This window comes from Choloepus didactylus, chromosome 8, assembly GCF_015220235.1.
Source record: "Choloepus didactylus isolate mChoDid1 chromosome 8, mChoDid1.pri, whole genome shotgun sequence".
Classification (NCBI taxonomy): Eukaryota; Metazoa; Chordata; class Mammalia; order Pilosa; family Megalonychidae; genus Choloepus; species Choloepus didactylus.
Window position 1 is genome coordinate 17,442,958 of NC_051314.1, and position 70,132 is coordinate 17,513,089.

Sequence of the window (70,132 nt, forward strand, 5' to 3'; positions counted from 1 at the left end):
AAACATTTCAAAAAGAATTGACACCACTCTTGCTCAGACTCTTTCAAAAAAATTGAAAAAGGAACACTACCTAACTCATTTTATGAAGTTATTATCACTCTGATACCAAAACCAGATGAAGACACCACGAAGAACAAAAATTATAGGCCAATCTCCCTAATGAATATAGATGCAAAAATCCTAAACAAAATACTTGCAAATCTAATCCAAAGGCACATTAAAGGAATTATGCACCACGACCAAGGAGGGTTCATTCCTGGCATGCAAGGATGGTTCAACATAAGAAAATCAATTAATGTAATTCAACACATCAGCAAATCAAAAGGGAAAAATCAAATGATCGTCTTGATAGACGCTGAAAAAGCATTCGACAAAATTCAACCTCCCTTTTTGATAAAAACACTTCAAAAGGTAGGAATTGAAGGAAACTTCCTCAATATGATAAAGGGCATATATGAAAAACCCACAGCCAACATAATAATCAACAATGAGAGGCTGAAAGCCTTCCTGCTAAGATTGGGAATGAGACAAGGATGCCCACTGTCGCCTCTATTATTCAATATTGTGCTAGAAGTTCTAGCCAGAGCAATTTGCCAAGATAAAAACATGAAAGGTATTCAAATTGGATAAGGAAGAAGTAAAACTGCTTTATTTGCAGATGATATGATCTTATATTTGAAAAATCCTGAGAATTTGACCACTGTGCCAGTTTGAATGTATTGTGTCCCCCAAATGCCATTATCTTTGATGTAATCTTGTGTGGGCAGACGTTATCAGTTTTGATGAGATTTCCTTGAGTGTTTCTTTGGAGATGCACCCCACCCAGCTGTGGGTGATGACTCTGATTGGATGTTTCCATGGAGGCGTGGCCCCACCCATTTAGGGTGGACCTAGATCAGTGGAGCCATATAAATGAGCTGACGGGCAGAGGGAACTCAGTGCAGCTGTGAGTGACATTTTGAAGAGGAGCTACAGCCAAGAGGGACACTTTGAAGAAAGCACAGGAACTGCAGATGAGAGACATTTTGAAGACAGCCGTTGAAAGCAGACTCTTGCTCCAGAGAAGCTAAGAGAAGACAAATACCCCAAGTGCAACTAAGAGTGACATTTTTGAGAGACTGCAGCCTAGAGAGGAACATCCTGGGAGAAAGCCATTTTGAAACCAGAACTTGGAGCAGATGCCAGCCACATGCCTTCCCAGCTAACAGAGGTTTTCCGGACACCATTGGCCATCCTCCAGTGAAGGTACCCGATTGTTGATGTGTTACCTTGGACACTTTATGGCCTTAACACTGTAACTGTGTAACCAAATAAACCCCTTTTATAAAAGCCAATCCATCTCTGGTGTTTTGCATCCCAGTAGCATCAGCAAACTAGAAGAACCACAAAGCTACTTGAGCTAATAAACAAATTCAGCAGAGTGGCAGGATATAAGATTAATGCACTGTTCCAGTTTGCTAATGCTGTCTTTTTGTCAAAGAACGTGGCATTTTGGGGGACATAATACATCCAAACTGGCACACGCACATAAGTTGATAATATTCCTATACACTAGTAATGATCTAACAGACGAGGCAATCAAGAAAAAAAATTCCATTCACAATAGCATAAAAGTAACCAAGGACATAAAAGACCTCTACATAGAAAATTACAAAATTTTACTAAAAGAAATAAAAAAGGACCTAAATAGGTGGAAAATATTCCATGCTCATGGATAGGAAGACAAAATATTGTTAAGATGTCAGTTCTACCTAAACTGATCTAAAGATTCAACACAATCCCAGTCCAAATTCCAACAACCTACTTTGCAGACTTGGAAAAGCTAGTTATCAAATTTATTTGGAAGGGAAAGGGGACTTGAATTGCCAAAAACATGTTTAAAAAAGAACAAAGTGGGAGGAATTATACTTCCAGACTTTAAAGCCTACTATAAAGCTACTATGGTCAAAACAGCATGGTACTGGCATAAAGATAGACATTGATCAATGAAATCAAATTGAGAGTTTGGAAATAGACCCCCAGATATATGGTCGACTGATTTTTGATAAGGCCCCCAAATCCACTATATTGGGACAGAACAGTCTCTTCAACAAATAGGGCTGAGAGAACTGGATAGCCATAACCGAAAGAATGAAAGAGGACCCCTTCCTCATGCCCTATACAAAAATTAACTCAAAGTGGATCAAAGACCTCAATATAAGAGACAGTACCATAAAACTCCTAGAAGATAATGTAGGGAAACATCTTCAAGACCTAGTAATATTACACCCAAAGCACAAGCAATGAAAGGAAAAATAGATAAATGAGAACTCCTGAAAATCAAAAGCTTCTGTACCTCAAATGAATTTGTCAAAAAAGTGAAGAGGCAGCCAAGTAAGGAAAGAAGCCAGAGGAACATATTGTATGACTCAAAATGACAAAATTGTAGAGAACAGGTCACTGCTTGTCAGGGATTAGGAGTGGTGGGGAGGGTGTGGAAGGGAACAGTTCTTTACCTTGATTGTGGTGATGGTGATCCCATAGATGTGTTCAAATATCATAGAACTATCACAAAGGTGAAAGAATGGGTGCACGCGAAGACTGGCAAGGTTCAAGGAAGGTCTGTGGTCTAATTATATTGGTCCAATGTCAATTTCCTGGTTTTGATAACAGACTATAGTTATGTAAGGTGCCCCCATTGGGGGATGCTGGGTGCAGGGTACATGGGACCTCTCTTCTATTTCTGCAACTGTACTATTTTATCTTGTGAGTATATAATTATTTTTTAAAAAGAACAAACCTGACTCAAGAGCTGAATAGTGTGGTAAGGATCAGTGGGTAAAATAGGGGCAGCCATGCCTTGTGGCTGGGAAGACTGATTGAATTCTTCTCTGTCAAACGGGAGGGGTCTCGAGATAACGGAGTGATTGCTCGGTGTCCAATATACACACGATGGGTGCTTGGAAAATACAGATTCTTATTTATCAGGCACCTGCTCTGTGCCAGGCACAGCCCTGCCGTATCTCGGTTCGTCCTCCCATACTGTTGGCCATTGCTCTGATTAACCTCACTCCACAAGCAAGAAGACTGAGTCACACAGCACAACACCGGGAGAGGTGCGTTCCAGCAGGGATGGCTGCAGCCAAACGTTCTCTCCAAGCCTGTGGAATCTGGGGCCACAGCCCTCTGTGAGGTGAACATTTCAGGGCAGCTTTTCCCACCCCCAACCCCCCGGAAGCGAGCTGCTCAGGTCAGTCGCCATCCTGAGCTGTTGCAGCCGAGGACCCAGCTCCAGTGGTCACCAGGGACCGGGCTGCAGTCTCAGCTCGTAGTCCAGGGGCATTTGGGCAACCGATTCTCGAGGTGTTTGAAGCTTTATGACACATCTGGAGCTGACCGGGAGAACTGAGGGATGAATATTACATTTTTTAGAACCTGAGGCTTTTAAGGATTTTCCTTTCTCTGGAGAAGCGTCATGGTCTAGAAAACAAAACAAAGTCAGAGAGCCCTGGGTGTAAGCCCAGCAGTGCCACTTTTCACCCCATCTAGACCTTTGTTTTCTGTGAAATGGGGATAATGAACGTTTTCATCGGATGGCTGTTGTTGAAACGGTTCCAGTTGCGTGCGTGAAAATACTCTGCCAACTGTCAAGGACTCTGGGCGATTATTTTTAGGGTCATACTTTGACACAATGGTGACATCAGACAGGAGTCCCCGTGGCCTCCTTCCTGCCAGGGAATAGGGGCGCCCCTTCCAGTGTCCCAGAGGTTCCCCGGGTGGGCTCTCACGGCCCCACTGCCCCACACTCCCCTCCCTACCTCTACTGTTTTGGGATCTGCTGAATGGGAGGTTTCTTCCTCCCCCTGGGCTGAAGATCTCTGATTCTCTTATTTGCAGTATCCTCAGTACTTGCAGAGTGCCTTTCAACTTAAATCATCATCACCTCCACCCATTTTAAATTGGAATCCAAAAGCTACTCTAACTCTGTGACTGTGTCAAACACATGGAAATTAAACACATACTTGTCTCAACTTTAACACAAATATTAATACTGTGGGTTTGATTTTCTTTATCATTTGTACTAAATCCCCCTGAAGTTGACAGTTGTTTCTCAATAAGGGCATGATTTTGCAGTCTGAGGAGAGACCAACAGGACTGTCCACTGGGTGATGCTGGTTGCCTGGTAATGAGGGGCTGGGGCCAGTGGCTCCTTTCTCCAGAGCTGGGGCCCCATGTCCCAGCAGTTCCCCAGGTGCCATCAGACTATGCTGTGGTCATGTTTTATTTTTCTCTGCTAGCCACTCTCATGACCTCAGAAGCCCCATTATCACGTGTCCCCAGGTTAAGCTCCCTGCCTTCTCCCACAGTCCTTATAAAGAGGGGGAACAACGGGCAAGTGGAGGCCCCATTCTGGAGCACACAAGTCATAGTGTGCAGCCACGTGTGACCCAAACACATCTCTCCATGGGATGGCAAGAGATGGTGGGTACGGGGGGTGGAGGGGTTGGGGGCTCTGTGCCTCTGGCTGCTGCCCCCCCACCTGTGACTTCCAGCCTCCACCAGGTGGCGCCGTATCTTCTGGATGCCCTCCTAAGCACCCTGGGACTCCTCCCCCATTGAGTTGGGATCACCTTCTCAGCGGGCTGAGGTCGTAGGCACCCTGGGTGACTTTTCTTATGACATTGAGGGTCAAGCTGAGATCTATTTTATAGTCCCTAGATCTTTAGGGTCTCCAAATGGGGAGGTCCCAGTTCATATCCCTGGATGCTAGAGACCCTGAATCCACATGAGTCTGCAGCCCCCAACCTGTTGTTCCACCATGAGATCGCATTTGACTGGTCTATTTATGTTCCGAGTCCACTCTAAATTCTTATCACATTCTTCCTACGTGGCAGGAGGTGTTTTTGTCTGTCAAGCTAACATCGTGCTAATAAGAGAAGAACCAAGAGGAAGTGGGGTTACAGAAAAAAGGACAAAAAGAGCCTTAAACAAGATGGGTGGTCACAAGTGTCAAATGTCAGACTCGGTTTGAGTCTTGGCCCCTCCGCCGAGCTGCTGGACAAAAGCCACCGCCTCTCCCTGGCCTCGGTTTCCTTACCTGTGGAATCAATCCCCCACTTCTTGGGGTGATTATAAAGCTCAATCAGAAGTAAATGCATTGTCGAGCGCAGTGTGTTGCTCTTGTGTAATAATATGCGCCACCCTGTGTCCCTTCCTCACGGGGTGGCCCGATGCTCCCGGGATATTCATGGTTTGCTCTCAGGATCGAGCAGGTCCTGACTGAAGGGTCAGGCTGGGCTCCGCCTGGGACAAAGCAGAGAAGTCGGACAGCGATCCCAGCTCCATGGCTGATGAGCGAGGGACCTTTTCCTGTGCTTCTTTGTAAAATGGGGATAGTGTCCTAGTCAATGTGAGAATGTGAGAATTTAATCAGGAAAAGCCTGTGAGATGCCAGCAGAGCAACTGGCCCACACTCCACCCTCCGTCCGGGTGGCTGCCATGCACAGGAACCAAGCAGGAAATAGGGCTCAGTTCCTGTTTTCAAAATTTCCCGAGTAGCTGTGATACTGGCCTTCCTATAAACCTCCACCCTTCGGAGAGAAAAAGACCTGTCTTTTTTGTTTGGTTGGTTGGTTGGTTTTCTCCAGCACTTTTATCCCTGTTTATATTTTTCCATACAATTTTTTTTTTTTAATCATCATTTTATTGAGATATATTCACATACCACGCAGTCATACAAAACAAATTGTACTTTCGATTGTTTACAGTACCATTACATAGTTGTACATTCATCACCTAAATCAATCCCTGACACCTTCATTAGCACACACACAAAAATAACAAGAATAATAATTAGAGTGAAAAAGAGCAATTGAAGTAAAAAAGAACACTAGGTACCTTTGTCTGTTTGTTTGCTTCCCCTACTTTTCTACACATCCATCCATAAACTAGACCAAGTGGAGTTTGGTCCTTATGGCATTCCCAATCCCACTGTCACCCCTCATAAGCTACATTTTTATACAACTGTCTTCGAGATTCATGGGTTCTGGGTTGTAGTTTAATAGTTTCAGGTATCCACCACCAGCTACCCCAATTCTTTAGAACCTAAAAAAGGTTGTCTAAAGTGTGCGTAAGAGTGCCCACCAGAGTGATCTCTCGGCTCGTTTTGGAATCTCTCTGCCACTGAAGCTTATTTCATTTCCTTTCACATCCCCCTTTTGGTCAAGAAGATGTTCTCCATCCCACGATGCCGGGTCTACATTCCTCCCCGGGAGTCATATTCCACGTTGCCAGGGAGATTCACTTCCCTGGGTGTCTGATCCCACGTAGGGGGGAGGGCAGTGATTTCACCTTTCAAGTTGGCTTAGCCAGAGAGAGAGGGCCACATCTGAGCAACAAAGAGGCATTCAGGAGGAGACTCTGAGGCACAAATACAGGGAGGCCTAGCCTCTCCTTTGCAGCAACCGTCTTCCCAAGGGTAAAACTTATGGTAGAGGGCTCAACCCATCAAACCACCAGTCCCCTATGTCTGTGGTCATGTTAGCAACCATGGAGGTGGGGTAGGCGAATACCCCTGCATTCTCCACAGGCTCCTCAAGGGGGCACTACATCGTTTTTTTTTGTTTTTTTTTTGTTTCCTTGTTTGTCTTTTTTCTTTTTTTTTTTTTTTTTAACTTTCCCTTCTTTTTTCAAATCAACTGTATGAAAAAAAAAGTTAAAAAGAAAACAAACATACAATAAAAGAACATTTCAAAGAGACCATAGCAAGGGAGTAAGAAAAAGACAACTAACCTAAGATAACTGCTTAACTTCCAACATGTTCCTACTTTACCCCAAGAAAGTTACATACTATAGCAACATTTCAGTGAACTTGTTCCTACTACATCCATCAGAAATTAACAGACCATAGTCATTTCTGGGCATCCCCAGAACGTTAAATAGCTTATCTGTTCTTCTTGGATTATTGTTCCCCCTTCCTTAATTGCTCTCTACTGCTAGTTCCCCTACATTCTACATTATAAACCATTTGTTTACATTTTTCAAAGTTCACATTAGTGGTAGCATATAATATTTCTCTTTTTGTGCCTGGCTTATTTCACTCAGCATTATGTCTTCAAGGTTCATCCATGTTGTCATATGTTTCACCAGATCGTTCCTTCTTACTGCCGCGTAGTATTCCATCGTGTGTATATACCACATTTTATTTATCCACTCATCTGTTGATGGACATTTGGGTTGTTTCCATCTCTTGGCAATTGTGAATAATGCTGCTATGAACATTGGCGTGCAGATATCTGTTCGTGTCACTGCTTTCCGATCTTCCGGGTATATCCCGAGAAGTGCAATCGCTGGATCGAATGGTAGCTCTATCTCTAGTTTTCTAAGGAACTGCCAGACTGACTTCCAGAGTGGCTGAACCATTATACAGTCCCACCAACAATGAATAAGAGTTCCAATTTCTCCACATCCCCTCCAGCATTTGTAGTTTCCTGTTTGTTTAATGGCAGCCATTCTAACCGGTGTTAGATGGTATCTCATTGTGGTCTTAATTTGCATCTCTCTAATAGCTAGTGAAGCTGAACATTTTTTCATGTGTTTCTTGGCCATTTGTATTTCCTCTTCAGAGAACTGTCTTTTCATATCTTTTGCCCATTTTATAATTGGGCTGTCTGTACTATTGTCATTGAGTTGTAGGATTTCTTTGTATATGCAAGATATCAGTCTTTTGTCAGATACATGGTTTCCAAAAATTTTTTCCCATTGAGTTGGCTGCCTCTTTACCTTTTTGAGAAATTCCTTTGAGGTGCAGAAACTTCTAAGCTTGAGGAGTTCCCATTTATCTATTTTCTCTTTTGTTGCTTGTGCTTTGGGTGTAAAGTCTAGGAAGTGGCCTCCTAATACAAGGTCTTGAAGATGTTTTCCTACATTATCTTCTAGGAGTTTAATGGTACTTTCTTTTATATTGAGATCTTTGGTCCATTTTGAGTTAATTTTTGTGTAGGGGGTGAGGTAGGGGTCCTCTTTCATTCTTTTGGATATGGATATCCAACTCTCCCAGCCCCATTTGTTGAAAAGACCATTATGGCTCAGTTCGGTGACTTTGGGGGCCTTATCAAAGATCAGTCGGCCATAGATCTGAGGGTCTATCTCTGAATTCTCAATTCGATTCCATTGATCTATATGTCTATCTTTGTGCCAGTACCATGCTGTTTTGGCAACTGTGGCTTTATAATAAGCTTCAAAGTCAGGGAGTGTAAGTCCTCCCACTTCGTTTTTCTTTTTTAAAGTGTCTTTAGCAATTCGAGGCATCTTCCCTTTCCAAATAAATTTGATAACTAGCTTTTCCAAGTCTGCAAAGTAGGTTGTTGGAATTTTGATTGGGATTGCATTGAATCTGTAGATGAGTTTGGGTAGAATTGACATCTTAATGACATTTAGCCTTCCTATCCATGAACATGGAATATTTTTCCATCTTTTAAGGTCCCCTTCTATTTCTTTTAGTAGAGTTATGTAGTTTTCTTTGTATAGGTCTTTTACATCTTTGGTTAAGTTTATTCCTAGGTACTTGATTTTTTTAGTTGCTATTGAAAATGGTATCTTTTTCTTGAGTGTCTCTTCAGTTTGTTCATTTCTAGCATATAGAAACATTACTGACTTATGTGCATTAATCTTGTATCCCGCTACTTTGCTAAATTTGTTTATTAGCTCTAGTAGGTGTATCGTTGATTTCTCAGGGTTTTCTAGATATAAGATCATATCATCTGCAAACAATGACAGTTTTACTTCTTCTTTTCCAATTTGGATGCCTTTTATTTCTTTGTCTTGCCGGATTGCCCTGGCTAGCACTTCCAGCACAATGTTGAATAACAGTGGTGACAGCAGGCATCCTTGTCTTGTTCCTGATCTTAGAGGAAAGGCTTTCAGTCTCTCACCATTGAGTACTATGCTGGCTGTGGGTTTTTCATATATGCTCTTTATCATGTTGAGGAAGTTTCCTTCAATTCCTACCTTTTGAAGTGTTTTTATCAAAAACGGATGTTGGATTTTGTCAAATGCTTTTTCAGCATCTATTGAGATGATCAATTGATTTTTCCCTTTCGAGTTTTTAATGTGTTGTAATACATTGATTGTTTTTCTTATGTTGAACCATCCTTGCATGCTTGGAATGAACCCCACTTGGTCATGGTGTATGATTTTTTTAATGTGTCTTTGGATTCGATTTGCAAGTATTTTGTTGAGGATTTTTGCATCTATATTCATTAGGGAGATTGGCCGGTAGTTTTCCTTTTTTGTAGCATCTTTGCCTGGTTTTGGTATTAGATTGATGTTAGCTTCATAAAATGAGTTAGGTAGTGTTCCATTTTTTTCAATGTTTTGAAAGAGTTTGAGTAAGATTGGTGTCAGTTCTTTCTGGAAAGTTTGGTAGAATTCCCCTGTGAAGCCATCTGGCCCTGGGCATTTATTTGTGGGAAGATTTTTGATGACTGATTGGATCTCTTTGCTTGTGATGGGTTGGTTGAGGTCTTCTATTTCTTCTCTGGTCAGTCTAGGTTGTTCATATGTTTCCAGGAAATTGTCCATTTCTTCTACATTATCCAGTTTGTTGCCATACAGTTGTTCATAATATCCTCTTATAATTTTTTTAATTTCTTCAGGATCTGCAGTTATGTCACCTTTTTCATTCATTATTTTGTTTATATGGGTCTTCTCTCTTTTTGATTTTGTCAGTCTAGCTAGGGGCTTGTCAATCTTGTTGATCTTCTCAAAGAACCAACTTTTGGTGATATTTATCCTCTCTATTGTTTTTTTGTTCTCTATGTCATTTATTTCTGCTTTAATCCTTGTTATTTCTTTTCTTGTACTTGGTTTAGGATTGGTTTGCTGTTCATTTTCTAGCTTCTTCAGTTGATCCATTAGTTCTTTGATTTTGGCTCTTTCTTCCTTTTTAATATATGCGTTTAGTGCTATAAATTTCCCCCTTAGCACTGCTTTTGCTGCATCCCATAGGTTTTGGTATGTTGTGTTCTCATTTTCATTCGTCTCTATATATTTAGCAATTTCTCTTGCTATTTCTTCTTTAACCCACTGATTGTTTAGGAGTGTATTGTTTAACCTCCAGGTATTTGTGAATTTTCTAAGTCTCTGATGGTTATTGACTTCTAATTGTATTCCATTGTGGTCAGAGAATGTGCTTTGAATAATTTCAATCTTTTTAAATTTATTGAGGCTTGTTTTATGTCCCAGCATATGATCTATTCTGGAGAAAGTTCCGTGAGCACTAGAAAAGTATGTGTATCCTGGTGATTTGGGATGTAATGTCCTGTAGATGTCTGTTAAATCTAATTCATTTATCAGATTGTTTAGGTTTTCAATTTCCTTATTGGTCTTCTGTCTGGTTGATCTATCTATAGGAGAGAGTGATGTGTTGAAGTCTCCCACAATTATTGTGGAAACATCAATTGCTTCCTTTAGTTTTGCCAATGTTTCTCTCATGTATTTTGTGGCACCTTGATTGGGTGCATAGACATTTACGATTGTTATTTCTTCTTGCTGAATTGCCCCTTTTATTAGTATGTAGTGGCCTTCTTTGTCTCTCAAAACATCCCTGCATTTGAAGTCTATTTTATCTGAGATTAATATTGCTACACCTGCTTTCTTTTGGCTGTAGCTTGCATGAAATATTTTTTTCCATCCTTTCACTTTCAGTTTCTTTGTGTCCCTGTGTCTAAGATGAGTCTCTTGTATGCAACATATTGATGGTTCATTTTTTTTGATCCATTCTGCGAATCTATATCTTTTAATTGGGGAGTTTAATCCATTTACATTCAACGTTAAAACCGTGAAGGCATTTCTTGAATCGGCCATCTTATCCTTTGGATTATGTTTGCCATATTTTTCCCTCTCTCTATTAATATCCTTTATTGTACCCATACCGAATCTCTTTAGTACTGAACCTTTCTCCAAGTCTCTCTGTCCTGTCTTTGTTTCTCTGTCTGTAGGGCTCCCTTTAGTATCTCCAGTAGGGCAGGTCTCTTGTTAGCAAATTCTCTCAGCATTTCTTTGTCTGTGAAAAATTTAAGCTCTCCCTCAAATTTGAAGGAGAGCTTTGCTGGATAAAGTATTCTTGGCTGGAAATTCCTCTCACTCAGAATTTTAAATATATCGTGCCACTGCCTTCTCGCCTCCATGGTGGCTGCTGAGTAGTCACTACTTAGTGTTATGCTGTTTCCTTTGTATGTGGTGAATTGCTTTTCTCTTGCTGCTTTCAGAACTTGCTCCTTCTCTTCTATGTTTGACAGTGTGATCAGTATATGTCTCGGAGTGGGTTTTTTTGGATTTATTCTATTTGGAGTTCGCTGAGCATTTATGATTTGTGTATTTATGTTGTTTAGAAGATTTGGGAAGTTTTCCCCAACAATTTCTTTGAATACTCTTCCTAGACCTTTACCCTTTTCTTCCCCTTCTGGGACACCAATGAGTCTTATATTCGGACGTTTCATATTATCTATCATATCCCTGAGGTCCATTTCGAGTTTTTCAATTTTTTTCCCCATTCTTTCTTTTATGTTTTCATTTTCCATTCTGTCATCTTCCAGGTCACTGATTCGTTGTTCAACTTCCTCTAGTCTTGTACTATGAGTGTCCAGAATCTTTTTAATTTGGTCAACAGTTTCTTTAATTTCCATAAGATCATCCATTTTTTTATTTAGTCTTGCAATGTCTTCTTTATGCTCTTCTAGGGTCTTCTTGATTTCCTTCATATCCCGTACTAGGGTCTCATTGTTCATCTTTAGTTCTTTGAGTAGCTGCTCTAGGTGTGTCTCTTCTGGTCTTTTGATTTGGGTGCTTGGGCTTGGGTTATCCATATCGTCTGGTTTTTTCATATGCTTTATAATTTTCTGTTGTTTTTGGCCTCGTGGCATTTGCTGACCTTGATAGGGTTCTTTTAGGGTTTGTAGACCAGTTGAAGTCCTTATCTCTAATTTATCAGATCTACAGCTTCGTGGAGTACACTTTCTCTAACTAACCAGCAGGTGGCGTCCACGAGCCACCTGTTCTCCACAAGCCAGATCTCCCCTGCTTAGCCTTTTTGGTGAGTGGGGGCGTGAGTCTTGTGGGGCCCAATTGGTGTCCCAAGCTTGCGTGTGTAGTTGGTGTTGCCTGCCCTGTATGTGGGGCGTGTTTCTGGGCAGTCGGGGAGGGGGGGTGGCCCTAACAATCAAATCTCCCTGATGATCCTAGAGTTTTAAAGCTACTGCAATAGTCTAATCCTTCAGTTCAGTCCTGCCACAGTTTGTCTCTGCCACTGACCCACAAGTCTTTGGTATTGGCGTATGGCTCCTGAGACTTGCAAGTGGGCCCCTCTTCCAGGCTGTGCACCCCGGGTCCTCTGTTGAGGGATGACTGTGCTATGTCGCAGGTGAGTGCCGTCCCCCCAGGGCAGTTCTGGGCTGCTGGGCTGTGTTGGGAGGCTCCCAGTCTGCTCAAATGATGGCTGAATGGGGCTCTGTTAATTCACACTGCTCCCCCTTCCCAGCTCTGGGACATTCAGCTGAGGTTGCAGGGAAGGCTAATGTCCACGCCCAGTTTTGTGGTGTGTGCCTGTTATTTGAAGCACTTCCGTCACACTGGGTTGTCTGGGGCAGCTCTGGGCTATGGGGCTGGCGATGGGCAGGAGTGTTTCCTGTCCACCAGGATGGTGGCTGTGAGCGGACACCCCCCTTTTCTTGGGAAGTTGTGTTGTTTAGTGAATTTTCTCAGCCACTGGATTATTGCCTTTTGTCTCAGAGCTCTCTTAGTTCTGCTCTTGACTTGACGTGCCCAAATTTCAATTCTTTGAAGCTTTCTGTATTGAGCTTCTTAGAGTAATTGTTTTAGAAAAAGCAAAAAGGATTTAAAAACAAAAAAAAAAAACGGCCCTCCTCAGAGATCTAATGGGTTATTGAAATGCTAATAGACAAAGCAACCAGGGCCATTAAGGAAAGGTGCCCAGGGCAGAGAGATCAGCCTTGCTTCGGGATTTGCATATGCGCCTCAAGGCCTGATCTCCGCCCTTCCCCTTTCTGTGTTCACCAGAACTCCAAAAATCCTCTGCTTTTATTTTGGAGTTTTTCGTGTTGTTTTTTTTCTATGCCTGTCTCCTCTCTGCTGGGCTGGCTGCTCTCAGAGTCTCTGGTGTCTGGCCTCAGTCTATCTATGGTTGGAGTTTGAATCAGTAGAATGAGTTTCCGGTAAGAGCAGCCACTGCAATTCTCCCTTCTCCTTCCTGGAGCTGACAGCCCCTCCTCCCCCGGGACTGAGCCTGGCAGGGAGGGGCGCGGGTCCCCTGGCCGCAAAAACTTACAGATTTCGCTGATCTCAGCAGTTCCACGTTTTCATGAGTGTTGTATGAAGTATGCCCAAAGACAGATTGCTCTGTGGTGTCCAGTCCACGCAGTTCCTGGCTTTTTACCTACTTTCCTGGAGGAGTAACTAAAACATACAGCTCACCAGTCTGCCATCTTGCCCCGCCCCCTCCATACAATTTTATAGAGCTATATTCACATATCATGTAATTAGCCACAGTGTACAATTGAGAAAGACCTGTCTTCAAGCAGAAGTCCGCTGAGCAGAACACAGCAGCTCTCTCCCAGCACACTGCCACCTACTTCTAGGTCCATCCAAATGGCACGGACAACCAAGAATGGGCCTTGGGTGGGTGGCCAGGGTGTGGTCCCTGCCATTGGAGGGGGGAGACTTATTTTATAGTCCCTAAATCTTTAGGGTCTCCAAATAGGGACCTGTTTATAGAGGGGGTCAGAGGGTGCCCAGACATGGAAGCAGAGGCCACGCAGATGGACTTGAAGCCCCTCCCTCCGGGCGCCAGGGAAGCAGAGCAGTGGCAGTGAACTCTGCCAGGGAGGATGCTGGAGGGCTTCCCAGAAGAGGCAATGCTGACTTGGGCTTTGAAGGATGAGCATGATTTTTCCAGGAGCCTCCAGGCCCTGGCATCTGACAAGTATGCAGCAAGCATCTGGTATGCGCAAGGTGACTAAGGCAGGTGTGCCAGGGAGTGGGGGATGGGGGCACAAGAGGGAGGGACTGGGGACAAGCCCAGGGGGTGGTGGTGGGAGTGGGTGTGGTGAACTGCCAATTGCCCACAGCCAGTTAGTGGCAGGCCTGGACCTGGCTCTCGGGTGGCTGCTCCTTCCTGAAGACCACGCAGACCCCCGAGAAGGCGAGGCAGGATGGGGGCTGGTGGCTGAACCAGGTGGGGTCTGGAACGGCAGGTGAGAGTTTGCTCCTCTAATGGGTCAGCAGTTGGGTGTAGTCCTTTTGTGTGTCGGAGCATGAATTCTCCAGAGGTCACAATTTTAGGTTTCACTTTCAGGTTCCAGGGTATATCTGGAGGCTGGGAGGATATGTTTGGTAATTGCACAGAGGCAGTGCTGGCAATTGGATCTGCACAGCTAAGAACAGCTGGATCTTATTCCATCTCAGCAAGGGGAAGAGCCCTTGGTAAGTTGGGGTGGTGAGGGAGGCTTATGGTCCCCCATCTCTTCCTCCTCACAACAACCCTATAACAGGTGGACTTTTGCATCATGCTATTGACAAGATATCAAGGAAGAAAGGAGCTCAGAGAGGCTAGGCAAGGGGCCCTGGGCCACACAGTGAAGTAGTGGCAGAGCCTGGATTTGAAGCCAGGTTTGTCTGGCTCCTCCCTCCCTCCCGCTGGGCTCAGCTGGGGTTCTGGACTGCTGAGAATGGCAAGGTGACCCCAGAAGGAAGGTAGGTGTGGGGCGGGGTGGTGAGCCAGAGCCCAGCCCCCTCTGCCTGGAGGCTGTGTCAGGTGCTGCCGCTGAGACCTGCTGGGGGGAAAGGGCTGCTTTCGAGGTACAAGGAACTCAGAGGTTCTTTCACCCCCCCTGCCCCTCAGCACCTACTCTGTGCCTGACCCACAGGGAAAGCAGGACGGGAGGCCACGCAGGACTCCCTGCCCTCTGCCCTCTGCCCTCTGCCCTCTGCCGGGCGCTCCGTTCAGGGCTGCAGGTGATGGGAGAGGAGACAACGGCCAGGGGTGTCCTGACTTGGAAAGGATACCCAGATGTGGGAGAGAGAAGGGCACGCTGCAGGGTGACCCTGCAGCAGGAGCTCAGTGTTGTGATCGTAAAATAAGAAACCACACCGTGTGTGTGTGTGTGTGTGTGTGCACGTGTGTGTAAATGGAGGGGTGTGTATATTGTAGATGCAGAGATAAGCCTTGGAGGACAAACCTTGGGATCTGTGTCTTGATTAGAAAGGTTTCCCCAATTCCACATCATTTTAAAGCATTTCTTCCAGTATGTTTGGAGTTTTTTCTTTCTGGTTCACATTTAGATCTTTAATCTCTTCAGGATTTATTTTTTTGTAGAAACCCCTCCCCCTCCCTTTTAATGTAGCATATACTTAATGAGAAACTATTACAGACAAAAAAGAACAAAGAGCCTCCAATGTAGTAAGGAAATGAACTCCACCTTCTCCCCCCCACCCCCCTTCCCACAGAAGAGTTCCTGCCAGCAGTTAGTGAACGTTAGCGGGGCCAGACTGGAGAGAGCTGGACCCCAGACCCAGACCCGGGCCGGCTGCCTGGGGTGGGAGAGGGGAGGCTTTGGAATGTGGTGCTCAGGGCTCCGTCGTTCCTCAAGTTTTCACTGGGACCCATGCTCTTCTGCAATTCTCTTTCTCCTCATTAAAAAAACATCAGGGAAGCTTAGAGTCATGTATGTCACCAGAAGGAAAGCTGAAGGTTAAAACATGGGAAGGTACAACACAGGGAACCGTGTGGTGGCCAATGTCTGTGATTAACTGTACAAATATTAAAAAGTTCTTTCACAAGCTAGAGCAAACGTACGGCACTGTTACAAGGAGTTAATAATAGAGGGGTATATGGACTATAGTTAACAGTAATATTTAATACTCTCTTATCAACAGTAACAAATGTACCACACCAATACTATGGGTCAATAATATAGAGGAATAAGGGGTACGGGAGAATTTGGGTTTTATTTTTTATTCTTATTTCTGTTCTGGGGTAATGAGAATGTTCTAAAATTGATCATGGGGCTATAAGCACAACTATGCGAGGATACTGGGAGCCAGTGATTGTACACTTCAGATGGTTTGTGTGATGTATGATGTAGCTCCATAAAATTGCAAGGGCTGGAGAAAGGGGACATACAGAAATAAATGGAAACTCAGAAATCTGATAGAACTGTCAAAAGAACAATAAATCAGTGAGGTAAATTGCGTGAAATCTGAGTGTTGTTTGTTCTCTGGCAGAAAGAACTTTGCATCAGGATTGAAAAGAAAAACAAATGGAATTACTCAACAGCGTGGGCTGGGGAGCCTAGCTGCCTTATGTCCCAGAAACGGTTCCCGCGACTCTGATCTAAGCTGAGATGTGCCTGGGAGGGCGCGGGGTGCCCGGTGGTCGCCAGCAGGAGGGATGCAGCAAAGAACACCAGGCTCTGCCTCCTGTGCTCTGAGTCGAATGTGGGGGGACCGATGCCTGGAGAACTGCAGCAGGCAGAACCGCAGCAAGGAGAGCACGGCCTTCGGGGGGAGCCGGGGAGGAGCTGGGGGAAGCAGGAGGAGGTGGGTGTGCAGCTGGGCCGCTAAGCTTTCAGCTGGTGGGGAAGATGGCCAGGGTGGGCGTGCTGGCTGGGCAGGGCGTGGAAAGCGACCAGGCGGGAAGGCAGCAGGAGGAGCAGTCAGGGGGCCTGGGTGCTGGGCGAGGAGTTTTGGTTTAGTCCTGGGAGGCCAATAAAGATGACTCAGCAGGACACAATTTTTTTTTTTTTTTAATATTCATTACTTGTTGAAATGGTGATATTTTGGACATATTGGGTTGTCGCAGCCCAAGAGGGCCATGCCAGGCCAAAGGCCAAAGAAGACAACGAGCATTTTCTGATATATGAACTTCTATTCAGGGCTTATTTACAGGGAGAGAAGTCGTGGAGAGATCATGATGGTTCTCTCAGGCAGGGTAGGCATCATGTTCACAGGGAAGACGACTGAGCGATGCAAAAAGGGCAGAAAGCCTTTTATAAGGGTTTAAGACAAAGGCCTTCCTAAGGGTGGGGGGAGCATAGATGCAGGAATAGGTCATTCTGACCTGGGGGTGGTGCAGGAAGGACTAGAATAACACTTGAGCAATTACATTCTGCTCTTTTTGTGAGACTAAGAGCCTCTCACTTCCTGCCTGCTTGCATAAAGTTACATTTTAAGGTCAATTTAGCCTTTTTCTTTTTACTGGCTCAGAAAGACAATAGATTAAACATTTAGCTGCCTAGGTCATGCAGACTGCTGTGCACCAAAGATCTGCAGGCCTGTTTTGCTCAGGCCACGGGTTGCCACATGGGTTAAATAAAATATATTATTAAATTATTTTCAACTATTTCTTTTTACTTTAAGTTTTAACTACAGATTTTACTGAGATATATTCACATACCATATATTCCATGAAAAGTATACAATGTCCCATAGTATCATCTGGTTGTGCAATCATCATCACACTCAATTGTAGACCATTTTCATTGCTCCAAAAAGAAAAATAACAGACATAAAGAAAACTCAAAACACTCCATATCTCTTACCACCCCCACCTCCCCATTATTGACCCCTACTATTGGTGGACAGTATCTTAACCCCTCTTTTCCCTGCAGCCACCTGGAGGGATGTGCTTTGCTGAGATTTCTGTCCTGTTGCATCTGGAGAGTTTAGGCAAGAGCTGATAGGGATGGGACCAGGTGTAGGTGCCACCTGGGCTTCTCCCATCATCAGCCTTCCTGGGAATTGACTGACATACAGGCTAACCCAGTGAAGCCACACTAGTGTCTAGTCAGGCAGGACAGAGCAATGTCCAGCATCACCCAGCAGAGGTTCAGCTTGGCCTGGCCAAGAATGACAGAGAAGGATGGAGAAGGATGAGATCCAGGTGCAGATTAATCTACATAATTTTGGTGTTGTCCAATATCTCAGCTCCTTCTGCCCAGCCACTCCCCCCTGCTCTGTGTGTTGGCTCTTCATGCTCATGCTTCATGATTTCAAGATGGTGGCCCTGTCTTCCATGCCATGCAGCATTTGAGGCAGGAAGTCACCCAGCAGACTCGTTGGCCAGGCCTGGGTCCCACAGTCACCTTATAGCTACAAATGAAGGTGAGAAAGCAGATATCTGGAAGTCCGGCCCCCAAGATGAGAAGCAGCTGGGGGAAGGGAGAGGCGAGTGGCTTCTGAGGAAGGTGGAATTGTGTGAGGTTGCTGCTGGGCAGAAGGCCATCAAGGGGCCTTGGGACCTACTGGGTTGCTAAGATAAAGTCTGAGAGGAAAGACCAGCAGCCAGAAATGGATGGGTGGCTTAGAAAGGGACAGGAACCTTCTTGGAACCAGCTCACTTTTGCTGGGACTGACGTAGATACCTCCCAGCTGCCTGTGTTTATTCTTTCCTCCTCACACAGATAGAAACAATTTGCATCTATATTGTCCACACCCACCCCACCTACCCCCTCCCACCCACCACCACCACCACCAGCCAAAGACCGCCAGGAAGACACCCATAGTTGAACAGGTGATTGCTGGAGGCAGTGACGGAGACAGCAAACCACAGAGAACCATGGGGCCTCTCAGAGAATGTTATAGAGCCTATAAAAGGATAAGGGCCTTGGGTGGTGATTTGGGGGAGGATCTAAGGAAGAAGGGGCCTGCCCCAGATCAGGCGCTGCAGAGAGCGGGGGCAATTTGATGGTTGGCTATCTCCATAAATCTTCACTACAGGCAGTGGAGACTAGATGAGGATAAAGACATCACTGGTAAAGAAGTTTACAGTCATTCTTTTTAGCCAAGAGAGGAGGGTGTTTGGTGTTTTGTGGGTGACATGGTGACCTTGTTTTTGTCTATGCTTAGACAAAAGTGTGAAGCAGCCTTATTTTGTCTCATTTTATCGTAGTCTCTGGATAACCTTGTCTGAAGTCGGTTTTCTGTGAGATTCTGAAGTCCAATAGGAGAATAACGTGGCCTACTTTGAGAGTCAGGCCAGTTTCCAAATGCCAGGGGCTGCTCTTTTTCCTTTCTCATATCTGTAAACAAGTGCATAAATAAATAGAAAGATAAATACCCATACAAATTAAGACTCCTCTCTCATTAAACAATGAAACATTCCCTATTATGCTAACTCTTCTTTGCATTTCCTTTTTTATACTTTATACTTTTTTTTTAGTATACTGTATCTCAACTCATCTCTTTTTGAATATTATATGAACACATGGCCTTTTACAGACTCAACCTGGCCCAAATAAACATGACAATAATTGTGATTATAAATGAGACATTATTAATTAATATTATCTTTAAGTTATTAGGGCTTGCCAGTGGATACGCCTTTGAACACTGCCCCAAACATCGTGGAAAGCATTCTTGCTTTCTGGAGTAGCAGATGGTTTTTTTTTGGTAGAAATTCATTTTATTCTTATACAGGCTATTTTCAAAAGAAGCAGTGGTGTGCAGTTTTTCTAAAAATATGCCTTTATAGATTTACCTAGAATATGTATCTTATAAAATCCATACATGTATTTACATGATTGCTACATATAAAAATTACAGCACTGTGGTATGTACACATCCATAGGTACATCCATCCCTGCTGAGCTTCTCCCATGTCAGGGAGGGACACTGAATCCGTGGCCGAGCAGCCTGCAGGCTGGCTCTGGGCCTGCGAGCCTCTCTGAGTTAGGGCCTCAGCAGAGAAGGTGGTGTGGCTGCTGAGGAAGGAGCAGAAGCCACGGGCCGCAGGGCTGTTCCCTCCGCAGGCCTGGTGGGCCGCGTCTCGGGCTGCCGAGGTCCCACTCCCAGGGCTTTGACGCAGTGTCCCTGTCCCCGCCGGGGGCCAACACTGCCCTCACAGTGGAAGTGGCTGACCACAGACCCCTCTGGGCCATTCTGGGGCCTAGACTTGCTTGGCTTGGCCAAGCAGCTGTCTGTGAGATGGGGGCAGGAAGTTTGTGGGAGGCTGAGACCCCCTCCCAGCCCTGGGCCCGTGGAGCAGCTGACACTAAAGGTCTGTGGAGCTCAGGGCCCCTGCAGGGAATTCTCCTTGGAGTGGAGAATAACACCATAAGTGCATTTGTGAGCAGACAGGGAGCTGCTGTAAGTTAGAGTACACTCTGATTAGTAGTAATTATTACGTTATTATTTATTATTAATTTAAGCATTATTTATTTGCTTTCTATCAGAATAAAGATTTCACTTATTTTTACACTTGCACAATTTGCTTTCATCATTTCTCCAATTTCTTTCAAACTGAGCATCATAGGAGATATTCTATCAAGTCCCCTTTCCCCCCTCCCTGGAAACCTCCCTCCCAGAACTTTTCCCTTCTTGCTCCATTCTGGACTGCTTGCTCCCAGGGCCTGCTCTTCTGCGTGTCCAGCTGTCTTCCGGGACTTTCCTTCTCTCTGGCTTGGTTTTCCTGTTTCCTAGATCCTACATCTTTCTTTCTTGGTTATCATTCCCCCTCTCCCCACCCCATCTTTTGTTACAACTTATTCTCAAGCAATTTTCTAAAAAATAATTGTGGATGGTAACTTTTCTATTACCCATTTAGCTCTGTCTTCTGTCATCTTTTTTTTTTGTCTTGTTTTTATTTTCTGGAAGATTTCCTTCTTTTCCAACCTCTCTCTAGAGTTGTTTGTCAATCACCTTTTCTTCCCCTCATGTTTTAAAATTTATTTTTTTATTTAAAAAAAATTAGAGCAGTTGTAGGTTTACAGAAAAATCATGCAGGAAGTCCAGCGTTCCCATATACCACCCCCACCCCACCACACACAGAATTTTCCCTGTTATTAACATTTTGCATTAGAGTGGTATCTTTGTTACAACTGATGAACCAATTATTATCATCATATTAGCTAAAGTCCATAGTTTATGTTAGGGTTCATGCTTTGTGTTGTACAGTTCTACAGTTTGTTTGTTTTTTTAAGGTGGGCCACATAAAGTTTTATTTTTTTGTTTGACATTGGTGAGAATGATAAATCGATTTTAGGAATGCTTTCATTGATTTCTACAAAATAACCAGCAAGCAAACAGGGCAAAATGGATGAAAGTAAATGAATAAAGCTCGTTGAATCTGTCCTTTTTGTATAAAAATATGCAGTGCATGGAAAGTCAGAAGTCTCACATGTCATAATTGAAAAAAAAAAAGAAAAGAAAATGATTAACAATTAATTGTTCAAAATAAATTTTGAAATGGGGAAGAAAACCACAAAAATGATGAATGCCTTTGCAAAAGGAAGGCTGGACAATTTGACTGCAACTTATAGAAATGTATAGATCAAAACAAGCCAGTCAAAATTATTTATGTTAAAAACAAAATTGAAGATCAAGAGGAAACTTAAATATTCTCAACAAACGCTACACCATCGACAAAGGACACATACCTAGTTTTAAAATTAAGGAGTCATAAAATTCATGTGATTGTCAGGTCCGGAGCAGTTCAGGAAACCACACAACGCAGCGAGTCAAAGTATAGAGTTTATTTAGAGGAAGAAAGCAGGTGGGAGCCGGCGGGAGAGAAAGAAAGAAAATGGCTCCAGCTCTCCAGCAATTTTTAAAGGAAAAAACCCATTTTGGGATGGGAGAGTGTCAGGGGAGAAGGGGGCCTGCTAAGTGCGTCCTGTGCCTCGATTGGGTGAGTGCCTATCAATTTCTAGGCTGATAGGTTGTTAGGATTCTGGCACATTATTCTTCTTAGAAAAACAGCTGCGTTATCTATTTAGGGAGAGCAGGCCTTTTCAGTTGTTCATCTTATGGACATATCTGACCTTGCTTTTACCCACCTTTTGGGGTTGAGCTGGAACAGCCTTGAACAGCCTTCATTGTTTAGTTTATGGGGCACCTATTTTCTGTGAGATAAGCTACAGGGGCCCCTGGGTTAGAAACTCCTACGTGTTAGTTTCTTTGTTTCTGGGATCTAACAGTGATAAGATCTCTCTTCACAATAATAAAATAGGCTAAATAAAATAAGATATTTTAAAATGAAATATACCTAGTTAAACATCATAAAAGATGATCATTCTCAAAGAAATTCTCCAAGAAATGCATGATGAAAAATGTCATTAAATTTTCAAAGTTGATTTTTGTTGTCTTTTTTTGTAATGACAAAACACAATGTTAATGAAACAGTTACTTTGATACATTGCTGATAGTAGTTTAAACTGCCACACTTCTTCTGGAAAACAATCGTGCTCAACCCCCTCAACAGTGGGGTGGAGGCCAGACTCCCCCAATCCCCAGGGAATGTGTTCCACCTCCCTGAAGCCTGGGGCGGCAGCACTCTCCCTGAACGATGGGGTAGGCAAGCTCTCTCAGTCCCCACACATGAGAGCCCTGGGGTGCTAACAGTCTGCCTGAACAGTGGGCAAACTCCAGGACAAACCTATCCTTTCCATGTGTATGGGTGAGTCAGCCCTCCCTGGCCTCGTGTCTTGGCTCCAGACCTCAGCTTCCATGGTTCTGCCTTTGGAGTCATTTTTCCTTCAACCTGTCCCTTTTAGTCCAGACTGGCAGTGCTTCCATTCATACAGATCTCGCAAAAAAAATTTGTTGGTTTGTATGCAGCACACGGGTCCCAACTGTCAGACAACAGGACTTTCCACAAATACTTTCTGGATAACTCCATCTCCAATCCTTACTCACGCTGACATGGCCGGCTGGTTCCACATCCAGTTAAATCCTCACGTGGTGCTCTATTCTCTGGGGACTCACTTTCTGGAAACTCAGAATGTTCCAAACCCTCAATTTCTGGCTTCTTTGTATCCAAGAGTTTAGTTCTCAGTTTATCCCTTTCCTCTTGCATTTTAATATAAGCCAGGGGAAGCCAGGCTGCGTTTCCCACATTTAGTTTGGAAATTTCCTCAGCTAAATATCCAAGCTTCCATCCAACACCAGGACTCAATTTTGCCAAATTGTCTGCCACTTTAAAGCAAGGGTCACCTTTCCTCCAGTTTGCAGTGACATATTCATCATTTCTAAGACCTCATCAGAAGTACTTTTAGCATCTATATTTCTACCAACAGTCTCTTCAAAGCAATCTAGGCCTTTTCTATCAAGCTCCTCACAAATCTGCCAGAATCTCCCCCTTAACCATTTGTAAAGCCATTTCAGCATTCTTGGTATTTGCAAATCGCAGCTCCTGACTCTTCTGGTACTAAAATCTATTTCAGTTTGCTAAAGTAGCCGAAATGCAATATACCAGAAATGGACTGGCTTTTACAATGGGGATTTATTGACTTACAATTTACAGCTCTTAGGCCATAAAAATATCCAACTCAAATCATCAACAGGACAATACCTGGACTCTGAACACAGGCAAATGGCATCTGGGGCTCCTCTGTCACATGGGAAGGCACATGGCTGGCATCTGCTGATCCTTTGCTCCCGGGTTTTGTTGCTTTCAGCTTCTGGTTCCAATGGCTTCCTCTCTCAGGTTCTGTGGGTCTTCCCTTAGCTTCTCCATGGTTATCTCAAAATTTTTCTCAATTTCATCTCTTCAGTTCTATATTTGTTTGTTTTTTATTTATTGTGGTAACATATATACAACATAAAATTTCCCATTTTCCCACATTCAAGTCTACAGTTCAGTGGTGTTAATTGCATCCACAGTGTTGTGTCACCATCACCACTGGCTGGGTTCCTTTGCTCAGGAGAACGGGCTCATCCTCCACAGGCGTCAGGACACAGAAAAGACGACGGCAGACGGGCTAGGAAGGTGCCGAGAAGGAGGCCTTCAGGTGGTTCTTCTAGCCTCAAAAGCCAAGGGGGATTTTTGTTGTTTCTTAAAAAAGGAATGCACACTAATATGGGCTGTTCTAGGAAAGTACAGCAAAGTATAAAAAAGAAATGCCCATGACCCATAATCCCACACCAGGGATAGCACTTTTAAGATTTGGGGTGTTTTCTTCCAGGCCTTTAGTTTTTTAATGCATGTGTAGATTCTAAACTTAGAACCCTAAAGACTCACAAAATACATAGTTTTCATGACTGCATAACATTCCATTATGTGAGCATGGCAAAATCTAGTTAACTGATTCTCGATTGCTGGGGTGTGTGACGTTCCTAGGTTTTTGGTATTTTACATAATCATGTGATCAACAGCCTTACACATCAATCTTCCTGTGCAAATCTACTTGTCGCCTTAGGATACATTTATAGATGTGGAATTACTGACCCAATGGATAAAAATATTTTTAAAAGCTCATGACACATGGAGCCTTTGCCACTTACTGGATTTCTGACCTTGGGCCAGTCTCTTAACATCTGTGCTTTGGTTTCCTCATCTGTAGATGATACTAATGACATAAACCTCAAAGGCTGTTGGAAGCATAATGTGAGTTACCATCTGTAAAGCCTTAGAGCAATTACTGGTACAGAACGAGTCCACAATGGCAGCCACTGTAACTGTTAGCTATTACTCTACCTGAGAGTGCCTTTACTCTCATTTTGCTCGGCTCTTGGGAGGCGGAGTTAATAAGGGCTCTTTTGCTTCTTAAAATAGTGCCTAAACAAAATCAACATTTGCTTTCTTCCCCCATCTCCCAAGACAATGGAGATTCTCTCTATATAAAGACCTTTTTTTTTTAACAAAATACTGCTGAGAACTACTGAGACTGCGAGACCCCTCCAAAACGGGTCTCCTATCCAATGCCGCATGCACCAATAGAACAAAACCAGGCTTGGTAAAGCAAAGCAGCACTTTATTCCTTAGCCAAAGAAGGGAGAAGGGTGGACTCATTTCTAAAAGGCACCTTCTCCCTGAAGGGAGGTGAGTGGGATTCTTTATATGGGATCGGGGGTGTGCAGGTGGTTGGGGCAAGAGGACAGGGTTCTTTCCAGGAACCCAAGGGGTTTTCAAAGAATTAGTTTTGAGCATGCGCAGTCCCTGGTCACATTAGAACAGGCTTCTACGCACATCACACATTCAAAAAATGGCATCTAAATCCCACCCGGAGGTGGAAAATTCACTGTTATAACGAGCAAAGGCAAATTAAGGTCAGGGCTGGGGGCTTAGTGTGTGACTCTGGGAAGGGACTTCCCTGCTTGCAGCAAGGCAGGAACCTGAGGTCGGCGCCGATATGGGTTCTTGCTTTTTCATTGGCTGGGACTTGCTGGTTCACTGCAGGCGAGGGGCGATGACTGCAGGAGCTGGAGTTTTCAGCAGCTTATCTTCTTTGCAGGTGTTTGCAGCTATATTTTTCTGAAAATAAATATAGCTCAAGCTGGATAGGAGTTTTTAAGAGCAACCTTTTGGGCCAGACTCCATCCTGGTGACAAGTGCCTTCTCTGTCCATGTCCCGCTCCTCATCCTTGAGGGCTGCTGAGGGGTGACGGTTCACCTTTTATAGCTGCTTCCAGCTGGATGTGGGTGTCGTCCTAGGGCCCACAGAGGGGCAGAACTCTTCTCCAGCTTTTTAAGGTATGTGTGATTGTCACCAGGTGAAAACTTAATTATTCATAACCCTGAGTTATAATCATCTCTGACTCATGGGTGCAGGGTGGTACATTTTAATAGTTCCTGCTGGGCTGTCTAACATCATGGCTTGGATCTGGATTACCCCTCCGGGTAAGGGCTGTGCAGCCCCTTTGGCCTGCACCTGGTGCTTTGTCCAGGTGGGCACAGGTTGGCCGAAAGTTAGTTTCTCCACTTCCTTTAAATGGGAAGTGGTGGCTGCTGCTACCCTTGGGCAGATGGCCAGCCCTTTGCTGTCTGGTCTAACTGTTTTTAGAAGGAAGCTACCACTTTAGTTAGAGGCCCTAGTTTTTGAGTTAATACTCCAAGGGCTACTCTGCTTTCTCATGGATGAAGAGATGAAAGGGCTTAGTCAAGTTTGGGAGACCTAGAGCCAGAACATGTGGTACTAAGGCTTTGAGCTTTCCAAAGGCTTGCTGACATTCTGGTCCCCACTCTACAGGGACTTCTTTGCTCTCAAGTTGCTCATAGAGGGGTTTGGCTATTAGGTCAAAGTTGGGTATCTATATCCAACAGAAGTCTGCCATCCGCAAGACGTTCCTGAGCTGTTTCTTTGTTTGGGGTGGGGCTAGACTACAACCATCTTACTTTCTTTCTTGAGAGAGGTTTCTATGTCCTTTGATTAGGATAAATCCTAGGTAAATGACTTTAGTGAGTGAGATTTGAGCCTTCCTTTTGGACACTATACCCCTTCTTGGCTAAGTGGTTTAAGATTTTAATTATTTCTGTCTGATAGTCCTCTAGAGGGGCTGGCTATGAGCAGTCATCTACATGCTGAAGCTTGGTCAAGGCAGAGATCACGTAAATCTTTAGCTAGAATTTCTCCAAAGATAGTTGGGGAATTTTTAAACCCTTGGGGCAGGACTGTCCTGTAGAACTGCCTCTTTTGCTGGGTGTCTGGACCTTGCCATTCAAAGGCAAATAATTCTTGGGCCTAGTGGGCTAGAGGGATGCAGAAAAAGGCGTTCTTGAGATCTAGTACTGAGTACCAAGTGTTTGCAGCGAGTGGAGAAGCTAGCAAGGTGCAGTGATTTGGAACTACAGGGTGGATGTCTTTAGTGGCCTCACTGCTTTTAAATCTTATACTGATATAAGATAAAAGAATCTGATACTCCTCATTGGATTTCTTAACTGGAATGACTGGAGTCTGCAGGCCAATCTGCAGGGCCAAATGAGTCCTTGACTTAGCAGGTTTTTTTTATTATAGGGGCTGTGCTTTTCAAGGCTTCCTGCCTTAGAAGGGTATTGTCTCCTGTTGGGACAAGGCTGCTTGGTTTAGCTTTATTGTTTACTAGTTGGATTTCTGAAGAGGAAGCTTTGACTCGCTTTTGCTGATCAGCACTTTCAGAGAAGCTGTAAGGTAAAATAATGTAACTGCTAAGGAAGGTTGGTTGTTTTTGTGACATAACATATTTTAAAATAACTAAAACTATGACTAGCAACATTGTACTGTTGTTTAACATCATGCAGATTAATATTAGGTTATAACATGGACAGTGAGTACATTGTTAAGTTTTCAGAAATTTTTCTAGATTTCAAATATTTATCTGAACAATATTTTATTAATGTAAATTTGACCAACAGGTTAGAAAATCCCTTGTAATTTTGTTAAACACTTCTCATGCAACTCATATGATACAAAGTTAGCTATTTTTAGCACCTCAATTTTATAAGGTGAAAGAACAAATCTTTTGCAATAACATGAAATAAAAAGATCTCTTTTAGGATTCACCTTGAGAAAGTAAAATATCTTAAGTTGTCAGGCTTGAACATTATGTTAAACAGAAAAATGGGTTACTGCAACAATGTTTTTGTAACTCTCTATTTTGGTACAAGGCCATAAAGAATTGCACATATGGGATCTCGTCCCAATTTTTGTTTTTTTGACAGAACAAGTCCAGTTGAAGGATGGCGTTCAAAAGATTTCCAGCGTTTGAGGATGCACCCCAGTGGGCTCTCCTCTGGCATCGAGGTTGGTGCCTGGTGTCCCATACTGGCGAGGTGGCGTCTTTATCAGAGACCAGCTGCCCAACAGTAGTTCCCAATGAATAGTGGGGACACAGCTTTCTCACTTTTCTTGGTTGTTCCTACAAGCGGTCTGCTATGGGATGGAGTAGACCGCCAGCTCCTAGTGGAGCCTGAGGCACCAGGTCTCGGAAGAAGTTCTCGAATGCCTCCACCCCAATTCCCGGGAGATCTCTCCCATTCCAGGGAATCCTCCAACAGCAAGGAAGAAGGGACAAGGCCGAATTATTTTCTTTTAGCCACAGGAGCTCTTGTGTGAGAAGGCTGGATACCCCTCTAAGAAGCTGGAGAAGTGAGGGCATGGGCCGGCTTTCTCAGTGAGGTTCCCTGGGATGTAGGGGAGTCCAGGCCAATCCCCGGTGGCACAGAACACATGTAAATAATAAGGGGCTCCCAGGGGCTGCTCACAATTTCCTGTAGCACATTGCTTCGATGAGGGCAAGAGGGGCCCCCAGAGCTCTCTGGGTCAAACAAGACAGGACTGAGCTGTGGTTTGGCATTTGTGAGAGGACTGGGGTACCAGAGTGGCAGAGTGCCAGAAGGAAGGAGTAGATCGAGAGAAGATATAAGGAGTAAAAGAAGCAGGAGGATGGTCATTGAACCAAGTAAACAAGTCAACCAAACAAGTAGGAAAGGGCGGTTCAGACTTACCCCCGTCCTTCCCAAGGGCCCCCGCTCTGGGGATTTAGTCTGTGGTCAGGGTCCCCGGCCCACTTGCCCACACCCGGTGTCCTCGGGTGTCCTTGCCTGAGAGCTCTCTTGAGTTCAAGTCAAACTTTGCTAAACCGAAATTAATCAGGTTTTCCCAGCACTGCCTGCCTGAGTCCACAAAGTGGATATAACTCAGAAAAGACTGAGCGTGGCTGAGGCAGGATTAGAATTAGGGCAGTGGCTGGCTGAGCAAAGGGCAAATTCCCAGAAGCGGTCAGGCCAGAGGGAGAGAGAGGTCTCGGAGAACACAATAAAAACAGCACCTGGGGGCCAACCGACCCTGCCTGAGCGAGTCATCTAAGCTCAAGCTGCACAGAGGAAGGAAAAGGAGAGGGTAGTAAATAAAATAGTTAATAAAAATGACAAAGGAACACAAACCTATAAAAACAGATTGCACCACAGTGCCGGGGCTCTCGCCTCTCTGCTTGCCAGAGTGCCCGCACGCTCCTCTTTGCATGTGTTTTTCATACATGTTCTGCCTGCTTACCTATCTGAACTCTCTCATATGGCGTGGCCAAGAACCTAGAAACCCAAATCCGGCAACATGGCCACTACCCATTTGCAGCTGCAGGAGCCAGGCAGGGACACTCTGGGGGTTGGACAGCAGACAGGACGTCGTCGGTCCTTCCTCCATCTTTGAGGGACAGAGAGAGCCAAAACCATCCCAGTGGAGTCACCAAAGTTTGTTACTGACTCTCTATGGTCCGGACCCTCCAAAAAGGGTCTCCTATCCGGTGCCGCTCACACCAACAGAACGAAACCAGGCTCGGTGAAGCAAAGCAGCACTTTATTCCTTGGCCAAAGAAGGGAGAAGGGTGGACTCGTGTCCAAAAGGCACCTTCTCCCTGAAGGGAGGTGAGTGGGATTCTTTTATATGGGATCGGGGGGTGTGCAGGTGGTTGGGGCAAGGGGACAGGGTTCTTTCCAGAGAACCCAAGGGTTTTCAAAGAATTGGTTTTGAGCATGTGCAGTCCCTCATCACACTAGAACAGGCTTCTACACACATAACACATTCCAAAAATGGCATCTAAATCCCACCCGGAGGTGGAAAATTTACTGTTATAATAAGTAAAGGCAAATTAAGGTCGGGGTTGGGGGCTTAGTGTGTGTGTGCACTGGGAAGGGACTTCCCTGGCTGTGGCACCGAAATGGGTTCTTGCTTTCTCATTGGCAGGACTTTGTGGTTCACGGCAGGGTGAGGGGGCGATGACTGCAGGAGCTGGCGTTGGCAGCTTAGCTTCTTTGCAGGTGTTTGCAGCCATATTTTTCTGTAAACAAGCACAGCTCAAGCAGAGACAGAAGTTAGATAGAAGCTTTTAGGAGCAACCTTTTGGGTCAGACTATCCTGGTGACAAAAGGATGGGAAGCCATACAATTTCTTTGGATAGCAGTGTGGCTCTGGTAGGGAAAAAAAACGTTCATTCTGATACCCTCTAACCCTGTAATTCTACTTCTAGAAATATCTTAAGGGAACAAGTTCAAATATGGAAAAAGTTTTATGCAAGAGAATACCCTTTGTACTCTTATTTACTTGAAGAATCAGAAACAACCGAAGGTCCTGTTGTAGGGAGGACTGTGGAGAACAGGTGGCAGCAGGAGGGCCGGCAGCCCACAGCAGGGGTTGGCAGGACTCCAGGCCCTGGGGGATGAAGGATCCTGCAAAATCAGGGGGGGCCCAGGCCTTGGCAAGCTGGGGCCCCAGGAAATCCATCAAGGCGGAGGCTCAGGCCCAGGGCACAAGACATCATTTTGGAATGAGTTTTGTTTTCAAATAAACATACACACGAATAAATGATTTTGAATATTAAAGGGAGGAAAGCATAGTCATCACACACATGGGATGTGGGTCAGCAAGACTTGGGTTCAGGTCCTTGCCTTAGAACTACCGTGAGAACTTGGGCAAGTTGCCCAGACACTGCAGTGGCTTCCTCTGCTTTAAAATGCGAACCACAAAAGGGCCCATCTCATCCAAGGAGCATGATTATTTGCTGAGAACACATAAGGAGCCCTGCACATCACAGATACTCGATAAATATTAGCTACTATCAATTAGTAAACACAAATGTTCCCACCCCCAGGTAAGTGCCAGAATACTCCTTCCAATCTCTTCTTCGGTGTATGGCTTTTATTGCTTCCACAGCCTACCAGATGGCCGTGTCCTTGTCTGAGTGGCTTCTCCTTGTACCCCAGCAGGGCTCTCTGATTTGGCTTGGAAATGAGGGCAGAGGGAGCCAGAGTGGGGCTAGGTAACTTTCTTTAAATAGCACCCAGCAGAGCCCTGAAGACAGAGAAACACTTTCGGTTAACCATTTCGCCATTTGCTGCCATGCTGGGGGGAGGCCCTCTGGAATCCAGCCCCTCCCTGCGCTCCAAACCACAGCCGGCTCACATTTCATCCCATGATTTGTTTTCTCCTTCCCCAGGGTGAAGCGAAACCTCCTTCAGGCCTGGGTGCAGTCCGGCGAGCCGTCAGGAAGAGCTGGGAGACCCCGCTGCCGGCACCATGGTCCCAGCGGCCGGCAGGGCCCACCGAGGTAGCCCTGCTGCTGTTTGCTGGGAAGTTCCTACCTGGGACCTGGGGGGCAGAGGAGGCACCCTCTTCTAAGGGAGCAAACCCTCCTAGGAAGCAAGAATCGAGGAGGGATTGGATAAGGGAGCTTCAAGAGAGCGCGCAAGTGGAGTCCCCACCCCCTAGGGTGGGGTTCGTGGGGGGCGTCTCGGGGTGGTCTGCCAAGGTGTTCCCGTCTTCCTCACCCCGGCGGCCCAGTCCACGAGGAAGTGGGGGGAGGGCAGAGGGTGGGGGTGTGTGTGAGGGGGGGAGGGTGAGGAGAGCAGGTGCCCCTGGAGCTGTGCTGAGCTCTCAGCCCGCCTTGGCCTCCAGGCTCCAGCCACCCTCCCCCTCAGCTCTTGGCTGACAGCTAGAAACACGCTGTCCCTGCAGCTCTTGCCCTGCTGTCACCCCAACCATTCCGTGGGAGTCAGAGGGAAGAGTGAGGGACCTGGTCTGGCCTTTACCTCCCCCCACCTGGGTGACCCGGATGGAGCTCTTACCTAACCTCACCTGTAAGATGAGAAGAATGTTTTCCTGAGGATCAACTATAACGTGTACACATGGCCTGGGGCAAGTGCCCGTGTGGTTGGTCCCCACGAGTGTTGGTTTCCTTCCCCTTCACCCAGTAATTCCACCAGAGGACCCCCCCCTTCTCCTCAATATCCCCGTGGCTGTTAAGGCACCTGCCCTGTGCTCCCAGTGATGAGCACCTGCTTGCCAGGTGTGGACTCCAGAGGCCCGGCTCCCAGTTACCCGCCCCCATCCCAATCAATAAACATGCGAGTTTAGGGCTGTGGGTTTCCTCCAGCTAAGCCCCATCTCCTTCTCTGCCGTGGAAGAGAAACTAAAAACACATCTCCACCCCCCACCTCACCCCCCAAATCAACACAAATCCTTGAGGCCTGTGGTCTCTGGACTGCTTTCTTCCCCCTCACCAAATTGCCTTGGCGACCAAATCAAGTCCTCTCGGGAACCACCCTTGAGAGCAAATTGTGCATCACTGAGTCACCGTGAAGAAAGGAGGGGAGGAAAGATTAGAGGCCAGGAGCTCCCCCACAGGCCTGAGGTCCTCGGTGAGGCGCACGGCTGATGGATGCCTGAGAATAAACCCCACCGTGGAAACAAGACGATCTCCCAATAAAGTCTCGTGTAAACACAGTGGCCAGTGTGGGTTCAGAGGTGCCGACGGGGATTGTGTCCCCTGGGACCAGCCTGGAGGGGAGAGGTAATCCAGAAAGAGCCCAAGGATCAGGACTTGGGGTCCAGCCCCCATGCCCACCCCCACCTCTGCCCAAAGAACCCCCTCCACTGTCCATCTTGGAGCGTCAGGATTGGTTTTATTAAAGGAAGAAGTCCACCTCCCATACTCCATCCCTCTGGGGTCACTCATGATTAGCAGGCAGCTGTCTCCTTGTTTGGTGATTCTACTCAGTGGTGTTAGTTTGAAACATTCTTTTTAAATATAAAAACACATAGATATACCAGAGGGTAGAATGCAGAAATCACAGGAATTTTTAAATCACGAGGCTTCAAATCAATATAAAAAAAATGCCTGCAGCCTTGGATTTAGGCCTGAGCCTCTGCTGCTGTCTCCAGGTGTTGCTCCCCTTCTCTGATTCCCACTTCCTTCTTCTCTGAAATAAGAAGAATGCCTCTTTCAGGCAGATGTAGTAAGAAACGCATTCTGCATCATGTTCCAGCACACACATAACCATATACCAGTCCCGGTCTCTTATCTGCAGCCCCATAATCCCCACATCCCTGGAAACCACACATTTTTCGGCAAGTCATTTGGGCAGGTAATCCTGACCGCATCCGACCCAAGGCTTTTTATGATCATTGCATGAGTCATCCCTCTTAATGAGAATATTCATCTGTTTCATTGTCAAAACATTAATGCATTTGATTACAGGGCACTGCTGACACCCCACTGTGTTGACTAATATACAACATGTGCCCTGTATTCCCTTTTCTAATATCTGAGAAATTCTGAATTTCTAAACACATCCAGAGCTCAGGATTTTAGATAAGGGGATGTCTGAAATCTTTCACAAAAACATGTGTTCTTATGTTTGAGGCACTCTGGTGTTTTCCATTCTACTTCCTTTTAAAAATGCAGCTTTTGACTGTAAACGAATTTCATACCCTACGGACAGGTTGCCACTCACCTTTTGAAGATGCTGATGCCCCGTGCCTGGCACACAACAGGCACTTGGTAACTGGAAGCTGGTGTTAGATTTCTTCCACTTTCCGCATCCGAAGCCTCACTTCCTGGTTGCTCTGAGCTGAAAATGACCTGGTTTTCCACCATGTGCAGTGACACAGGAAAACCCCATTGAAAGTACCCCATTGTGCCGGTTTGTATATATTATGTCCCCCAGAAAAAGCCATGTTCTTTGATGCAGTCTTTTGGGGGCAGACATATTGCTGAGGATTAAGTTGGAATGTTTGGATTTGGTTGTTTCCATGGAGATGCATCCCACCCAACTGTGGGTGATAACTCTGATTGGATAGTTTCCATGGAGGTGTAGCCCCGCCCATTCAGCATGGGCCCTGATTAGTTTACTAGGGCACTATATAAGCTCGGACAGAAGGAGCGAGCTTGCTACAGCCAAGAGGGACACTTTGAAGAATGCACAGAAGCTGAGAGAGGAGCTGCAGATGAGAGACAGTTTGAAGACAGCTGTTGAAAGCAGACTCTTGCTCTGGAGAAGCTAAGAGAGGGCAAACACCCCAAGAGCAACCGAGAGTGATATTTCGTAAAGGAGCTGTGGCCTAGAGAGGAACATCCTGGGAGAAAGCCATTTTGAAGCCAGAACTCTGGAGCAGACGCCAGCCACGTGCCTTCCCAGCTTACGGAAGTTTTCTGGACACCATTGGTCATCCTCCAGTGAAAGTACCCAATTGCTGATGTGTTACCTTGGACACTTTATGGCCTTAAGACTGTAACTGTGTAAACACATAAACCCCCTTTATAAAAGCCGATCCATTTCTGGTGTTTTGCATTCCAGCAGCATTAGCAAACCAGAACACCCACGTGGGGGAGTATATGGGATACTGTAATTTTTACATTATTTTTCTGTAAACCAACAATGTCTCAGCTGCTCAGGAGAATTAACTTTTAACCATCTTATACTCAATGCCATATATGCTCTGCCACAATCTCCCGTAACTTTGTTCTGTTTTCTTTCCAAATAGAGAGCAGAAGCTTTCTTGAGGATGCCATTGCCTATCTGCAGGCCACAGTGAGCAGAGAGGAAGTGCAGACCCTGCTGACCAATGACCAGGCCTGGGAGACAGTTGTGGCTGAGGCTCAACTGTCCAGGTAACCTCCTCGGGTACCCCAGGAATGTCACCCGATCTCCCCACTGAGCTGCTTTCCCCTGGGCAAGCACACCTCCTCCAGGCAGTTTCCTGCGGTTGGGGATGAGGATGCCCCTTCTCCACAATCCAGGGAAATTTCCTCCATGTCAAAGCGAATGGCCTCAGGGTGAGAAGGCATGCGACCCACCCGGGGCAGTGTCATCTCTCCATCCAAGAGCGGTGTGACCGTAACCACTCTCTGCCTTGGTTTCTTCACTGCTGGGTTTTATTGTGAGGAAAATAAGACAGTGCATGTGAAGTGCTTAGTGTAATGATTGGTGCACAGTATGTGCTCAATTAATCTTAACTTTTAAAAAGCTTGCTGGGAAGAAACCCAGACTGAGAGTCTTTTTACTGGAGATGGGAGTTGAACAGAACTTCCTTTGGGACAAGTCAGGAAAACCCCAGTATAATCAATTTGTGTTCCTGGGGATTCGGGCTAAGAGCCCTTTCCCCACATGCGAGGAATTGTGCATACATTCCAGGGTTCTTCTGCTGACCTCTAAGGTGGGAGGCTGGGGTGGAAGCAGCCAGAGCTGAGTTGGATCCCTCCCCAGCTCTGGGGCTCTGGGCAGGTTACTTGATACCTCAGAGGCTTGGATTTGCCATCTTTTCAATGGGAAAAGTAATCCAATCCCATAGGACAGTGGCGAAGGTCTGAGACTGAACTGCAGGTCAAAGCTGGGGAGCCGGGTCCAATCATCCTGTCCAAAGGCCCGGGAAGCCTGGGCACAGGGTCAGAGCCAGGGGTCAGGATGGAGCCGGAGTGGGTTGAGGTGGCAGGAGTGGTAAGGAGACTTGGTGCAGCAGGGCGGGGTGGGGGGGCAGTCAAGGTTCAGGATTAAGGAGGCCTTGGACCCAGAGGGGCATGGAGGGATTTTTCTTCCCTCCATGACTTGATCCCATCACTATTGGGCATGAGGGCCAGGGGCAATTATTTCCTTCACACCCTGCCTGGGAGCTGCGTGGGGGTCTCCACTGCCATTTGGGACCTTCTTCTTTTCTACATAGGGCGGTCCCTGCCCAGCAGGAAGGCAGCATGGCTTTGTGATGACTTCCAGAGTTGAATGGGTGGCCTGCAGTTTTATGTGATTTGAGGGAGTTACTGCCTCAAGTCTGCACCTCAGAGGAAAATGCTTCCTCCACCAACTTGTCCAAATGCAGGTCTTTTCCGTCTTAACAGATCATAAGGGTGGTTCTTAAAGTTTCTTAAGAAGTCCCATAAGATTGCACATGGCCTTGGAGTGCACACAGGTTAAGCATCTGGCAGCAAGGCCCTGAAGGTGGTGGGGGGTGGGGGCGAGTCAGTAAAGATGAGATGGAGATTGAGAGTGGAGCCGGGTTAGCAGCCAGGCGGTGAGGACCATGGCCACACCTGGTAACCTTCAGCCAGAAAGGTCAGAGGACATCGGGCATTGGAAGAGAACAAGTGCTTTAAGACCCCTTCTATCTGTGAGGCTTTTTGTATTTTTATTTTTTATTATTTTATTCTACAGCTATACATTAATGTATTTACTCCCCTTTCGTTGTACATTCAAATGTGTCCCTTTTTTGTCTGTTTTTAGAGCACTTTTAGGTTTACAGAAAAATTGCACAGAACATACAGAGAGTTCCCATATACTACCCCCTGCCTTACATAGTATCCCCTATTATTAACACCTTATATTGGTGTGATACATTTGTTACAACTGAGGAACTGGTATTGACATGTTATTATTAAATAAAATCCATAGATTGCATTAGGGTTCACTCTGTGTTGTACAGTTCTATGGGTTTTGACAAATATGTGATGCCATATATTTACCAATATGGTATCATACAGAACAGTTTCACTGCCCTAAAAATGTCCAGTGCTCAATTATTCATCCCCATCCCCAACCCCTTGAACCCCTGGCAATCACTGATCTTTTTGCCCTTTCTTGAGTGTCATGTTGTTGGACTCATACAGTATGTTGCCTTTCAGACTGTCTTCTTTCACTTAGCAACATGCATTTAAGTTCCCTTTTTGCATGTCTTGATCACTGAATGTTTATTCATTCATCTATGGAAGGGCATCTTGGTAGCTTCCAATTTTTGGCAATTGTGAATAAAACTGCTATAAACATTCACGTATAGGTTTTTGTGGGGATGTAACTTTTCAGCTCCCTTGGGTAAATACCTAAGAGTGCAATTGCTGGATCCTATGGTGAGCCTATGTTTAGCTTTGTAAGAAACTGCTGGTCTGTCTCCCAAAGTGGCTGCACCATTGTGCATTCCCACCAGCGGTCAAGGAGAACTCCTGTTGCACCACATCCTCGTCAGCATTTGATGTTGTCAGTGTTTTGGATTTTAGCCAGTCTAATGGGTGTGTAGTAGTATCTCATTATTGTTTTAATTTGCAATTCCCTACTGATATATGTTGTTGAGTATCTTTTCATATACTTATTTGCCATCTGTTTGTCTTCTTGGTGAGGTCACCGGTGACCTTCAGTCCAAAAGGTCAAAGACTATTAGGCATTAGAAGAGAGCAGGAACCAGCTAAAATGACCTTTAGGGCCCCTTCTATCTGCAAGCATTTTTTAAAATCTAAGATTCTCTGAATGAAGATTTTTCTGCTCTAATCCCACTTCTCTTTGTTTGTGTGTGGAGTCCCCATTTTTCAAAACACTTTGGTGGTAATGACATTGACCTGCCTTGCATGAGAAAATGCTTATCAAATATCTACTATTCACGATGACTTTTACTTATTTATTTCTTATTGAGTAAGGACTATGGAGACTCTATCATGTACAAAACATGTTTAAAATGGAAGGACAAATTCCTGTGGGAGCCCAGGGCCTTCCCCTAGTGCTTTGAAGACTGTACACAGCAGCTTGCTTGACCTAGGACAGTTAAGGTTTGACCTACTCTCCTTGTACAATCAGGCCTCCATTGCTAAATGTCATCTATAACTACCTTCTCCCTGAAACTCCCGGAGGATACTCCATAGTCCTCCCCTCTTCCCTTTTGACTGCAATCGATCCTTCCCTACGTCACAGGACCCTTGCTCCTCTCACATCCATTTGAATGTCTTTGTCCTAACCCTTATAAACCACTCCCTGGCACCCCCGGCTTTTGCGGATTTTCTTCACGTTGAGCTCTGAACCCACTGCCATTCAGAGCAGCTCCTGAATTCAGGACAATGTGACCGATTTCCCACCCTGTAGGTAAGCCCCCAAATAAAAGCTCATGTCTCAGAACGTGTCCGGTGCTTTCTTAGTCCTTCAGCTGCAGAAGCCCTCTTGGGCCGTGACAATTCCTTATATTTTGTAGACTTCTTTTCTCTCTGATTTGTAGTATAAGCACCATGGCTTGTGCAGGATAGATCTTATAAAGCCCATTTTACAGGTAAGCAAACTGCCTTTCTTAATTACTTGACCTTCCTTGTTTACAGGGATGAAGCAGATGTGCTATGTGAAATTCTGAATGAGCTTAAAGAAGACAAGGCTGTGGGAGGCAAAGACAAGCTCGCCAAAGACCTGCTGGGTAGGTACAGGGTTAGGTTTCTGAAAGAGTTTCCTCAGGTGAAAATGGAGCTTGAGGAACGTATTGGAAAGCTTCACGCCCTTGCAGACAAAGTCGACAAGATACACAAGGACTGCACCATCTCGCACGTGGTGGCCAACTCTACCAGCACCGTCTCTGGCATTCTGACCATCCTTGGCCTGACTCTGGCACCTGTGACAGCAGGGGTTGGTCTGGTCCTCTCAGGTATTGGGATAGGGCTGGGGGCGGCGGCCGCTGTCACCAGTGTTTCCACTAGCATCGTGGATCATTCAAGCAGGTTGTCGGCAAAAGCTGAAGCCAGCAGTTTAGCGTCAACCAGCATTGACAAAGGAGAGGTCATTGCAAAGGCTCTACGTGCGAATACATTCAGATTGGTTTCTGTCTCCGAAAATGTCATCCAAGCTTCGGAAATCATTGGGAAGAACATCCGTGCCATCAAGCTGGCCAAAGCCGATCCTCGCTTAATGGCCAGTGCTACACGTTTCATGACCACTGGGAGCCTCTCCGTTCGAAGCGGTCTGGAGGTGCAGGAAGCCTTTGGAGGCACCGCTCTGGCAATGACCAAAGGAGCCCGGGTCATGGGTGTGGCCGCCACAGGGTTCTTCCTTCTGATGGATGTGGTCAGCCTTGTGAGAGAGTCAAAGCATTTACACGAGGGGGCGAAGGCAGAGGTGGCCGTAGAGCTGCGGCAGGAGGCTCGGAAGCTGCAGGAGAAGTTGGAGGAGCTCACCAGGATCCATGCGAGTCTGCAGTAGCCTGACTCAGTGACCCCCAAGGCAGTGCAGGGAGCAGGAGCTATGTGCTGGGTGAAAGCACAGAGGCATTTTATTAAAGGGGAAAACAGGGTGGGATAAATTTATGGAATCGGGTACTGAGGAGTTTGATGTTTCTGTGCACAGCAAAGGAGGTGCTGATGCGGATGGCATGGGTCAAAGGCAAGGCAGGCAAAGTGCAGCCTGGAGTAAGGGAGGAGAGGGGTCTAGGGAGTGAGGAGACAGAAAGAAACTATTCTAAAGAAGACACTGGGAGTAGGAATGGAAGGGGAGGTGTACAGGAACAAACAATAAGAAGGCCAGGAAAACTGAGGAGTTGAAAAGGGAGAAAACCACTACTGACCCTCCTCATGATTTGATGTCCCAGCCGTAATGAAGTCTTCTCCAGGTGGGGTGGTGGCCTCTGGCTCTACCTTTCCAATGTCCACGCACCCTTGTCTTCCAGTGGGTTTATCTCAGGCAGCCAGTGATTTCTTCCTTTTTTAATGCATTTTTTTACTGTGAACTTTAACATATATACACAACAGTGATAACTTTCAAAGTACCCTTTAACAAGTAGAGAGCAAATTTCAAAGAATGGGTCACAGTTCCACAACTTCAGCCATTTCCTTTCTTGTTTGAATGTATTGTGTTCCCCAAATGCCATTATCTTTGTGGTCTTGTGGGGCAGAGATTTGCTTGGAATGTGCCCCACCCAGCTGTGGGAGATGATTCTGATGAGATGTTCCCATGGAGGTGTGGCCCCGTCCATTCAGGGTGGGCCCTGATCGGTGGAGCTATATAAATGAGCTGACTCGAAGAGAGGAAAAGGAGTGCAGCTGGGAGTGATGTTTTGAAGAGGAGCAAGCTTGCTGGAGAGGAACGTCCTGGGAGAAAGCCGTTTTGAGGCCGGAGCTTTGGAGCAGACTCCAGCTGCCTTCCTAGCTAGTAAAAGTTTTCCAGATGCCATTGGCCATCCTCCGGTGAAGGTACCTGATTGCTTGGACGCTTTGTGGCCTTAAGACTGTAACTGTGTAGTGAAATAAACCCCCGTTTTATAAAAGCCTATCCATCTCTGGTGTTTTGCATTCTGCAGCATTAACAAACTAGGACAGATATAACACACGTACAGAAAGGTGTTAACCTCTGGGTTTTAGGACTTGTCTAGCCCTGTGCTTCTTGAAGACCAGGTCTGTGTCGGGTTTTTGGAGTTACCCTGACTGCCCACGGGGGCCTGACCAGGAGAGACTCCATAGAGACCAGCTAGCACTTGGACTGGGCCAGAAGAGTTAAGGAAAACTTAACTTTTCTTCTCCCTGGTCCCTTCAAAAGCACTGACTCTATTCCTCTCCCTCAGTTCTTGTGTCTTCAAGCAGGGTCCCTTCTGTACCACTCCAAGGCATCATATATCCCCAAACTTTTCTTTCCTTGCCTTCTGGGTAGTCCTAGAGGCCCCTCAGGAGACCCTTTACACAGAGAAAAGGGAGGAGCAAGGCTTGCTTTCTCTCCTGTTACACAGTGTTCCAGACCCTCAACCTCACAGCAAGAACCACATCTTCACCTCCAGATCCCCAAGGCCTCGTCTCAAAGGCAATAATAATAAGCAGCACCATTTATTGGGCATCCACATACCAAGCACTTGCACGCAGGATAGCCCATTTGGCCTTCCCCAGACTCTCTCACTTGATGAGATATGTGCCATCCCATCGATTCATTGACCTTTGTATCGTTGGAGCACAAACAAGGCAGAGATTTCTTCGTGGTGATGATGCTGGTGGTGGTGGTGATGAGAGCACTGGTTGGACCATTTGGCAAGTCACCAGCCCTCTTTGGGGCCAGCATGTACTAAGGGACCAATGAAGGTCCAGTGAAACTCCTAATGCTGTGTTGGAACAGTGATCAAGTTGGAAAAAAATGTGAAACCTGATGCCAGAAACAGGTCAAGGAACCTTGTGGTGTGGCCAAAAGATCAACCAACTTGGGGACAAAAGATGCAGCCTCTCTGAGCCTCAGTTTCCTCAACATTTGGTGCAGTGGAGGACTGGACAAGATGATATCTTAGGTCCATCTCTCTCTCCCTATCTTGGGTTCTATAGACTTTGGCTCAATAAATATTAACTGATACCTTGGCCCCTGTTGTGTTGATTCTTTGGCACACTTGGGCTTTGGATGCCTGACTCCCCTTCCCCAAGTGCCTGCCTTCCAGGATCTCAGGGGGCAAGTCCTCCATTGCTCCTCCTGCTCACTCACTGGGCCACTGCTCTTCTGTCTAGTTATTTCCCTCTGTCACTTCCCTCAGGCCCCAGTGGGAATTCTGGGGGAAGCTGGTGCATATCTAGCTTAGGCTGAACACAGGCCTATTCCCAATCCAGCAGCCATTGTCTGTGACTGATCCACAGCACATAAGGCTGATTAGGAACTAGAAGGACCTGTGTGACCCTCTCAGAGAAGGTCCGTGATCGATAGAGGACCAGAGAGACATCCAGACAGCAGACATCCTTGTCCAAGCTGCCATCATGTTTCGCTTGGACTCCTGCAAGTGCTTCCAGAATGGTCTTCCTGCATTTATCCTCATGTCCCCACCCCTGGCCCCTGCTCATTCTGCACACTAGGCCAGAATGACCCTTAAGAAAATAGATCTGATCAAGCACCTGCTTCCAATTCTTCGGTGGTTTTCCATTACTTTGTGTGCAGAAGCCCAAAACCTCCATGTTGCCTAAGGTTGGCTGCTGTAGCCTGGGGTTTTTTGAAAGTTGAGCCAGGTGGTTCCTCAGAAAGTTAAGTATAGAATTACAAAAAACACCTGGCAATCCCACTTCTAAGTATATATCCAAAAGAAATGAAAACAGGGACTCAACTAGATTATTTGTACACCAATGTTCATAGGCGCATCATTCACAATAGCCAAAAGGTGGAACCCAAGTGTCCATAAATGGATGAATGGATAAACCAAATGTGGTATATCCGTACAATGGAATATTATTTGGTCATAACAAGGAATGAAGTTCTGTTACATGCTGCAATATGGATGAACCTTGAAGACATCATGTAGGGTGAAATAAGCCAGGGTGAAAAGGGCAGGTATTGTATGATTCCATGCGTATAAAATAACTAGGGTATGCAAATTCATAGAGACAGAAAAAAGACGACAGCCTGCCAGGGAATTGATTGAGGTGAGGAATGGAGAGGAAAAACAGAAAGAAGAGCCAGAGGCAAGGCTCACATTCAGGTGATTTATTGGAAAGTGAACCCAGCAAGTAGGAATGAGCGCCTGGGGGAGTGAAGAAGGGAAGGAGGAAAAGTTGATACAAGGACATCATCTTAGTTTCCAGTGGCTGCTGTAAGAAATTACTACTAACCCAGTGGCTTAAAACAGCAGAAATTAATTCTCTCACAGTAGGAGGCCAGGTGTCCATAATGAAGGTGTCGGCAGGGCCAGGCTCTCTCCGAAGGCTCGGGAAGAGGACACTTCCTTGCGTCTTCCTGGCTTCTGGGGGCTCCCAGCAGCCCTGGGCATCCTTGGCTTGTGGCTGCCTCACTCCCATCTCAGCCTCCTTTGTCACATCGACATCCTCCCTGTGTGTCTTCATGGGGCCTTCTTATAAGAACACCAGCCATTGGATTTACCATCCACCTAATCCAGGATGACCTCATCTTAACTGAATACACCTGCAAAGCCCCTGTTTCCAAATAAGGTCACATTCAGAAGTTCTGGGTGGACATGAATTCTGGGGGACACTCTTCAACCACAGAAGTATTCTTGATTTGGTCACCCACGTGGGAGGTTGAGCCTGCCAGGCCCTCCTGAAGAGCCTTCGGGGAATGTTCTCAACGGAGAAAAGAGGACGCATTTGACCGTTGCTGATGCCTGCCAGGACTGTGGGTTACAGCCGTGGCTACAGCGGGGGTGAGGCCATGAGGGTGTTCATGGGATACAAGGGTGTCCGACCCCAAAGCCCTTGTGCTGTGGCTTCTTTCTGCCTTTCCAGCCTTTTCCTGAGCGCCCCTTGGCCTTGCTGCTCCAGCCTCTCTGCGCTGCTCCAATGCAGGCTCCTCCCAGCCTGACCTTTGCACGTGCTGACTCCTCTGCCAAGAAAACTTTTTTGCCAAAATCCTCTTCCCTCTCTGCTGAATTAATGCCCACTCACACTTCTGATTTCAGTCCAAACGCACTTGCTCAGAAAAGCCTTCTTTGTTCCCTCCCAGCTCCAGGGCTTCCTTGAGGGGCCGTTCAGAAACACCTAAAGAACTCGTCCTGCTGGGTCTTCAACCCATTTCTCTCACTTTCTCCCATGAAATTCTTCCCAAATCCTCCCACAGCCAAGGCACAAAAGAGTCGCCTCTAGAGAACAAAAGAGAATAATCCAGCACATACTCTCTCTTCCATTCTGAGTCCAGTGCCCCTTTATAGACTATCATAATATTTGCTATTTTTAGAGCACTCCTGCCATAGTTTTTGAGTATGCATATGGGTAGTAAATCAAAGCCTGAGCAAAATTTGCTTAGATCTCAGAGGGTTTTATGAAATCAATTCATGAATTTGATATCAATCAACGTGGGGGTTCTCTGCCCGATGCACACAAATGAACAATTCCTGAGACACGAGGTTTCAGAGGGAGAAAGAGTTTATTGGTATGCAAAGCAAGGAGAACAGATGGCCTCTGGGCCTAAAATCTGTCTCTCCAACTGCAGTAACTTTGAGAGTTTTACAGAATTAAAAGACGGGCAGTTTTTCGGATAATGAGTATACTAGCTCTAGATGGCAAAGTTAGAGATGATCTAATTATTGAGCATGCACAGTTTGATTACATGCCTAGTCACAGAACATATGTAAGAAAATGGTGGCTGTAACATGATGATGGGTGTGAGTTTTGGTATTATGATAAGATTATTTATATTAGTGTTTAAGCTACTATACATGTCAGGCAGGCCAATTTTGTTAGATCTAGCTTCATCCAGTAGATAGCTTAGGAATTGGGATGAGTTAGTTCTGGGCTGACTCAAATTCCTTCATTAATAAACATTAAGGGGTCTGTGATCATTAAGACTTCAAAGTTGTAAAACAGGAGAAGGGTGTACAAGTGGAGCCAGTCACAAGTTATCATAAGGTAAAGATAGAATCATTATCAAAGTTCAAGGTATGTGGGTTATGGTTCAGTGAGTTTCAGTAGATTCCGGTATATACTTCTGGCTATTCTACAATATACTAGGAAGTAAACAAGGCATCTATGTAATGATTCAGTAATCATAATTATTTGTCAACTCGTAACTTCTCAGTTACAAACTGGGGATATTTCAATCACCATGAGGAAGAGAGGAATTCTGCTGCCAAGAATGCAACAGGCTTTTATAGACAAAACTAGGAAGTACATTGGGAGGAAATCGTCACTGGTTAATGCAGACTACATTTCCTAACATGGTTAGTGCAGGCAGTTGCTTAGCAATGATGAAGTAAGCTGGCCTAAGAATAGGGAGTTGGTGATAGCTGATTGGCTGCTTTAATTTCTTTTTTTCTGGGCAGCCCAGGCATTTACAGGGCATAGAAATTTACTTAGATTTTGGTTTTGCTGATGTGGGCTTAGCATGGGGTACTTCCAGTTTGGCCTACTAGATTTTATTTATCAGAGTATAGTACGTATATATGTATGCCGTTATCTGATTAATGTCTGTCTTTTCCACCAGAACATAAACTCCAGGCCATCTGGGTGACTGTTGTTTTCCCAACACCTAGTACAGAGTTTGGCCCACGGTAGACCTTCCAAAAACTCTTGCTTAGTAAATGAATGAGTCAGATGGTACTGCTGGGTGGAGATGCCACCTTTGTTGCTGCTGGCGGGGAGGAGTGATGGTCCTGTTTGTGTCTGGGTTGTGGGGGATGTTGGGAATAATTTCACTGGGAGAAAGAGAGGAATGAGATAGACAGAGTACAAATGACTGAAATAACCTTGAAACCAACATCAACACAATTGTGACTTTAACTATCTGGAGTTAGGACAGATTTCACAAGTCCCCCATTGCTGCCTCTTTTTTTTTTTTTATGGTATCAGATTGATATTGTTTATTTATTTTTTTAAATTTTAAACTTTTTATTCTGAAACACTTTCAAACTTACAGGACATTTGCAAAAATAATGCACACCTCGATCACAAAACTCCAACATACCCCATCACTCCAGATACAGAGATCCACCAATGTTAACATTTTGCCACATTTTCTATATTATTCTCTCTATCCATCAAACTATCTATCCAATTATCTATCTGTCCATCTATCTACTTATAAATCCATTTTCTGAGTGTAGGTTGTATATATAATACTCCTTGAACACTTAATACTGCCATCTGTATTTCCTAAGATGGATAGTCATGTATGTAACCAGCTGAACTGCGGTTATTAAGTTCAAGAAATTTAACATTGATATAAAGCTTATAGTCTATATTCCAATTTTTTTCATATATCCCAATAATGTCCCTTTGAGGCGCCTTCCTTGTTAGATCCCATCCAGTATCATATATTGCCTTTAATTGTCATTGTCTCTTAGTTTCTTTCTTCCTTCCTTCCTTTGTTAGTTCCTTCCTTCCACCCTCTCCCCTCCCCTCCAATCCTTCCTTCCTTTCTTTCTTTCTCTTTCTTTCTTTCTTTCTTTTCTTTCTTTCTTTCTCTCTCTCTCTTTCCTCTTTTTTTTTTTTTTATTGTGGGAACATATGTATAACCTAAACTTTCCCTTATCAACCACTCCCAAGCATACCATTCAGTGGGATTAATCACATTTGTGATATCCTCACTACTCTCCATTACTAAAATTTCACATCTCCCCCAACAGAAACCGTATATCCATTTTTGCATCAACTCTGCATTCCCCCTTGACCCCTGCCAGTGGCAACAAGTACTCCAATTTCTGTCTCTGTGAGCTTGCATATTCTCCAGTATTTTCTTTGTAGTTACTACGGGGCTTAAATTTAACATCCTAAACTATAACAACCTTGTTCGCTTTGATACCCACTTAACTTCAATAGTATATACAAACTATGTTCCTATACCCCTCTATCCCCCCACCATTATGTAATTCTTATCACAGATTGCGTGTTTATACATTATGAGTCCCAAACCATTGATTTATCATTACATTTTATGCATTTGCCTCTTAGACCCTGTAGGAAGTAAAAAGTGGCATTACAAATAAAAATACAATAGTCCTGGTATTTATATTTTCCCATGTCATCATTTTACCAGAGATTTTGCTTCTTCATGTGGTTTCAGTCAATCACATAGTGTTATTTTCTTTCAACCTGCAGAACTCCCTTTAGCAATTCTTGTAGGGCCCATCAAGTGGTGACGAAGTCCCTCAGCTTTTGTTTACCTGGAAATGTCAAATCAGATATTCATTTATTACTTGCTCCCCATAAGCTCTCCCTTAGACTGGCAGACCACAGTAGCAGTCTGGGTCATTCTGGGTCCCAGGAATTAATGAGAAATTTGGACCCAACAATCCTGGGAAGTTGGGTTCTCCTTTAAGCAGTCCACTGCTGCCTAAGAGGATGCTCCATGGTCCAGGAGGGCAGACTGGAGAAGTGTGCACAGTTCACATCTGTGGCATTATTGCAGGCCCTTTTGCAAAGATTCCTGACCTCCCTTCCCTCAAGGTCTCCCATCTGTCAAGCAAGGACTCTCCAACATGTGGACCTGTGTCTGGTCTTTGCTAACTAGATTTTGGGCTTTACAGATTACAAGAACTGCCCATCACTTCTGTGCCACTTCAATGTGTTATGTCCCCCAAAATGCCATTATCTTTGATGCAATCTTGTGTGGGCAGACATATTAGTGTTGATTAGATTTTGGAATCCTTTGAGTGTTTCCATGGAGATGTGATTCAATCAACTGTGGAGAAGACCTTTGGTTAGATAATTTCCATGGAGGTGTTACTCCACCCATTCAGGGTGGGTCTGAATTAAATTACTAGAGCACTATATAAGCTCAGACAGAAGGAGCAAGCTTGCTACAGCCAAGAGGGACACTTTGAAGAATGTATGGAAGCTGAGAGAGGAGCTGCAGATGAGAGACAGTTTGAAGATGGCCTTTGAAAGCAGACTCTTGCTCCAGAGAAGCTAAGAGAGGACAAATGCCTCAAGAGCAACTGAGAGTGACATTCTGAAGAGGAGCTGCAGCCTAGAGAGGAAAGTCCTGGGAGAAGCCATTGTGAAACCAGAACTTTGGAGCAGACGCCAGCCACGTGCCTTCCCAGCTAACAGAGGTTTACCGGACGCCATTGGACATCGTCCGGTAAAGGTACCCGATTGCTGATGTTTACCTTGGACACTTTATGGCCTTAAGACTGTAACTTTGTAACCAAATAAACCCTGTTTTGTAAAAGCCAATCCATTTCTAGTGTTTTGCAATCTCACAGCATTAGCAAACTATAACAACTTCTATCACTGGAATCTCCACATGTCAAACTGTTCCCTGAACCTTGATCATGTGCCATCCCTGTTGCGTAACACGATGACCACACTCACTTTTCTTCTAGCTGTGATCTGCCTCCGCCAATGGGGGTTGGCATCTTGGAATTTCTCCATTCCAGGGACATAAGTTTCCCAGTCTCTCCCACCAGTCTAGAGAGCTCATAGTTTAGAGAGGACAAAGTCAAAAGTTCTTTTAAAATCTAGGTTGATTCCTTCATCTATTTATTCCTTATGTTAAAAGAAAGAAAAATCTCCTGGGCCCTGCAGGAAATGGAGTGTGGGTTGGAAGTCCACGAGAGGTCAAATGTGATGTTTCAGTTTCTGGCATACTTTGATTTCTCCTCCTTTTTCTCCACCTCCTTTCCCTTCCCCCATCCCTCCTCCTTCCCTCTCCCCTTTCTCCTCCTTCTTTTACTCTTCCTTCTCCTTCATGCTTTCTGGCTTTTCAGCGTCACAAAGGTGTGGCCAGCGTTCAGTCAGGGTTGTATGTTCAACACCGAGCAAGTGTTGTCAGCTGAGGTTGAACATCATAGCAAAGAATTCAAAATTATGTTCTGCTTTCCTTGGTGGAACATCCTTGAACTCCACTCCCATGAAATATCTCTGGATATACAGAGCTTTCATAACGAATTAGTTCTCTTCCTTTGGTGTCTAACACTTTCCTATTCTGCATTTCATTCTCAGGGCCGTGCTAACATCACACTGTGGCTGCTTGCCTAGAAAAGCACCAGGAGTAGCACAGCTCCCTCTAGCAAGGGCTGCACATTGGAATCCCCTAGATATGGTTTGGGGTTGGAGTCCTTCAAATTTTTGTCTTTGTCCCGATTGCAGTTTTCTGGATGCAACTTGTGGTAGACTAAATAACGATCCCACAAAGATGTCCACTTCTTAATCCCTGGAACCTGTGACTATATTGCCTGACATAATAAAAAGGACTTTGTAGTTGGGACTAAATTAAGGGTCTTGAGATGAGGAGATTATCCTGAATTATCCACCTGGGTCCAATATCACAAGGGTTCTTGCAAGAGGGAGGCAGGAGATTAGAGGAGAGAAAAGGCCACGTGGCCACAAAAGCAGAGGGGGAGCAATTGGAAGATACTATGCTGGCTTTGAAGGTGGAGGAAAGGTCCATGAGCCCAGGAATGCAGATGGTTCTAGAAGCTGGAAAAGGCAAGGAAACATATTCTCCCCTAGAACATCCAGAAGGAACGCAGCCTTGCCAACACCTTGATTTTAGAACTTCTGACCTCCCAAACTGTAATAAATCTGCATTGTTTTAAGCCACTAAATTTGTGGTAATTTGTTACAGCAATAGTAGGGAACAAATATCAGCTCTTTCCCCATCAATGCCCTGATTTTCACTTAAAAGAGCTAATGAGGAATAAATACATCGTGTGAATCAGAAACCTGCAGAATCAATCTCAGAATTTGATTTTTGTAGGACAGTCTTTCTGCTGAGAACATAAATGACCAGAATTTATTTCATGCCTTGAAGAAACATTTGAAGATTTCATCCAGGTGTCTGATGGAAGCTTTTGAAGCCATCATCCTGCTCCAGTCCCAGCTGTCCTTACCCCCTTGGCAGTGGTTGACAGCCAAGGAAAAGGGCTTCACCACTGCTTCATCCCCTATCTCAGCCAGAAAACCAATCCAAAGATACCGGACCTCCTGAGGGCCTGCTATCTCCCACCAACCCAATGGTACCAACTTCTGTGTCAGTTAAGATTGTTTGGTTGCAAGCAAATCAACAATAAAACAAAACCAAGACAAAAGCCAATACAAAAACAATCTGTAAGTAAGCCCTCTGGCTTACTCAAGGATAGAGGTATTTACTGGAATGACCCAGAGAGGAGGCTCACAGAAGTAAAGGCGTGCATACATGCTCAGTCAAAATAAATTTTAAAAACAGGCTTTGGGAGGGTGGGCTTCCTCAGAAAGCCTTAGGGATGTCAGCAGGCTGAAGTCTCTGGAAGATCCAGAACTTCTTGACTTCCTGTCTCTCAATATGGTAGACCCAGCAAGACGGACTCCAGAGATGTTTACCAGGGAAACTACACCTAGACCCCAAAGTAAAAATAAAGGACAAGGAATGAAGTTAGGCCCTCTGATCCAGTGTTAATGCTATGTAAGATCGAGAAGGGGCAGGATCAACTCAAGAACCTTGGTAAGATGAGAATAACTGCGGGACCTGCATGAAATGAGAGGGGGAGCATTTGGGGGAAATGGAAAGAGGTTGCAGGAAGGAATGTCCCTCCTGCCACTGAAGCCACAAACATTACCCAAGACCTGAGAGCTCAAAGGCCAAGGGAACTTGGCTCTGGGAAGGAGCGAGTGATAGGAGTGCATTGGTCTCTTGCCCAGTCCTCATTGAGTTTGAATTCAACAAGTCTATTACTGGAGTTTTTTTTTCTGAATTTTCCTCATGTTCATTCTGCCTGCCAGAGCCTCTGCTCCTATGAATCTTTAAATGATGTCCAACTGGTGTCTGAAGCTCTCCCATAACCATGTCTGTCCCTAGGGTCACACAACTAAAATCTAGCAAATGACAAAAAGAGCTAAGTGTCATCCCAAAAAGAACTTTTGGAGGAGTGAGCATTAGAGTTGATGTTGGCACCAGATGGGGTTGAGTAATGGATTTGAAAGGCAGTCCTTCACATTCATTCATTCATTCATGAATTCAATCATTCATGCATCAAATACCCATGACACACCACTTTCTATGTGCCTGGAACTTGCTAGGCTCTGGGGACCTAAAGAACAGTTAGATAGGGTCAAGAGGGGGCCCAGACATAAGCACACACAAATGACAGTGCAGTGTGATAAGGGCTTCCAGCTGCAGCCACTCCAGGCTCATCCCATCTCTCTACCCCTTGTGGTCCAGCAACACGGATGTGCCCCTAGCTTCCCTGCACCCTCAGAGAACCTTCTCTGTTCCTCCACATGTGCCATCTCCGCTGCCATCATGAGCCCTTAGTCCTTCTTCCTCGGGTCGCTTCCTACTTGTGCTTCCTAACATACTCAGCAAATTGACTTCCTCCAGGACATCCTCAGACCCTCAGTGTGAATCTTGTGCTCCTCCCTGGGCTCCCACAACCCCGCAGGTATCCCTCTGGCATAGCTACAACAGTGTTGCATAGAAGTGGTTGAGTGGGTGTTCCAGTTTGCTAATGCTGTCGTTTTGCAAAACACCGGAAATGGATTGGCTTTTATAAAGGGGGTTTATTTGGTTACCAAGTTACAGTCTTAAGGCCATAAAGTGTCCAAGGTAAGGCATCAACAATAGGGTACCTTTGCTTAAAGATGGCCAATGGCTTCCGGAAAACCTCTGTTAGCTCAGAAGGCATGTGGCTGGCGTCCGCTTGCTCCAGGGTTCTGGTTTCAAAATGGCATTCTCCAAAATGTCAGTGTCAGATTTCAATGGCTGTCTTTAAATTGTCCCTCTTAGCTGCAGCTCTAAAATGTCACTCACAGCTGCAGCTGCTCTGAGGTCCTTCTGTTTGTGAGCTTTTACAGGGTTCCAGTGAACTAATCAAGACCCATGCTGAATGGGAGGGGCCACACCTCCATGGAAATAATCCAATCAAAGGTCACACCCTAACCAAAGGTGTCACTCACAGTTGGGTGGGTCACATCTCCATGGAAACAGCCTAATCCCAATATCACATGAGATTGGATTAAAAGATCATGGCTTAAATTCTGCAAATAAACTCACCATACCACCCCGTACGTGGGACATGACTCCCACGGGTGAAAATCTCCCTGGCAATGCTGAACCCCGCACCATGGGATTGAGAAAGCGTTCTTGACCAAAAGGGGGAAGAGAAATGAAACAAAATAAAGTTTCAGTGGCTGAGAGATTTCAAATGGAGTCAAGAGGTCACTCTGGAGGGCATTTTTATGTGCTATATAGATACCCCTTTTCAGTTTTTAGTGTATTGGAATAGCTAGAAGGAAATACCTGAAACTGTTAAACTGCAACCCAGTAGCCTTGATTCTTGAAGACGACTATATAACTATAAAGCTTACACAGTGTGACCATGTGATTGTGCAAACCTTGTGGCTCACACTCCCTTATCCAATGTATGGACAAATGAGTAGAAAAAATGGGGAGAAAAATTAAATGAATGATAGAGGGAGATGGGAAAACAGGATGTTTTCGGTGTCCTTTTTTACTTTAATTTTTATTCTTTTTTTTTTTTGAGTAATGAAATTGATTGTGGTGATGAATGCACAGCTAAATGATGGTACTGTGAACAACTGACTGTACACTTTGAATGATGGTATGGTATGTGAATATATCTCAATAAAATTGAATAAAAAAAAGATCATGGCTTTTTCTTGGGAGACATAATGTATCCAAACTGGTACAGTCTTAACAGGAAAACATTCAATATTTAACTCCTAAGTATCATGTTTGCTGAATCATTATTGTACATACCTTTTATCAGATTGAGGAAGTTTTCTGTTCTTACTTTGCAGAGAACTTTTATAAGGAATGGGAAGTTAATATTGTCAAATGTTTCCTCTCATTTTATTGATTTTTTCTCCTTTATTCTGTTAATGTAATCAATTAAATTGATTGATTTTCAAATGTTAAACCAACCTTGCATTCCTGGGATCAACCCTACTTAGTCTAAGGGTATTATTCTTTTTACATATATATCTAGATTCAATTTGCTAATACTTTGTTAAAGATACTTGTGTCTTTGTTGATAAGGGATATGTCTGAAAGAATTTTAAGTCTTATTCAGGTTTTTAAATTAAGTTTATACTAGCCTCATAAGATGAATTGGGAAGTGTTCCTTCTCTGTTTTCTGAAAATGTTTGTTTATGATTGCTGTTGTTTTTTCTTTGGATGTTTTGACGGACTTCACCAGTGAAACCATCTGGGCCTGAAGTTTTCTTGGTGGAAACTTTCTGGTAAAGAATTCAATTATTCTAAGAAACACAGGGCTATTAATATTTTTCTATTTCATGTTGTGTCCATTTTGGTCAGTTGTATTTTTCAAAGAATTTGTCCATTTCTTCTAAGTTGTCAAATTTGTTGGCATAATGTCCTCTTATCATTTTAATCTCTCTAGGATCTGTAGTGATAAGTCCTCTTTCCTTCTTTATGTTGGTGAATTGTGTTCAGTCTCTTTTCCTTATTAGTCTAGCTAGGGAGTTATTAATTTTATTGATCTTTTCAAAGAACTGGTTTTTGTCTTTGTTAATTTCTATTGTTGCATTGTTTTCTGCTCCCATCTTTATTTTCTGCTTACCTTGAATTTAATTTTGGATGACTGATTTTAGATCTTTCATATTTTCTAATATAAACATTTAAAACTATTGTATTAGTTTCCTACAGCTATTGTAACAAATTACCACAAACTTGGTGACTTGACACAACAAAAACTTACTCTTCTACCATTCTGGAGGTCAGAAGAAAGAAATCAATTTCACTGGGCTAAAGTCAGGGTGTCAGCAGGACTGGTTCCCTCTGAATACATGAGGGGAGGGTCAGTTTCCTTGCCTTTTCCAGCTTCTGGGGACCACCTGCCTCCTTTCACTCATAAGCCCTTCCTCCCCTCACTCAAACCTCTTGTCATATCTCCTACTTGCTCCTCTTTAGTCAAATCTCCCTTCCCTTCCTCCTTCTTATATGATTACGTCTAGGGCTCAACTGAATAATCCAAGATAATCTCCTTATCTCAAAATCCTTAACTCAATCACATCTGCAACATCCCTTCTACCATGTAAGGTAATATTCACAAGTTCCAGGAATTAAAACATGGACATATTTGTAGGTCCATTATTCAGCCTATTACAGCTATAAATCCTCCTCTACACTGTGCTTTAGCAGCACCTGCCAATTTTTATATGTTGTGTTTTCATTTTAATTCAGTTGGTACATGTTTTTTTAATTTTCCTTAGGAATTCGTCTTTGACTTGTGGTTTATTTAGAAAAATATTGTTTTATTTCTAAACATTTGGGATGTCCTTAGCTAGATATCTTATTGTTATTGATTTCTCATGTAATTCTGTTGTAGTTATAGAACATGCTCTTCATGACTTCAATCCTTTAAATTTACTGAGACTTGTTTTATGGCCCAGTAAATTATCTACCTTCATGAGCACATCATGTGCACCTGAAAAGAATGTGTATTCTGCAGTCGTTGCATATAGTGTTCTATTAATTTCAGTTAGATCAAGATCATTAATAATGTTCAGAGTCTCTGTGACTTTATGAATTTATTTTGTTAATTTGTTCTATCAATTGTTATGAATGAAGGTGTTAAAATTTCCAGCTATTATTTAAGAATTTTAAAAAAAACTCCAACTAGGAGTCCCTGAAACTTTATTATTTTCCAAACTTTTTTCTCTTATTTCTCCTATGTTCAAGCTCACTCTTTGCTGCCATCTCCATTCTGCTATTATGCACGTCCATTGAATTTTAAAATTCAGATATTGTGTATTTATTTCAGTTCTAAATTTTTCTTTTGGTTTTGTTTTGTATTTCTCTGCTGAACCTCTTATCTTTTCATATATTATGAGTGCATTTTTCCATACCTCATTGGACATAAGTTATAATGGCTTCTTTAAAGTTCTCATCTGATCATTTCAACCTCTGGGTCATGGCAGTGTTGGCCTCTGCTGATTGTCTTTCCTTTTGAGAGTAGTTACATTTTCCTGCTCTTTCTATGTCAAGTAATTTTGGATTATATCCCAAACATTATGAATGTTATGTTGAAGAGACTGGATTCTGTTATATTCCTCCAAAGATATTAATCTTTTGCTTTAGCAGGCAATTAATTGTGTTGTACTTAAACTGCAAATTCTGTCTTGTCTGTGATGGGAGGCAGTTAAGATCTCATTTTGGACTTTGTAGTCTATCTCATGCATGCATAGTTCAGGGTTAATCAGACACTGGGTGGAGATGATACACAGAAGGTGGAGTGCTCCTTCTCTGGCTCTCTCCAGCCAGCTTGGTTGCCCTGGGCTCTATCCCTGGGCTTCCTAACGCCAGAAAGGTGATGGACTTTCTATCAGCATTTTAGCCACCTTGCCCTGTGCCATGGCTGCAGCTGCCCTCAGGGCAAAGCTACAAAAATAGTGTTCCGGTTTGCTAATGCTGCCATTTTGCAAAACACCAGAAATGGATTGGCTTTTATAAGGGGCTTTATTTGGTTACCAAGTTACAGTCTTAAGGCCATAAAGTGTCCAAGGTAAGGCATCCACAATAGGGTAACTTCACTGGAGAACACTGATGGCATCCAGAAAACTTCTGTTAGCTGGGAAGGCACATGACTGGCGTCTGCTTGCTCCCAGGTTGCATTTCAAAATGGTGTTCTCTAAAATATCAGCTTTCAATGGCTGTCTTCAAAATGTCTCTCAGCTGCAGCAAGCAGTGAGCACCTTCTCTCTGAGCTTTTTATATGGTTCCATTGATTTAATTCAGACCCACCCTGAAAGGGTAAGATAACACCTCCATGGAAATTATCCAATCAAAGTCTTGTCCACAGTTGATTGAGTCACATCTCCATGGAAACACTCAATCTATAGGTTCCAACCTAATCAACACTAATATGTCTGTCCCCACAAGATTGCATCAAAGAATATGGTATTTTGGGGGACAAAATATATGCAAACCAGCACAAACAGGGAACTCACCCTGTGCCTGCCCTTTCCTCCAAAGGTTGACAACCCCCCTCCCCCCAAATCGTCTGCTTTTCTTCATCCTGAATCCTGAAGTTGCTGTCTGTGTTTTTTCTAGAGTTTATGGTTGTTATCTGCAGGACAGTTGGTTTGTTAGGAGCTTACTTGAACATGCATTTGAGCCATAGTTCCTTCACTGACTTTGCTGTGTGACCTTGAGCAAGCCATTGTCCCTCCCTTTGCCTCAGTTTCCCTACCTAAACGATGAGATATTGATTCCATCCCTCCTCAGAAGCAGCAAATGTTAAGAAGCAAATGTATTACAAACTATAGGGTGCTTTTTGGATATAATAATGCCCACCACCCCTTCTTCTGTTCCTTCACAGGTCAGCATGGGTCCAGGGTGTCTCATGGACATTTACAAGATCTTATGGGGAGGGTGAGATTGGACCTCTGTTGTTTTGATTTGTTAAAGCTGCCGGAATGCAATATACCAGAAATATTTGACTTTTACAATGGGGATTTATTAGCTTACCAATTCACCATTCTAAGCCCATGAAAATGTCCAAATTAAGGCATCAACAAGAGGATACCTTCTCTGAAGAAAGGCTGCTGGCATCTGGGACACCTCTGCCACATGGGAAGGCACATGTCCAGCGTCTGCTGGTCCTTCTCTCCTGAGTTTCATTGCTTTCAGCTTCTGGCTTCATCTCTCAATTTCTGTGGGTGTGTCCCTGTCTCTCAGCTTCTCTGGGGCTTCTCTGAACTCTCTGGGCTGTTTCTGTGTCCTTTATCCTCTTATAAAGGACTCCAGTAAGGGAATTAAGACCCACCTTGAATGGGGTAAGTCACATCTCAATTGAAACAACCTAATCAAAAGATCCCACCTACAACAGGTCGGCCTATAAAGCAAAAATTTAAGATCATCCTCTTTGTAGTCAGATCTGCACTCCTATTTCCATATCTGTGTGATCTTGGGTGAGTTGTTTTCCTCTTTGAGCCTTGACTTCTTCGTTTATAAGATATGTACCTTCCTCCTAGAGACAATCTGATAATTACATTAGAAACTTATTGTCAAGAGCTCAGCACAATAAGCCTTCAATGGTTGATAGCTGCTCTCCAAAGCCATGGAGCAGGAAACAAGATTTACTTTTCTTCCTTTGTTCTTCCTCAGCTTCCTCTGGGAAAGGATATGTAGTCAAGGAGATAATGCGGATTTTCTATAAACAGCCTTCCACAGGCTTCTGTGTCCACCACCGTCCCCAGCTGGTGCTTTTACCTTCTACTTCAAGCCCCAAAGCATTTGCCGTGGCCTCCTGGGGCCTGGGCCTCTCTCGAGTTCACACAGCAAAGTCAGTGAAGGAACTAAGGCTCAGCAGCACTTGGGAAACCCCCAGTCCGGGCACCGCATTCTAGTGGGGGTGGACAGGGAAGGAGGCTGCTTCAACATGTGGCTGTGCTTAAGCACCCACAGAATGCCAAGGCGGTGTCAAGCTGGCAGCAGGCTCTCTGCCAGGGCGGCCTCTGGAGGGCTCCGTCCTTCGCGCTGGCCAGCCACGGGGTGGAGCTGAGGTTGGGGGTGCTGCCCGCGGGATCATTTCTTCTGCATGACTTTGGTTTCCCTTTTGGGCATATCTTGGATACTGGAGGGAGGGTCTGGCTTTCAGTCAGGAACAGGGCCCTCAGTTGGCAGCTGGGAGCTGTGGAGGTGATAAGAGCTGGTCTTTTTGGTCAGTGATGAGGGTGGGGAGCATGTCCCCCTCACCTCCTCCTTAAAATGACCTGGGAGGAAAGCATTATTGTGCCCTTTGACAAATGAAGAAACTGAGGCACAGGGCATTCAGGTAACTAGCCTGAGGTGGCAGAGCCTGGATTGAAACCTAGGTTTTTCTGACTGCCCTTTCCACATGCTGTGCCCCTGAAGGGTGGAGGGGCAGGTGGGAGACCGAGGATGATTCCCCAGCTCAGCATGGGTCCTGGGACCACTTGGGGCATGGTTAAGTGACCCCAAAAAGCAGTAGATATGGGGAGTGTGCATTTCTCTGGGTGCTTTGTAGAAGCAGAGGAGGGAGAGGTGGGACATAGAAGACCAGAGCCCAGCTCCCACTCCAAGTGGCCTGGCTCCCCCAGGAATGGGCTTGGGGACATTACCAGCGTAGCCTGGGCCGGAGCTGCCCCCAGCAACTTGCTCCCCTTGAGGCTTCCTCCGAGGCGCTACTTCTCAGGAGGGCAGGGAGGATATTTTTTTAAGTGCAAGAAATCTGGAGCTTGTTTCACCACCCTCTGAGCACCCACTCTGTGCCAGGCCTTGCAGAGACGCACCTGATGGGAGGCCGGGCAGGGCGGTTGCAGGGCTCTGGCTCTCTGGCCCTCCACCTGGGCCTCTGATCAGGACTGCTGGGCGATGGGAGAAGGAAAACGCAGTCCTGAGTGTCCCAAGTCCGAAACATGACCTGGACAACATGGGAGAGAGAAGGGCGTGTTGCAGAATGTCAGCTGCTGCAGGATCTCGACTTTGAAAATTTTAAGAAAAGAAACCATATTGTTTATGTGTGCATATAATTGTAGGAGTGTGAACTTAGGTCTCTGTGTTATAGAAGCAGAGACAAACCTCAAAGGACACAAACCAAGCTGTTATCTGTGGTCACTGCCTATGGGAGGTACAATTAATTGGGATGGGATAGAATTCAATTTCTTACTTTAGAAACATCTGGAATATTAAAATCACATTTTTTTTTCTTAAATCCCAAAGCCAGAAGGCTTGGGGTTGGCCTCCACTCTGCCTGCCGAGGGCTGCATGACCCTGGATAAGTCACTTCCCCTCTCTGGGCCTCAATTTTTTTCCCCTGATAAACAGGGTTAGGGTTCCCTGCTCCATTGACCCCACAGGGCTGTGAGCATCCAGTGAAGTTCTAAGTGGAAGGAGGAGGAAGCCCTCAGCAGGCTGGGGGAGGTAGAGAGAGGGGAAAGCAGGGATTGCAAACCCAGTCACCCCCAGAGGCCAAGCAGGAACTGGGTAAGCAGGGACCACACACTGGCTACTCAGATCCAGCCTAGCTGGAGTGAGGGCTCTGTGCTATCCCATCTCCTCACGGTTAAAGATGATAGATTATGTGGTGGAAAATTTCCTGCATTTTACATGTTTGAAAATAAATTAAAAATTTTAATGTTGAGAGCGGGGCAAGATGGTGGAGTGGTGAGGTGCAGAATTTCGTCTCTCCCCTAGAGCAGCTGGCAATTACCCAAGAACTATATGAAACAGTGTTTTCAGGGTCTCCAGTAACCAGTCACACATCGGACGCAAGTTTGGAATTGGAGGAAAAGCTAAGAACGCAGCGAACATTGTAAGTTCCCCGGACCAGGGGTCTGGCACCCCTCCCCACCCAGACCTCACAGACTGTCTTGCTGCCGGCTCCCTGAAAGGGGGAAAAAAAACCCTAAAAAACAGCAATCTGCTGAGGGCAAGAAGGGGGCCTCAACCCAGCCTCAACTGCAGAATTAATTAACAAATTAACTAACTAATTTTGGGAGCTGGGGTGCTAAAGAAGGGCTGGGCTCTGAGAAGGGGGGGCATATAAAAGCGGGCACCCATTCCCAGGCTCCAAAAAAGCCATTTGTTTTTCCCCTATATTTTGCCCCTTCTGGCTTCTCACTGATTCCTTATCTTTTTGCATTTCAATAGCCCCCAGCAGGGGTGGAACTGAAGCTGTTGGAGAGTAATTATCAGACAATAGCCCAGAGTACATCTTTAAATGCTCTATTCTGACCCTGACAAAACTTCCAGGCTGGGGAAAGACTTTTAAAAGGGAATCCTTTTTTTTTTCTTTTTTCTTTTTCTTGTTTTTCTTTCCTATTTTTTTTAATCTAAAAGTAACATGTGGTTATTTTCTATCGGAAAGCCCAGGTTGAGGGACTAGGCTGGGCTTGGGGGGAGACAGAGTACCCACAGCATCTTTGAGTTCCGGATTCACTTCTGAAGGTCTCCACCCCTGTCTATAATTGGCAACTCAGGCTGACCAAGGAATCTAGAGCTGGAGATGCCCCAGAGAGGAGAGGGGGGAAGGGAATAGTGCCCCTGAGAGACCACTGGAGTTCTGAGGATTGGGAGAGTGGAGGGAGGTCCAGCTCAACTGGCAGTTCTCCTTCTGGGAACTCAGACCCCAGGGGCTGGAATTCAGATTCCGGCTTCAGTCAGCCACGCCCCCGACAGGATCAGAGTCACCAGGAGAACTAAAGTCTCTGTACCTCCTTACACTGATGGGGAAGCTGCGGGCTGGCAAGCACCACCTGCTGGAAAGGAGAGGAAAAGCACTGATTCTAAAGGCCTCATAGGAGGGTCTCATTCTCAGGAAAACTCCATACCCTCCCAATGAGACCTGGGCCTCACTAGACTGGGAAAATCTGACTGGTGTCGACCATATCTAAGGAGACGCCCTCACAAAAAGGCTACATAGAGGCAGAGCAAGAAACAGAAAAAACAAGAGGTGAAAAATTCTGATCAACTAAATAGAACCTAAGTTAGAGGTCTAGAATAAGTTAAACTGATAACAGAGGCCAGAGAACAAAGCCAACCAACAAGAAAACCCCTAGGCAAAAGATAGAAAACAAGCTCCAGAATAAACTAATCAAGAAAATCAGATGCCTAGACAACTTGAGATAACAAGCCATACCACAAAACACAAAAATATGGACCAGCCAAAGGAACAAACTAATAGTTTAACTGAGATACAGGAGTTGAGGCAACTAATGCTAAATAAATTCAATGAAATGAAGGAAGATATAGCGAAAGAGATGAAGGGTATAAAGAAGACACTGGTGACCATAAAGAAGAATTCATAAACTTGAAAAAGCAAATGGCGGAACTCATGGGAATGAAGGCCACAATGGAGGAGATGAAAAACACAATGGAGGGACACAACAGCAGATTTGAACAGGCAGAAGAAAGGATCAGTGAACTGGAAGACAAGATATTTGAATTCATACACACAAAAGAACAGATGATGAAAAAAATGGAAAAATACGAGCAGGGTCTTAGGGAGCTGAGTGACAACATGAAATGCACAAATGTATGTGTTATGGGTATCCCAGAAGGAGAAGAGAGGGGAAAAGGGGCAGAAAGAGTAATAGAAAAAATATTCACTGACAATTTCCCAACTCTTATAAAAGACAGGAAATTAGAGATTCAAGAAGTACAGCATACCCCAGAAAAAATAGATCCCAATAGACCTTCTCCAAGACATTTACTGATCAGATTGTCCAATGTCAAACACAGAGAGGATTCTGAAAGCAGCAAGAGAAAAGCAATCCATCATATACAAGGGAAGGTCAATAAGACTATGTACAGATTTCTCCACAGAAACCATGGAGGCAAGAAGACAGTGGCATGATATATTTAAGATACTGAAAGAGAAAAACTGCCAACCAAGAATTCTATATCCGGCAAAACTTTCCTTCAAAAATGAGGGAGAGGGAGAGGGAAGATGGTGGCATAGAGAGGAGTGGAAGCTAAGTAGTCCCCCTGGAATAACTGAAAAAAATCAGAAACAACTAATGAATGATCCAGAATAACTGCGAGCGAGGGAAGCAATCGAGACTGTCCACTCATCATACACCAACCTGAATTGGGAGGAATGCCTGAGATCACAGCATAAAATCTGTAATTAAAACCTGTGGATCCAAGTCTTGAAACCCCCTCCCCCATAGCCCAAGCTGCAAAGCCTCGTGGTGCCAGAGAGAAGCTCTCTCCCAGCAAGCGAATATAGCTCAGCTGAGCTCCAACTGGGGTTTTAAGTAGCGAGTGTGAACTGCTCACTACAGGTACGCAGCCCCAAAAAACAGACAGAGGCTTTGGGTGACGACTGACCTTGGAGAGCCAGAGGGTCGCCTTGGACTAGGTCTGAAGGGGACTATCTGTTTCTTTTTTGGCTCAGTGGAGAAAGCCCCAGTCATTTTCAGTTCCCAGTGCTGTGACTCAGACAAGCGTGGAGATAGCACAAGCAGAGAGAGACCATTGAAATGCTAATGACCTACCCCTAGGGGGTCTATCTTCTCCAAGAGGAAAGGGGTGGGGCCCTTTCCATTCAGAACCAGACCCCAGAGCCTGGGGGAACACGGCCGTACCTCCTCACAGCAGTCAAGAATTATAGGCTAAAAAGGAGAAAAAAAGCACGACTTGCAGCCATCTCCCTGGCGGGCAGGGGCACTCCTTCCTGGGGCTGAACCCACAGCACAGAGCCGTACCAAGAAACCCAGTGTGACAGGGAGTCTTTCCCGTAGCACCACTCACACGCCACAATATCAGCCGTGGACAGTGGCCTTGAATATACTCATGGCTGATTGTCCCAGAGCTGGGAGGGTGGAGCTGTGTGGAAGGGGGAAGTTAATGTGTCCCATTCAACCATCTTTGAAGCGGGCTGGGAACGCCCCTGCACAGCCTGGCATCCCAGGGCTTCCCTGGAGGCAGGTGCACACTTGTGACATGGCACAGCCTTCCCTCCCTCAGCAGACATCCTGGAAGAACACAGCAGGGAAGGGAGAACCACTCAGAAATCCCAGGGAAACTATGCCAATACCAAGGACTTTTGGGTCAGCGGCAGAGAACAGCCTTAAATCTCTGAGAACACCTGGGATGTTTGATTATTAAAGCTGCCCTTCCTCCCTAACACTCAGATGCATGCCCCTCATTTGGGGCAGACGGCACTGACAGCACACCCAAATTAAGTGCACTGAGTGGACCCCATGGGGGTCAGATCCCCCACACCACAAAGACAGGGTTGGGGAGAGCTGACTTGAGGGGAATTGGTGACTCAGAGATGTCATCTGCTGGTTGGTTGGAGAGAGTGTATGCCACCAAGCTGCAATTCTGACAAATTAAAGATCAAGTACAGCAAATGCCAAGAGGCCAAAAACAACAGAAAATCTTAATGCTTATGATAAAACCAGATGATATGGAGAACCCAAACTAAACACCCAAATCAAAAGATCAGAAGACACACAGTACTTGGCTCAATTAATCAAAGAACTACAGACAGGCAATGAGAGCATGGCACAGGATATAAAGGACATGAAGAAGAGCACGGCACAGGATATAAAAGACATAAAGAAGACCCTAGAAGACCATAAAGAAGACATTGCAAGAGTAAATAAAAAAATAGAAGGTCTTATGGAAATAAAAATAACTGTTGGCCAAATTTAAAAGACTCTGGATACTCATAATAGAAGATTAGAGGAAGTTGAACAACAATTCAGCCTCCTTGAGGACCACAGAACAGAAAATGGAAGAACAAAAGACAGAAGGGGGAAAAAATCAAAAAAATCGAAATGGATCTCAGGGATATGATAGATAAAATAAAACGTCCAAATTTAAGACTCATTGGTGTCCCAGAAGGGGAAGAGAAGGGTAAAGGTCTAGAAAGAGTATTCAAAGAAATTGTTGGGGAAAACTTCCCAAACCTTCTACACAATGTAAATACACAAAGCATAAATGCCCAGCAAACTCCAAATAGAATAAATCCAAATAAACCCACTCCAAGACATATTCTGATCAGACTGTCAAACACTGAAGAGAAGGAGCAAGTTCTGAAAGCAGCAAGAGAAAAGCAATTCACCACATACAAAGGAAATAACATAAGACTAACCAGTGACTACTCGGCGGCCACCATGGAGGCAAGAAGGCAGTGGCATGACATATTTAAAATTCTGAGAGAGAAAAATTTCCAACCAAGAATACTTTATCCAGCAAAACTCTCCTTCAAATTTGAGGGAGAGCTTAAATTTTTCACAGACAAACAAATGCTGAGAGATTTTGCGAATGAAAGACCTGCCCCACTTTAGATGCTAAAGGGAGCCCTACCAACAGAGAAACAAAGAAAGGAGAGAGAGATATAGAGAATTTTAACAGACATATATAGAATATTACATCCCAGGTCACTGGGACACACATTTTTCTCTAGTGATCACGGATCTTTCTCCAGAATGGACCGTATGCTGGGACATAAAAACAAGCCTCAATTACAAAAAAAAAAAAAAAAATGAATTTGTTCAAAACACATTCTCTGACCACAATAGAATACAAATAGAAGTCAATAACTATCAGAGACTTGGAGAATTCACAAACACCTGGAGGATAAAAATGAGGGGGAGATGAAAACATTCCCGGATAATCAAAAGCTGAGGGACTTCATCACCAGTAATCAGTCCTATAACAAATGCTAAAGGGAGTTGAGCAGGCTGAAAGGAAGGGACACTAAACAATTGACTGAAACTACGTGAAGAAATAAAGATTTCCAGTAAAGATCACATGGTAAATATAAATACCAATACTACTGTATTTTTGCTTTATAACTCCACTATTTACTTCCTACAGGATCTAAAATACATAAACTATAATGATAAATCAGTAGTTTTGGACTCAATGTAAAATAGGTAATTTTTGACAAGAACTACATAAATATGGGGGAATGATGGAGTATAGGAACATAGTTTATGTGTCATATTGAAATTCAGTTGGTATCAAACAAAAACAAGATTGTTATAGATTTAAGATGTTAAATTTAAGCCCCATAGTAAACACAAAGAAAGTATCAGAGAATATGACCATAGAGATGAAAAGTAGAGTAGGGGTTCTGAGAAGTGGTGGAAGGGGCAATGGGGAGTTAAGAAATGAGAGTAGAGTTTCTGTTTGGGGTGAAGGGAAACTTCTAGAAATGGATGGTGGGAAGATGATAGCATTGCAACATTCTAAATGTGATTAATCCCACTAATGGAATGCTAGGGTGGGGGTGGAATGGGAAGATTTAGGCTCCATATATGTTTCCACAGTTGGAAAAAAAAAAAAAGACAGTCTAAATAGATGACAATTAAATGCCAAGGATGATCCTGGATGGGATCTGAAGATGGAGGAGAGGAGGCTCAAAGGGACACAGATAGGACACAAGAGAAAAAAAAGGAAATACAGAATGTAAGCTTTATATCAATGTTGAATTTCTTGAACTTCTTAGCTGCGCTTAATGAGATTGCATAAAAGAATTTTCCTGTCCATGGGAAAGGTATATGTGAATTAGATTGTTTGTTCAAAGATACGTGCAGCTTGCTCTCATATGTTCAGAGGACAGAGCAATAGATGATCGATGATAGATAGGGAGGGAGGGAGGGAGGGAGAGGGAGGGAAAGAAAGAAATGGTGGTGTGACAGGATGTTAAAGGTGGTGGATTGGGGTATCGGGGGGGGGTCGGGGTATGATGGAGTTCTATGTATGGGGTTTGTACTGTTTTTGCAACTGTTCCTGTAAGATTGAATTTATTTCAAAATAAAATTTATTAAATTAATAAAAAATGAGGGAGAGATTAAAACGTCTTCAGACAAACAGACACTGAGAGAGTTTGTGAATAAGAGACCAGCACTACAAGAAATACTAAAGGGAGTGCTACAAGCTGATAGGAAAAGACAGGAGAGAGAGAGTTAGAGAACAGTGAAGAAATGAAGATTATCAGGAAAGGTAAAAGGAGAGAGAGGCAAAAATAAGATATGACATATAAATTCCAAAAGACAAAATGGTAGTAGAAAGAACTGCCCTTACAGTAATAACACTAAACATAAATGGATTAAACTCCCCAATAAAAAGACACAGACTGGCAGAATGGATTAAAAAACAGGACCCATCTATATGCTGTCTACAAGAAACTCACTTTAGACACAAGGACAAAAATAGACTGTAAGTGAAAGGTTGGAAAAAGATATTTCACTCAAACAACAACCAGAAAAAAGGAGTAGCTATATTAATATCAGACAAATTAGACTTCAAAAGTAAAACAATTGAAAGAGACAAAGAAGGACATTATATATCAATAAAAGGGTCAATTCATCAAGAAAACATAAAAATCATAAATATTTATGCACCAAGCCAGAATGCCCCAAAATTCATGAGGCAAACACTGAGATCACTGAAAGGAGAAGTAGACACCTCTACAATAATAGGTGGAGACTTCAATACACCACTCTTATCAATGGATAGAACATCTAGACAGAGGATCACTAAAGAAACAGAGATGTTGAATTGTATGATAAGTGAACTAAACTTGACAGACATTTATAGAACACTACATCCAACAACAGCAGGATACACTTTTTTCTCAAGTGCTCATGGAACATTCTCTAGGATATGTTGGGTCACAAAGCAAGTCTCAACAAATTTAAAAATATTGGTCTTATACAAAACACTTTCTCAGACCACAATGAAATGAAGTTGGAAATAAATAAAAGGCAGAAGGTCATAAAATTCACAAACATATGGAGGCTAAACAACACCCTCTTAGAAAACCAGTGGGTAAAGGAAGAAATTACAAGAGAAATTAGTAAATACCTCGAGGCAAATGACAATGAAAACACAACTTATCAAAACTTATGGGATGCAGCAAAGGCGGTACTGAGAGGGAAATTTATTGCCCTAAATGCCTATATTAAAAGAGAAGAGAGAGCAAAAATTGAAGAGTTAACTGTTCACCTGGAGGAATTAGAGAAAGAACAGCAAACTAACCCCAAAGCAAGCAGAAGGGAAGAAATGACAAAGATTAGAGCAGAAATAAATGCAATTGAGAACAGGAAAACAGTAGAGAGAATCAACAAAACCAGAAGATGGTTCTTGGAGAAAATCAATAAAATTGATGGACCACTGGCTAGGCTAACAAAAAAAAATAAATAATAATAATAAAAAAAAAATAAAAAAGAGAGAGCAGATGCAAATAAATGCAATCAGAAATGGGAAAGGAGATATAACTACTGACCTGGCAGAAATTAGGGAGATAATGAGAAGATATTATGAGCAACTATATGCTAATAAACTAGACAACTTAGATGAAATGGACAACTTCCTAGAAAAGCAGAAACAACCAACATTGACTCAAGAAGAAATAGATGACCTCAACAAACCAATCACAAGTAAAGAGATTAAGTCAGTCATCAAAAAGCTGCCAAAAAGGAAAAGCCCAGGACCAGATGGTTTCACATATGAATTCTACCAAGCATTCAAGAAAGAATTAGTACTGATCCTGCTCAAACTCTTAAAAAAAATTGAAGAGGGAAAGCAACCTAACTCATTCTGTGAAGCCAACATCACCCTAGTACAAAAATCAGACAAAGATACTACAAAAAAAAGAAAATTATAGACCAATTTCTTTAATGAATATAGATGCAAAAATCCTCAACAAAATACTTGCAAATCCAGCAACACATTAAAAGAATTATACACCACGACCAGGTGGGATTTATTCCAGGTATGCAAGGCTGGTTCAACACAAGAAAATCAATTAATGTAATACACCACATCAATAAATCAAAGCAGAAGAACCACATGATAATCTTGATTGATGCAGGAAAGGCATTTGATAAAATTCAACATCCTTTCCTGATGAAAACACTTCAAAGGATAGGAATAGAAGGGAACTTTTTCAATATGATAAAGGCAATATATGAAAACCCACAGCTAACATCATACTCAATGGGGAGAGACTGAAAGCTTTTCCTCTAAGATCAGAAACAAGACAGGGATGCCCACTATCACCATTATTATTCAACATTGTGCTGGAAGTTCTAGCTAGAGCAATTAGGCAAGAAAAAGAAATAAAAGACATCCAGATTGGAGAAGAAGAAGTAAAACTTTCACTATTTGCAGATGACATGATTCTATATGTAGGAAATCCAGAAAAATCTACAGCAAAGCTACTAGAACTAGTCAATGAATACAGCAAAGTGGCAGGCTACAAGATCAACACGCAAAAATCTGTAGTGTTCCTATACACAAGTAATGTGCAACAAGAGGAGGAAATGAAGAAAAAAATCCCATTTACAATAGCAACCAAAAGAATCAAGTACTTAGGAATAAAGTTAACCAAGGATACAAAAGACCTTTACACAGAAAACTATAAGAAACTGCTAAAAGAAATTGAACAAGACCTAAAAAAATGGAAAAACATACCATGTTCATGGATTGGAAGACTAACTATAGTTAAGATGGCAATTTTACCTAAACTGATTTACAGATTCAATGCAATACCAATTCAAATCCCAGCAACTTACTTTACAGAAATAGAAAAACCAATAATCAAATTTATTTGGAAGGGCAAGATGCCCCGAATAGCCAAAAATATCTTGAGAAAGAGGAACGAAGTGGGAGGTCTCACACTATCCAACTTCGAAGCACATTACAAAGCACAGTGCTCAAAACAGCATGGTATTGGCATAAGGACAGATATACCAACCAATGGAATCTAATTGAGTGTTCAGAAGTAGACTCTCGCATCTATGGACAACTGATCTTTGATGAAGCAGTCAAGCCAAAGCAACTGGGAAAGAGCAGCCTCTTCAATAAATGGTGTATGGAGAACTGGGTATCCATTTCCAAAAGAATGAAGGAGGATGCCTATCTCACACCTTCTACAAAAATTAACTCGAAATGTATCAAAGACCTAAACATTAGCACCAAGACCATAAAACTGTTAGAAGAAAATGTAGGGCAATATCTTAAAGATCTTGTGATAGGAGGTGGTTTCTTAGACCTCACACCCAAGGTGCAAGCAACCAAAAGACAAATAGACAAATGGGATCTCCTCAAAATTAAACACTTTTGTACATCAAAGGACTTTGTCAGAAAAGTAAAAAGGCAACCTACACAATGGGAGATGATATTTGGAAACAACATATCAGATAAGGGTTTAATATCCCAAATATATAAAGGAATCCTACATCTCAATAACAGAAAGACAATCCAATTAAAAAATGGACAAAAGACATGGATATGAAGACAATTGTATAAAAATGTAGCTTATGAGGGGCGACAATGGGATTGGGAAAGCCATAAGGACCACACTCCCCTTTGTCTAGTTTATGGATGGATGAGTAGAAAAATAGGAGAAGGAAACAAACAAACAGACAGACAAAGGCACCCAGTGTTCTTTTTTACTTTAATTGCTCTTTTTCACTTTCATTATTATTCTTGTTACTCTTGTGTGTGTGGTAATGAAGGTGTCAGGGATTGATTTTGGTGATGAATGTACAACTATGTAATGGTACTGTGAACAATCAAATGTATGATTTGTTTTGTATGACTGCGTGGTATGTGAATATATCTCAATAAAATGAATATTTAAAAAAAAAGACATGGACAGACATTTTTCTGAAGAGGAAATACAAATGGCGCAAAAACATATGAAAAAATGCTCAACTTCACTGGCTATTAAGGAAATGCAAATCAAAACCACAATGAGATATCATCTCACATCTACCAGAATGGCCATTATCCAAAAAACAGAAAATGACAAGTGCTGGAGAGGATGTGGAGAAAGAGGCACACTTATTCATTGTTGGTGGGAATGTAGAATGGTGCAACCACTCTGGAAGACAGTGTGGAGGTTCCTCAGGAAGCTAAATATAGATTTGCCATATGACCCAGCTATTCCATTGCTGGGTATATACTCAGAGGAACTGAAACTTAAGACACAAACAGACATTTGTAAACTGATGTTTATTGCAGCATTATTCACAATTGCCAAGAGATGGAAACAGCCCAAATGTCCATCAAAGGACGAGTGGATAAACAAACTGGTATATACACATGATGGAATATTATGCAGCTGTAAGACAGAACAAAGACATGGATCATATAAGAATGTGGATGAACCTTGAGGACATTATGTTGAGTGAAGTTAGAAACAAAAGAACAAATTCTGTATGGTCTCACTAATATGAACAGACATTAATGAACAAACTTTGGGAGTTAAAAGCTGACAACACAGGCGACCAGGAGATAGAAAGAGGGCAGAGACCAGGCATTTGATGCTGAAGGACTACAGAATGTTTAGGATTGATTGTATAGATCCAGAAATAGATAGCATAATACTGTGTGATGGTAGCACAGTATTGTAAGTACACTGAACAAAGATGTCTGTGAGTAAAGCTGAAGGAGGTGGGATAGGAGAATGTATGACACCAGAGGTAAAGATAGATGATAAAGACTGGGACTGTATAACTTGGCAAAAACTGGAGTGGCCAATGACTGTTACTAAATATACAAATATAAAAATGTTTTTGCATGTGGGAGAGCAAATGAATGTCAATCATGTAGAGTGTTGAAAAATGGGTGGTATTTGGAAAAAAACATAATCAAAGCAAACTGGAGTCTATGGTCAACAGTAACATTGTAATATACCTCCATTAAATGTAACAAAGGCAATATACCAATGCTAAGTGTATATGAGCGGGGGATATAGGGGAGGAATATGGGATTCTTCGTAGTGGTGTTATTTTCTGTCCTTACTATTAGATTGTGTTGTATGACATGTTATTATTCTTTTTATCATCCTTTTTATTATTGCTAAAAAAACACCAATTTTTCTTGTAGTAATCAGTATGTTCAAATGCTGATTGTGGTGATAAATGTACAACTTTATGATGATACCATGAACAACTGATTGTACACTGTGGATAAATGTATGGTATGTGAATATAACTATAAAATTGTAGGAAAAAATATATATAGGACTAAAAGTGTTGGAGAAAACATGGTGAGGGGATGTACCTATCTACTGTTGATGACAGGTAGAATGGTGTAGACTTTCTGAAGGTCACTGTGGTGGTTCCACAAAAAGTTAAGTATGTGGGGACCATAAGGTCCTGCAACCTCATTATGGGGTATGTCATTTGAAGATCTGAGAGCAGAGACATGAATGGACATTTGAAAACTGGTGTTCATGGAGACAGTAATAATGATTTGCAGTGGGTGGAGGTGACCTAAGGGTACACTGACTGAGGAACAGAATGGTGAACTGTGGTGTATGCATACAATGGAATATTGAGCAACTACGAGAAGAAGTGAAGCTGTGAGACACACAACGAGGTGAATGGATCCTGTACACAGTATTTGAGTGAAGTATGCCAGAAATAAAGGCAAACACTATAATGCCTCACCAATATGGACTAAATACAATGTGTAAACTCAGAATTGACTCTTAGAACATAGCCTAATGTGGACATGATTATTGTAATAGTCCCTAGATTGTAAGCTCTTACAGCAGTTAACTCTATCCCTGAAGTGTAATGTCTATCTCTAAACTTTGAGATGCTGATCCCATAGTGTATAACCTGATTGTCTCTGGAACAATGCATATCTCTGAGACACCTGAAACTCAGAGCTAGAGCTCAGCAGATATGAATGTCAGTATTAGTGCATACAGAAACTGTTAAAAAAAAGCTGAAAAAGAGCCCAGACTTCAATTAGTGATATGAATGAAGCAGATCTAGTTAAGACTAGGGCAAACTGGGCCAAAGGGTAAAGGTCAAAACTGTGTTTTAAAACTTCGACTTCCATGTGAGACCAAGGGAAGAGATGTCTATTTGGTGCAGGATCTATATTTTCTAAACAGTATAACTCTACAGTCGGTTTTTCAAACACCACAATTACATGGAACTTTGAATAGGAACTGAGATACGGTAGGTTAGTATAGGTTAGAGTGAAATAGTGACACATCCCAAAGTAATTTGGGCAGAGAACAAAAAATATATTTACAGCCCCCCACCCCAAGGAGCTGGGGGAAGGTGCAGAAGT

The 70,132-nt window shown here is 43.9% G+C and overlaps 1 protein-coding gene across 8 annotated transcripts; it reads left to right on the forward strand.

Annotated features, from left to right (window-relative positions):
- Positions 1-14,136: 14,136 nt before the first annotated feature.
- LOC119542184 (apolipoprotein L3-like) lies at positions 14,137-39,058 on the forward strand. 8 transcript variants are annotated; one of them, XM_037846745.1, is made up of 8 exons: positions 14,137-14,249; positions 14,351-14,478; positions 25,224-25,462; positions 26,724-26,876; positions 27,407-27,488; positions 30,676-30,786; positions 34,002-34,128; positions 37,579-39,058. In XM_037846745.1, the coding sequence occupies exons 6-8, from the start codon at positions 30,756-30,758 to the stop codon at positions 38,444-38,446; spliced, it is 1,026 nt and encodes a 341-aa protein (XP_037702673.1). In that variant the 5' UTR covers positions 14,137-14,249; positions 14,351-14,478; positions 25,224-25,462; positions 26,724-26,876; positions 27,407-27,488; positions 30,676-30,755; the 3' UTR covers positions 38,447-39,058. The 8 variants fall into 8 exon arrangements, with proteins under 8 accessions (XP_037702673.1, XP_037702675.1, XP_037702677.1 ...); XM_037846747.1 differs by lacking the exon at positions 26,724-26,876; XM_037846749.1 differs by lacking the exons at positions 25,224-25,462; positions 26,724-26,876.
- The last annotated feature ends 31,074 nt before the right edge of the window (positions 39,059-70,132 follow it).

Excerpts from the sequence above, each read along its gene's own strand:
- LOC119542184 (XM_037846745.1), top strand. The coding sequence starts at position 30,756 with ATGGTCCCAGCGGCCGGCAGGGCCCACCGAG. Across the intron at positions 30,787-34,001 it reads GGCCGGCAGGGCCCACCGAG|AGAGCAGAAGCTTTCTTGAG; the intron begins GTAGCCCTGCTG and ends CTTTCCAAATAG. Across the intron at positions 34,129-37,578 it reads GCTGAGGCTCAACTGTCCAG|GGATGAAGCAGATGTGCTAT; the intron begins GTAACCTCCTCG and ends CCTTGTTTACAG.